At 38.9% G+C, this 72,089-nt stretch overlaps 3 protein-coding genes and 1 pseudogene across 5 annotated transcripts; 3 read left to right on the forward strand and 1 right to left on the reverse strand.

Annotated features, from left to right (window-relative positions):
* Positions 1-6,619: 6,619 nt before the first annotated feature.
* LOC104103306 (protein RER1B-like) lies at positions 6,620-9,994 on the forward strand. Its single transcript, XM_009611204.4, has 2 exons — positions 6,620-7,303; positions 9,449-9,994. The coding sequence occupies exons 1-2, from the start codon at positions 6,891-6,893 to the stop codon at positions 9,714-9,716; spliced, it is 681 nt and encodes a 226-aa protein (XP_009609499.1). The 5' UTR covers positions 6,620-6,890; the 3' UTR covers positions 9,717-9,994.
* A 1,613-nt stretch (positions 9,995-11,607) lies between these two features.
* LOC104103305 (nonsense-mediated mRNA decay factor SMG7-like) lies at positions 11,608-19,017 on the forward strand. Of its 3 annotated transcripts, XM_009611203.4 has the most exons (9): positions 11,608-11,869; positions 12,644-12,765; positions 13,097-13,225; positions 13,486-14,097; positions 14,250-14,372; positions 15,329-15,561; positions 15,648-17,548; positions 17,624-17,763; positions 18,508-19,017. In XM_009611203.4, the coding sequence occupies exons 3-7, from the start codon at positions 13,154-13,156 to the stop codon at positions 17,527-17,529; spliced, it is 2,922 nt and encodes a 973-aa protein (XP_009609498.1). In that variant the 5' UTR covers positions 11,608-11,869; positions 12,644-12,765; positions 13,097-13,153; the 3' UTR covers positions 17,530-17,548; positions 17,624-17,763; positions 18,508-19,017. The 3 variants fall into 3 exon arrangements, with proteins under 3 accessions (XP_009609498.1, XP_009609497.1, XP_009609495.1); XM_009611202.4 differs by lacking the exon at positions 12,644-12,765 and having other exon boundaries at positions 18,491-19,017; XM_009611200.4 differs by lacking the exon at positions 12,644-12,765.
* Positions 19,018-20,549: 1,532 nt separating this feature from the next.
* On the forward strand, positions 20,550-22,201 carry LOC104103309 (probable aspartic proteinase GIP2; annotated as a pseudogene).
* A 46,479-nt stretch (positions 22,202-68,680) lies between these two features.
* LOC104095125 (phenylalanine N-monooxygenase CYP79D16-like) lies at positions 68,681-70,731 on the reverse strand. Its single transcript, XM_009601180.4, has 2 exons — positions 69,675-70,731; positions 68,681-69,311 (listed from the first exon to the last, which is right to left on the reverse strand). Exons 1-2 carry the CDS (start codon positions 70,677-70,679, stop codon positions 68,682-68,684), a joined length of 1,635 nt encoding a protein of 544 aa, XP_009599475.1. The 5' UTR covers positions 70,680-70,731; the 3' UTR covers position 68,681.
* Between the last annotated feature and the right edge of the window lie 1,358 nt (positions 70,732-72,089).

Here is a 72,089-nt window from a genome sequence, read left to right on the forward strand (position 1 = left end):
AAATAATTTATCGGTAGCAAAGTGACAAAATTCCTCGAAGACCACAAAATAAATAGGATTTTATCAACACCGTATCACCCTAGTGGGAACGGACATGCCGAATCGACGAACAAGACTATCATTCAAAACCTAAAGAAAAGGTTGAACGACGCTAAGGGGAAATGGAGAGAAATTCTACCCGAAGTCCTCTGGGCATATCGAACAACGTCAAAGTCCAGTACGGGGACAACCCCGTTCTGCTTAGTATATGGCTTCGAAGCCTTGATTCCAGTCGAAGTCGGGGAACCCAGTGCCAGGTTTCGACATACAACAGAAGAATCAAATCACGAGGCTATGAATACTAGCCTTGAATTATTGGATGAAAAACGAGAAGCTGCACTCATTCGAATGGCTGCACAAAAGCAACGAATCGAAAGATATTACAATAGGAGAACCAACCTTTGCCACTTCAGAGTCGGGGACTTAGTCCTGAGGAAAGTCACCATCAACACTCGAGATCCTAATGAAGGGAAGCTCGGCCCAAATTGGGAAGGACCCTACCAAATCCTCGACATCGTCGGAAAGGGATCTTATAAGCTCGGCACGATGGGCGGCGAACAACTACCAAATAATTGAAACATATCACTTCTCAAACGGTATTATTGCTAAGGTATGACTTTATCCTTTTTTCATTTATATATTCGATACTAACTCACTGCAGGTGTTCGATCGAAGACATCGAGACCTCAGGTTTTAAAGCACGCATTGCACTCTTTTACCCTTAGATCGGTTTTTGTCCCAAATAGGTTTTTCCGGTGAGGTTTTTAACGAGGCAGAAATTATGTGCTACCTGAGAAAAATTCAACAGTATCCAAGGCTTCTTTACAATCAACCTCGAATAATAGGGGGCTTCACCCTCGGATGTTATATTTTCGAGGAAAGTACTTCATGTCAAAGGGTCTCGATAGGGAAACTTTTTAATGGGCCAAACGGTCGAATGAACCATGCCCATATAGATTAGTCGAGCCCCGATGGAAAAACATGTACGTATGTATAAATTATTCAAAGAAGCATTCTTTCTATATCAAACATATTGTGTCTCAAAGAAAATTTTCTACTATACGAGCTCCATACTTATGATTTTGTGAGAAATGGCTCAAGGGCCAAGCGTAAATATGCCTCGAACACTCGGGGACTATCGTCGACGATCGACATATTCGAGTTATCTAAACTCAAATTCATAAGACCTCGAAGAGGCACCCCTCAATCTATAGGCCAAGGCCATAATTCTCGGGGATATTGGGAAATAAGCCCAAGAGGCATACCCAAAGACTACGGCCAAATTAATGCGGCTCGGAGTTCGAGCTATTGCTCACTCGATTATAGAAGCTACAACAACCTGATTGCAACAGAGTTTTCACAAGGCAAAGGCAAAACATAATTTATCATAAATCAAAAATCGGAGACGAAACGGAAAAAGAAAGGAACCTTTCATATATGCAAAGTATTTACAAAGACCACATAGGATCTTACAAAAAAGAAAAAGAAACTAAGTCCTAACTACGGCCAGGGGCGACCTCTTCATCGGGGGCAGCTTCTCCTTCGGACCCATCACCATTGTCGGATCCGCCTCGACTGCCTTGATCATCATCAACTTCATCGTTGGAGGAGGCAAGCAGCCTGGCATCGGCTTCAAGTGCCTTGGCTTAGGCTATCTCCTCGGAGAGGTCAAAACCTCGAGCGTGGATCTCTTCGAGGGTCTCCCTCTAGGATTGGCACTTCGCCAAATCATTGCTCTGTCGCTCTCGATCAGAAGCCTCCCTTAGCTGCGTTTGAGCAGCCTCGGCATCGGCCAGGTACATGGCTATAGACTTGTCATCCATAATCTTCGTCTTCTCAACCTCCGCCTTGGCCTTCGCAAGCCCGACTTCAAGTTCCTCGATCCTTTTGGCCTGGGCTGAGCTTTTCTCTTTAATGCTCCGAAGTTGGACCTCGGCCGATGATAATTTGGCCGAGATAGCCTCTTTCTTCACAGCGAGGCGGTCCATGTTCTTTTTCCACCGATCACAATCAGCTTTGATTTGATCGACTTCCCCCTAAAGCAACTAGATCCTTTCCACCTTTTGCTGCAACTGAGATATTGAAGTATTAGCCTCCACAGTTGGGTCGAGTCCGTACTTTTTCAAAAGGATAGTTACCTGCTCGTCTAGCTCGGCCTCTTCCTTACGAGCCTTGGCCAAATCTGCTCGAAGGTCCTTTAGAGCTTCATCTTTTTGGCCGCAAAGAAGCTTCAGAGCATTCCTCTCCTCCGAGACTTTCTGGAGCTCGGTTTTGCACTAACTCAGGTCGGCTCGAGACTTGGCAAATGCCTATATAAAAAGAAAAATGCAAGTCAGACTTAAAGAAAGATGATTAAGAAAAGGAATTGCAGCAACTAATGCTTACCCGAGATAGGAGACGTTGGGCCTCTTCAAAGAGGATGGAAGCATCGTTGAGATCGGAGGCATCATCGACCCCAGTGAAGCAATCCCAAAAGGGATCCCCTACACCATAGACTCCGCCTATGTTGGGTGTCTTCATGTCCCGATCCTCTCTTATTGTCTCCTCAGAATAGGCTGGCAAAGAAGGCGAGTGACCTACTGTCATGACCCCGAGCAAGTCGCTCGGGGTGCTCTGATCGGCCCTCGAAGTTTCAGAACCGGCCCCGTCCAGTGTATTTACGGATGGTCGAGAGATGATCTCGACCCCAGGCGATTCGGGATCCTCATCCAAACCCTTTTTGGAAGCCTCCTCATCACGAAGCTTGATTTCAGCAGCCGCCTTCGGCTCAGAAGGTTTGGCGACCTCGACAGCCTTTCTAGGTCGGGCCATTAGTGTCTAGGCGCCATCCTTTTCTTCTTCTTCTTCTTCTTTTTCTTCTTCTTCTTCTTTTTCTTCTTATTCTTCTTCATCTCTCAGGTTTCAGACCGAGTCCATCGTGAGAGCAATAGCCTTCCTCTTGACCCTTCGAGGTTTGGGCTTGGGGTCCTCGGACAGCGACGCTCCCTTCCTTTTCTTGTCTTTCCCCAGCTTCGGAACCGGGGACTAGGCCTCTTTCTTGACGCTCAGGGGCCTCAATATTGCATATTTGGTCAGGCCTGCATGAAAAATGCTTAGTAATAAATGAAGGTACATAAAGTATTTCCAAATATAAGGAACAAGATCCTTACCATGGTTCTTTGCCTCCCATCTTCCCTTCACCAAATCACGCCATACGCGCTCGGCATAGGAGGAAGTCGAGGCAAACTTCCGAACCCAGTCTTCGAGGTTGGGGACCGCTAGAGGCATCCATGCAACGGCTGCATAGCAAATGAGAACGTTATATAGAGCAAAAGCAAGTACGAAGAATAATGGGTCATACCTTACTTACGATTTGGGTTCCACTCCTCGGGGAATGGCATTTTTTCCTTCGGAATGATGTCGCAAGTCCTTACCTGGATGAACCGGCTCATCCAACCCCGATCCTTATCCTCGTCGATGCTCGCGAACAAGGCTTTTGTTGCTCGACGTTGGAGCTTGATCAGCCCTCGGTAAAGTCGAGGTCAGTACAACCGTATGAGGTGGCTAAGGGTGAACTCCAGTCCCTCGGCCTTGCTGGAAAAGAAGCGCAACATAATCACAATGCCAGAACAAGGGGTTAACTTGGCCGAGGGTGACTCGATATCTTTTGCAAAAATTGACGATCATTAGGTCGAGGGGACCCGATGTGAAGGGGTAAGTGTAAACACTTAAGAACCCCTCCACATGAGTAGTAATGCTCTCTTCAGGAGCAGGGATATGTACCACAACCTCGGGACCCCAGTTGCAATCCTTCTTCATGGCCTCGAGGTGGCTCGTCGTTATGGAGCACATATACCTCGACACATGCTCACATCGGCCTGGGACCGATGAAGGGTTCTCGATCTTGAAATCGTATTTTAAAGTGCACGGGCCAGTAACATACTCGTGAGGGAGCGATTCCACCGGCGTTTTGTCACCGATCGACCGGGAAAAAGAGGAATAAGCTTTCTCCTTTTGTGGGACGGTCTTTGAGGTTTTTGCCATTGACAGGTAAAAAAGAGCGAAAGAAGGTAAAACTAGGTATTTTCGATGCTAACGAGGTTGGCTCAATGGGCGGCGAAAGAGAGGAGATAGAGAGAGTTAGAAGATTTAGGAGTTTGATGAAAGCAAAAGTAAAGTTTTGATTCAACGAAGGAGCCTGTATTTATAGATTCATGGTGACGGTTCGGTGGCGCTAGTGGACGACCACCTAATGACAGGCATTAATGATTTAGGGAACTGTACCGACGGGACGTTTCGGTCACGCCCGTCGCTTACGTCATAAGGATGACATCATGATCGAGGTCTTCAAAAAATCGAGGCTCAAGTCGTTTCCTATCATTCTATTCTAAGAAACACGGGACTATCTGTATACGGTAGAAATCGGGACTACCCGATTTCATTCTGTGATCGAAAAAAGAGATACCGCGTCGAAAGGCCAGGACGTCAAGTCCGGGATCAAAGTTGCTTTCCAAGATCGAGGTCGACATCACTAATCGAGGTCAGAAAAAGGCATACTCCGAAATGATGCCGATATAGTTCAATAACGGAAATGGTGATATATCCGCGATGGATCGAAGATCGTGGCGTGAATTTCGGAATGGATTGATCTTCGGCGGTTAATCAGTTGTCAATATGATTTCCTATTATAATTAAAATTGTACCTTATTTAGGATTCCTCTATTATATAAAGAGGGATCATATTCATTTGTAAGGGGGATCATTATCGACTGATAAGAATACATACATACGTTGTTCTCTTTATTTACTGTTCATCACTATTTGTTCATCTTCTACTGTTCTTATTAACCAACCCCGAGACTATCTTGAATCGAGGTCGAGGCATTACTTGCAGACCAGTTTGATTTATTTTATTGTCCAAATTATCTATTTAATTCGTTGTTTATCAATTGGTATTGAATTATATCACATATCCTTAAAACTACAATATAGGTTTAATTGTTACTCAAATTTCAGGCTAAACAACATGCTCAACAAAAATTGACGCGAACGATTGGGAGCTCATTGTAAAGCTCATGCTTTGTATTTTAACACTAAAATTGAGGTTTTCATTTGACCACGTACGATTTCACAATTTCGGTTGTGAAAGTTGTATGTTTGGTTTTAGGTTTGATTGGTTATGTTTGAACTTTGAAGAAGTTGGTGCATCAAAAATTTCAGTAACATAGTGTAACTAGGGAATCTTTAGGAGAGTCCGGAACCAAAATGTGGTTCTTTTGAACTCAAAGAATCAAAATATATGGAAAAAAAACTTGGTGACCAAAATATATATAACGCCATTTTAAAGGGCACTATACCTTAACGGCCGTTTGCCCGTTAAAGTATAACGCCCTTTAAAAAAATGCTATATGTATAAAGCCTTTTTGAAAGGCTCTATATATATTATGTGGGTCTACCGTTAACGTCCCTCTTTCTTTGTTCTTGGAATTCACATGGCGCAGGAAAAGCAGATAAATAGAATTTAATGTACCGAAAGAGGAGTAGAGTGCTCGGTGGTTCAGTGGTTAAAGGCTAGTTATGAAGTTGGTTTTGTCCTTGAGGTCCAGGGTTCGATTACTTGTACCAGCATTATTTTTTGTTTTCCTATTTCTTTTTCATTTCTTTTCATTATTTGGTTTAAGTAATTATAAATAATTTAATATTTATTAGAAAATTATGATTTTTGAACTCATTTAAAGTAAAAAAAAAAAGAAGAAGAGAAGCCTTTTACTATTTCGTTAAAAAATCTACCGACATTTTTAATAGTTTTTATTTTGTATTATACGTAAAACAAAATTATTTTTTTCTTCTTTTATTTTCAAATTAGAATTATGAGTTTTATTTATAGTTAAAATTTTTATAAGAGAATAATACATATAGTTTAATCTATTGCTTGAATTTTTTTATTTTTTGATATCTTTCTTTTTAAATTTAGTTATTAAAATTTTAATTATTAATCAAAATTCTAATTATATTTTTTATATTTTTTCTGAAATATTTTTTTTATTTCTCCTTTTATTCCTTGGCTATTGTAATTGTATTATCCATTTAAAATTTTTAAATAAGAATATAGTTGTTCTTATAATCCATTAGGATTATTATTAGCTAAGTAATGGAATATAATTCTTATATTCTTATTAGGAAAACTAATTAAATGGTTGCTCATAGACTAAATTTTTTCTAATAAGAATTATCCTAAACTAAACTAGTTTTTGTCAGCATCAAGGTTTGATTCTTTTCCTTTTTTAACCGTTTATATTTATGCTTTGTGAATCAATTGAGAAATTAAAATTCAGGAGCGGTTACTTTTGTTTCATCTTGCGAATTGTTTGTTGATTGAAAATCGTGAGAATGGTATAGAATTACTATGAGCAAATAGAACCCGTCAAAGTTATTTTGATGATGTAAATTGGAGAGTTGTGTCATTGGGGCTGCTTAGATTGTTTGAAGTTTACTGCTTTGCATCTTAAGGTATAAGATAAAAAAAAAATGATTTCTACAGGTTGTTTGTTTTGAGCCTTTGACCACACGACAAGTTTAGGTGCTGCTTGATTTTTTAGCTCTTGTTGTTCGGTTTAATGAATCGACTATGTGTAAGTCCTAAACTAAGTTAGCTATGTGCATCCTCTTTATCCATTTCAGTACAAATAAATCAGAAGTTTAGTCTTCTTCGAGAGTGCGGACTGTCGTTCTTTGTATTATGAGTGCACATGACCTTGAGCGATATGAGCTTTTCAGCTATTTTTCGTAACTAATTAATATAATTTATGTTCCTTTTTATTCTTAGCAGCAATAAAATTGAATTCTAAACTTTTTTATTTCTCCCTTTGGCAATGAGTATCTTGCTCTCGTTGATCTTATCCCTTTTGTTATATGTATTTCAAGGATTATCAAGCTGTGTTTTTATGGAGGGTGTTGGAGATGATGGTACATCAGCGGTTGCAGCTTTGGACGCTAAACCTGCATATAGCTTCCAGTATTACTTAGATAAAACCACTCCCTATGTACTCTATAGGTGGATTGGAACCATTGTTATGGCACTCCTTTATGCTCTTCGTATTTATTCTGTTCAAGGATTCTACTTTGTTACATATTGTTTGGGCTTTTACATAGTCAATTTGCTGGTTGGTTTCCTGTCGCCTCTTGTTGATCCTCAGATGGAACCTTCTGATGGACCTCTGTTGCCTACTAAAGCTTCAGATGAGTTCAAGCCTTTCATTAGTCGCCTTCCGGAGTTCAAATTCTGGTAATAGTTCCTGCTGTACGCTTTTGGTTTCGTTTCTACTTAAGTGGAGAAAAAGTTGTCATATTTTTCGTTATTTTATCTTTCTGAGTTGATATTCTGGAAATCTTTTTAATCACAATTTATCAGTTTGCCTCATCTTTTATTTCCATCGGTCTTCCTTTTTCCTGGTAAATTTGGAGAGTAATATATTTACGCGGTAGAAATTTCTGGCATGTGTGCGTTGACATTTGGAAGAAACTTTTTGAGTTGATACATCTTGTGTTAATGACAACAGTTTCCATTTCTTATTTTAGTTTCCATTGGAACTTAGCATGGCTGTGAATTTAGGTGTTTTTGACTGTTGCCTGGTCAACATCACCCTTGTATCAGTTAGGTGACATTATGGTCACATTATTGCTGTTTTACATTGCTTGCAAGCTGTGCGCCAATTATATAGTGGAATGTGTAAATCAATCATTGGAATAGAATCTTAACTTTTCCTTTATTGTACCCATTTTGAAGAAAATGGAACGAAAGACGTTAGATAGTTACGTGTAAATGAGTTCTAGTCCTATATGTAGTAGGAGTAGAATATGTCCTAGTCCTATATGTAGTAGGAGTAGAATATGTCCTAGTCCCATATGTAGTAGGAGTAGAATATGTCCTAGTCCGATATGTAGTAGGGTAGAATATATGTTATATATAAGGCTCATTGCATATGTAGTAGGGTAGAATATGTATTATACATAGGGATCATTGCATCATTGTTAATAAATAGATTTTTCTCCCGTGCATTTTCACACATACGATAATGTAGGTTCATTGGTAAGTGTTTACAGAATCATAGGAAATGTGCTGGCAAGTAGATCTCTATCGGTAATGGATAATCTTCCATTACACCCAAAAGAATGCTTTTGTTGGTGGAAGACAAATTCATGATATTTTGCTGATAGTAACGAGTTGGTGGACGCGAGGCTATATTCGTGGTCTTGTGGAAACTACCTATTGAGAAAGTATACGATCATCTAAATAGGAATTTCTTAATCTATATGCTTGGAAGAATGAGCTTTGGACTGATTAGAGAAACCAGACAAGAAACTGTCTTTCTAGAAGAAAATGTTTATTACTTTTAATTGGCAACCTGTGTGAATTTTTTATGAGCACAAGGGAAAAGACTAGGGTACTCGTTATCTATTCTCTTTTACTTGTTTGTGATAAAGAACCTTAAAAGGTTCACCGAGAAGAAATTGGAATGTATGGGCATATCTCATTTTAGCTTGCGGCGTTTTAATCTAGTATTATTCGTAGATCAGACAGCTATGAGCCTATGATACTTATTAGGAACATCAATCTGGTCCATGACATATCAAAATTGCTCACTAGATATGCACAGATCTGAAATTGTTGCTAGTCTGAAGGTTCATGATATTCATTGCTCGGCATAGATTGTGGGTGTAAGTTGGTCTCACTCCCTACAATCTATTTGGCTTTGTCCTTAGGGGGCAAAGATCCTTCCCAAAGATTCACCAGAAGGAAAAATGTTAACTATAGCTTTCACCATTTACTGAAAAATGTTAACTATAGCTTTCACCATTTATTTCTATTTGGGCATGCATTTCTTGTTAAACATTGCATGTTTTTTTAGGATAAAGTAAACATTGCACGGTTTTTGCATAATGTGGATTTATACCTCATAGTGGGATGACATTTTTGCCCATGAACCACAGGAATTGCGAGGAGGAGAACCATTTTTATCTTCTATGGTTCCATTGGAAACTATTTTTCCATTTCTTATGTTTCCTGTGTTGGGCAAAGATGAACTTGGCGAGAGGAGGATCACATTTAAGATCTACCTTATAAAAGAATGGATCTTCAGATTACCTTATTGTTTATTGGTTTTGTCTCTTTTTCATAGGATTAAACATATGGGAACACTATTTTTCTTTCAATTGTTAAATACTATTTGACAGCTGACTCAAACTCTTACTTTTTATGAATTCTATTTTATACTTTGGTTGTTTTGCTACTTGGTGGGAATTGCTGTTTTACATTCTATAGAGATAGCATGTGGAATGGTTCTGATGATGCTTCTATTTCAGGTTATTTAATACTTTCTTATGACACTTGGTATTGCTAATGTCTACTTTTTTTTTCTGATTTCTTCAGGTATGCCGTAATAAAGGCTTTATGTGTGGCATTTATCATTACTTTCTTCTCCCTATTCGATGTTCCTACGTACTGGCCTTTCTTGTTGTTCATCTGGATTCTCCATTTTGTCGATATAATGTATTCCCTAATTAGACGAATGACCAGATACAAATACATCCTATTCAACCTTGGGAAGCAGATGAGCGAGTTATTTTTGTGTATTTTTCTAAGTAGTATTCTTGCTGCCATCATTAGGATGCCAGTCTTATTTGGTGAGAGTATTTAAACTGTTCCTTTTGCTGTTGTGACAGAAATTACTCTGGAAAAAGGTCAGGACAGCAGCACCAAGGACCTAAGTGATGCTGATTTCTGGTTAAAGACCAAATGGAGAAGGAAAGAGATAAAAGTGGAAAAAAAAGATGGAATTGCTACATAGGTCTAAGTTAAACGGGTTTTGCACCTCTCTTTCTCTCTCTCTATATATATACTCCAATTAACTGAATACAGAGTGTCAAAATTAGTTCCTCAATGATCTCCAATTGTTATAATTTTGAGCTTCTGCAATCCTCTTTGCTGAATTTTTTTCTTTTAATTTTTGGACTTAGAGAATGAAAATTACTGTTTTGGTTGAAAATTATAGTAATTGAAGACACAAAAAAAAACGATATCTGTTATTGTGTATGAATTTTTCGTCCTAATTTACAGATGGCAAATCAACTTTTTTATTTGTAACTAGTTTTTACCCTCCAAGCTCGGCGCGGGGTCTGTTGATACGACAGTAAAACTAATGGTTAGAACCTTACTGTCACTATAGAAGACCAGCCTTTTTATTGTTTGTAGTTGCATCTGAAATTTTGATCTCATATGTCAGTATTCTATTGACCTTCTTTCTACCCCTTGGAAAGAAAAGAAAAAAAAAACTGTCCAGAGAGTACCATTCGCGAAAAATTTAACTATATCACTATTTCTTGACTAACAAAAGCGACAACACTATGAGACCAAAAAAGAAAAGAAAAGAAAGAAAAACAGGACCGTAAAATGTATCTAGTGAAAGGAACTACGCGAGTCGACCGACAAACACTTGTGAAGACCAGAGATTCACATTCAAACTTGTAAAGAGCCCATCTCCTTTAGCATATATTTATATATTCAGTAAAAACAATTGTAACATGTCAGGTATTCCATTCCAAATCGCAGCATCAGCACTAATAAAATCCCCTGATTTCGGCACAGGACTAACACCTTAGAACAGTGGGATAATTGAGGCTAAGGTTAGCACAGTACTTGCCCGGCCCCAAGAACCAAGATAATCCGCCATTAGATAACTGAGCAAATAACCACCTTTAGCTAGCTCAACCAAAATAGCTGCTACAAATTCAATAATATACCGTTTTCTTTCAAATGTTGCAATGCTAAGATGTACAACACAAAGTAAGAAAGTTATAGCATGTTTGGAAGTTTTCTTTTGGGTCAAAAGTGTTTTTTTTTGGTCAAAAGCACTTTTGGCCAAATATTGAGGTGTTTGGTCAAACGTTTAGATGGAAAAAAGTGCTTTTGAAGAGAAGTAGAAGCAGTTTTTAACAAGCAGAAAAAATTAGCTTCTCTCTAAAAGCACTTTTCTGAGAAGTACTTTTAAAAAAAATACACGTAGGCGTGCGTTTGAGTTTAATTCAATTGTTGACAATTGTCTAAGTATGGACTTTTATATTTCATTTTCGTTATCATGTCATATTTGTTGACTAGAAAACTTTTTTCAGAGTCTGATATAGTACACGAAAGAATTTTTTTATACTCTAATTGGTATTTACAAGTTAAAAAGAAAATAATTATGGTATTTACAAGTTAATGATATGTGATTGTTTTCCACCTAAAATCAAGGATATATAAGTTCTTTTTATTTGTTTAAACTTTATAAATAAAATTATTTGAGAGCTAGTGTGTATTCAATAAATTAGTTGAGATATATACAAATTGATTTAGTTACACATTAGTTTTAACTTTTAATTTTTTTTACTCGTAGTAGTAATAATTACGAGAAAAGTGAAAAAATATCACACAAGGTCAAGGTTCAAATTCTGACTATAATAATCTATAATCTATATAATAAAAAAAAAAGGAGGAAATTTGGTAGGATAGAGTCATAGACGGTGTCATAACCACCTAGACCCCACCAAGAAAACACACTCAAAAACAAAATCCTTCCATTGATTTTCACGTACATAAAAGTCTTCTCCTCTTCTTCCTCTTTGTTTCTCTCTTTTTCTTCCACTAATGGCTTCTGATTAGGCCTAAAATTTTCAAACCCTACCTTTTTTCTCTTCATCCTTATCCCATACTTATACGTATACATAATATAAAAGGGTACTATAGTAAATTGAAGGAATCGAGACGATTCGAAGGGGATCTGAGGATTTCCCTGGATCTGCTCTAGGGATTCCGGTAAGTCTTGCGAAATTTCTGTTTCATATTTTTTATTTTGTTAATTTTGATGATCGAATAGAAATTTTATCAGTTTTAAATTGTTGTCGTGTAATTGGGGGTTCTGGTAGTTAGGGTATTGACAAAATTTGGGGGTTGTTTTCTGCTCCCTTATTGATCATTATATTAAGATTTTTTTCGTTATATTCCTCATAAAGTAGGAGGTAAATTAGGTGAAAGAGTTACCTCAGCTTGGTAGAGCCTGACTTAGGGTAGGGTTCGGTTCAATTGAAGTACAAAGAGTCATGTATACAAATATTAACCTGGAATATGTGGTTGTACTTGGAAACATCCAATCCTGTTGATAGGTATTGCTGCCTGGGAAGAGGAAGGTAGGCAACAACAATAACTATTACTATTACGCCTCAATCCCAAACTAGTTGATTCCGCTATGTGAATCCTCTATATCTGTTTTGCTCTCTTTGAGCCCGTTTCGTTGCTTCTAGTTATCCCTCCCCCTTTGATGACTGAGAAATCTGTGTGGGGCCAAAGCCTTTAAAACTCCTGGATAATTGGCTTGCCCCTCTATCCTCCCCCACTTAAATGTTGCGTTTAGTTCGCATATGGAAGTGCTCGAACACATGACCTAAGTCACAAGTCCCTCAACCTTTGCCACTAGGACTAATAAGCCATGGGTGCATTTATTTTTGTGCTTTTATATGTATATAGTAAATTAAAATGTATTCTTCGACTTATTCGAGAGGATTTAGATTCTTGATAATCTTATTTAAATAGGAGTTCGAAGTGAACTTGAGACAAGGGTTTTGGGGCTGAAACGTTGATTTTGCACGCTCAAGCTTTCAGCTGATATATGGATTTTTCACCAATCAAAAAAAGAAACGATTGCATTGTGATAGGTATCTACTCTGTGAAGAATTGTGTTGTTTCTTCTTCTATTGACAAAGACATTAATCACAGTGGGTATGTGGATGGCGTCTGATACGGGCATCTAAATTTCAGTGTTAGCATGATGAGGGTTGACCTGCCTTGATATTATCTCTACTAATAAGATAAACCAATAACCATTTTGAAAGCCTTTGTGCAATGTAATGACTAGATTTGCTTCCGAGTTCTACTCTTGTTTGTGCATTGCATCTTTCCTTGATGTGTAAATGATTGCAGTTTTTGCTTTTCCTTTTCTGTTCTCATGTTTTCCTTTTGAGATCTGATTCTGCTATGGTCCTGCAGATTGAATGTGTTGCTTTTAAAATTACTTTAAGGGGCCTACTTATATCTGCTTGATATATGATGGCCATTCCAATGGATAACAGTTTAGATCATTCGTCGCGGGAACACGTTCAGCGCCTCTTCAATAAGGTCGGTATTTGCTTTCTCGCCTCAATGATTTACCATTTAAATTATTGATGTCTAGAATGATTTGCACTGTAATAGCCATGTAGTGATATTTATTACAGACCCACATACATAGTTTATTAAAAAAAATTATTGACCCACATACAGAGTTGGAGTGCTGTATGTACAGGTGCAATGAGTTGTATCATTTAATGTTTAGAGATAGTAATACATATCTGCTTGTTTGGAACATGTGATTGACGATTTTCACTTATTTTATTAAGAATGCGGATTTGGAGAATAAGCGTAGAAAAGCAGCACAAGCAAGAGTTTCTTCTGACCCGAATGCATGGCAACAAATGCGGGAAAACTATGAAGCTATCATCCTTGAGGATCATGCTTTTTCTGAACAACATGAAATAGAATATGCCTTGTGGCAGTTACATTATAGAAGAATTGAGGAACTCCGTGCACGCTTCAATGCTGCACTAGCTTCAAATGGATCAACCACTTCTCAGAATGGGAAAGGTCCACCTCGCAGTGGGACAGATAGCGTCACAAAGATTCGCACGCAGTTAAAAACTTTTCTCTCAGAAGCAACTGGATTTTATCATGATTTGATGGTGAAGATCAGGGCAAAGTATGGCCTGCCACTAGGAGGTTTCTCTGATGATCCAGAGAATCAGATTCCTTCTTTTAAAGATGGCAAAAAACCTGTGGAGTTGAAGAAAGGCTTGATATCCTGCCATCGGTGTTTGATTTATCTGGGTGATCTTGCTCGGTACAAAGGCTTATATGGTGAGGGTGAATCTAAAGTTCGCGACTTTGCAGCAGCATCAAGTTATTACCTGCAAGCTTCTTCACTTTGGCCTTCAAGTGGCAATCCTCATCATCAGGTACCTTTTATTTCCTTATTTTTATTGGTTTTGTTCTAAAATAATCTGTGAGAAATCTTTACTTATCCCCAAGAGTTGGAGGAGGGAGGGGGTGTTTTGGTACCTTATTGTTTATATTTGCAATTAGCTAGCTGATTGTGCTGTTTTCTCAGCTTGCAATACTGGCTTCCTATTCCAGTGATGAGTTGGTGGCAATCTATCGGTACTTTCGTAGTCTTGCAGTAGAGAATCCTTTTACCACTGCAAGGGACAACTTAATCATTGCGTTCGAGAAGGTAAGCAGCTTATTGAGTTGTTGCGTTAAGATCTTGTTGGTCTTTGTTTTAGATCTTTTTCTGGAGTTCAGGGTAAGCTGGAAAATCAATTAAATAATCTGGCAAATGGTTCCTGCAAGTATTTTTTTGGTGTGTATGGACGGAAAAAAGTCGTAATGTTTTGATGGAATTTCAACTCCAAACCACTCCCTAAAAGCTAATTGTCTTCGTCTTCTTTTTTGCTGGAATAACTTATCTTCTGTAAATACTAGTGATCAACTTTTGGATTTTGCTAGATCCTGATCATATATTAAATAATACTATGTAATGGAGCTGACTTTCTCTTTGTACTTGTCGCATCTTCTTGATGCCATCAATGAAACTACCTCATTTGGAAAAGAAAAAAAGAATCAACGTACTAAGGAATTTTTCATTCTTGATAGAGGTGATGAGAAAGTAGAAAAAATTGATCCAACCTGAGAGTAGTAATACATACTTTCCATGGTTAGTATAAAATTAAAAAGGAAATTTGAATTTTTATTTAGAAAAAGAACGATATAAATCAAAGGTGTAGCTAACATTTAAACTATATCATTATGAATTTTTCTTTATCAAGCAATATAGACACCTAAATCCATTTATTGGAAGCTCCTGAGATCTTGTAGTGGAACACCGATACACATTTTTTCAGTTGCTGCTGGGTATGGAACTTCTCTATTCTTTTTGTTGTCAAGGAGTGACCAAGATGTGATTATCTAGTATATGTTGATTTTTTTTCAAGTGTTCAAGTTCTGCCCAAAGACTCTTTCATGTTAAAAGTTTTCTGGGCATCTGTACTTCCCATTTGGACTGTTTCTACTGTTGCGATGGGTCGTATGCTTGACTTAGTGTCATGATTTCTCTGTTATGGTCCTTGTCAAAAAAATGATTTCTTTGTTATGGTCCTTATCAAAAAAATGATTCCTTTGTTATGACAGAATCGTCAGTGTTACTCCCAGCTGCCAAGGGATGCTAAGGCTTTGTTCATCAAGGCAGAACCTTCACGTACAACTGGAAAAGGACGAGGTAAATGTGAAACAAGGAAGCCTCTGAAAGATGTAAAGGTTGAAGCAAGTTTACCCAAGGAAAAAGCTTCAAGTATATCTGAAATCTTCAAAACCTTCAGGATGGGATTCGTTCGGTTGAATGGTATCCTCTTCACGCGCACTAGGTATGTTCTCTATCTAAAAAAAATATCTGCTATTTGGACACACCATAACTAAGTAATGACACTATATTGTTACCATCTTTAATCAGCTTGGAGACGTTTGAAGAAGTGCTGTCATCGGTTAAAACTGATCTGCTTGAGCTTCTCTCTTCTGGGTCTGATGAGAAGTATAATTTTGGTTTAGATGCTGCAGACTGCAGACTGGCAATTGTCAGGCTCGTCGCCATCTTAATATTCACCATCCATAATGTGATAAGGGAAAGTGATAATCAATCATATTCTGAGATTCTACAGAGATCAGTTCTTCTACAAAATGCATTTACTGCTGCTTTTGAGTTCATGGGTCATGTGGTTGAGAGATGTATCCAATTAAATGATCCCTCATCTAGCTTCTTATTGCCTGGTGTTTTGGTTTTCGTAGAATGGTTGGCGTGCCATCAAGATATTGCACTTGGTAATGAATCAGAGGAAAAACAAGCAAGGGCTAGATCTTTTTTCTGGAAGAACTGCATCACTTTCTTTAATAAGCTCTTGTCGACTGGGTCTAAGTTTGTCGATGAAGATGAAGATGAAACATGTTTTTTCAATATGAGCAGGTATGATGAAGGTGAGAGTGGTAATCGTCTTGCGTTGCCGGAAGACTTTGAACTTAGAGGATTTGTTCCTCTTCTTCCAGCTCAGCTTATCCTGGACTTCTCAAGGAAACATTCTTTTGGTGGTGATAGTGGAAGTAAAGAGAAGAAGGTACGTCTTCAGAGGATGATAGCAGCTGGAAAGGCTCTTGCTAATGTGGTCCGGGTCGGAGAAGAGGGAATATATTTTGACACCAGGGGAAAGAAATTTGTCATTGGCGTTGAGCCCCAAACTTCTGATGATTATCAACTTAATGGCTCCAGGGAAGTTACTAAATTAATTGGTATTGAACTGGAAAGTCCAGATGCTGGACTGTTGAATGTCGGAGATCTGCAGCCAAAGCAGCAATTGTATGTGGAATGTGAGGAAGAAGACGAAGTTATCGTTTTTAAGCCGTCAGTGATGGAAAAAGTGAATGGCATCTCTTCAAATACAATGACCTTAGCGGTTCCTGTATCTGTTATTAGCGCTGCCAGTGTTCCTTCTGGTGCTAGCATGGCTTCTGTTGATATCTGTAGTGAGATGGGGCTATTTTCATCTGCACTTGATGGATTGAGCTTGCAGAATGCTTGGAGTACAAATGTAAGGCAGCCAACAAGCATTGCTCATACCAATGCCCAATATGTGCAGCCAATCCAAACAAGTGCTTCCATGTGGTCTGTAGAGCAAGATGCTGTTATGAATGGATTGGTGGGGGGCCTTAACTTGATGGGAAATGGGCTAACCACAGAAGCTGAGTTGCTAAATCATCCAGAAATGGTTCCACCTGCAGCATATTCAGTCCCTTTACCCCGGTCTGTGAATTTTAGCACTGCAAATAATATTCATTTCCAGGTTCCAGAGGCTGCTATACCATCTACCTTCAGTTCACTTACATCCTCAGTAGCTGGTTCCGGTAGCATGTCAATGAAATCTTCATCAGTTATCTCGACAGGAATGAAGAAAAATCCAGTGAGCCGACCTGTTAGGCATCTGGGTCCACCTCCAGGGTTTGGTTCTGCTGCTTCGAAAGTAGATGACTCTTCATCTGCCTTGACCTTAAGGAATGAAAACAATCCCATCTCTCGTATGGATGATTATAGCTGGTTGAACGGATATCAGTTACCTTCAACACATCAGAGCATTGGTTACAATAACTCTCACAATCATTCAACACAAACATACCACTCTGTGAGCAACAGTGGTAGCTTAGTCGGGGTGGTTAGCTTCCCTTTCCCTGGGAAACAGGTGCCCCCTGTGCACATGCAGTCAGATATTCAGAAAGCAAATCAACAATCTGTTGCACTGCCTCAGCAGTATCGAGGACAGTCCCTGTGGCAGGATCGTTACCTTGTGTGATGGATAGGGAGACTAGATGGTGAAATGCATCTTCCATTTTCTTTTTAATATACCACAATATACATTCTCTCAATCGTGTTTCCATGCTGTACAGGTTAACAATTACTGAGGAGAATGTCCTCTAGCCTGTTGCTACAAAGTTCAACCATCTTATTGCAGTGTGGCCAAGGTTATTATGTTTTTTATTGCAGCGTGGATGGTCTTGGAATGTTGCAGGCACTTGCTGTTGAGCAGGTATTCGCCGCTGCCTTCGCTCCTCCTTTCTCTCCTCCCGTCCCCCTCTCCTTCTGACAACTGTTTGACCTGGTTAGTGTGCCCATGTGGTTTGTGTCGGCGGGCTTTTGATTATTCTAAATCCAGAACAGTCATACAAGAATGGGTCCTCTGGCTAACTTTTGATACTTTCGAAGAAGCTCTGCATGTCCTGAGCAATTAGGAAGTACAGGTCACACATAAGCTAATGGCTCCATTTCTCTTAAACCCCCCCCCCCCCCCCCCCCTTTTCTATTTTCTTTCTTTATTAAGGGGGGAATACTCAAGCAAGCAGGGGATTGGTTCTTTCTGGACAGCAGATCTCTGTTGGAAACCTCTTCCGTTTCCTTTTCTTCCAAGATTATATATTTACTTTGAACTATTCTACACTTGCCTATACCATGTCTCGGTGTCAGATTGGCCTGGTTTCTGGTGGCAGTTTTCCTGTTATTCCTCTGAGAGTCTGGGTAATGAAGAATTAGATCTGGATGCCTGTATTTCTTTCCTTCTGAACTTGGCAGAATAGGGAACAAAATAGTAGGGCTTTGTCAGATTCTTTACTGCCCAACTCCAATGTAAAAGCTGCTCAGACTTGTTCCTTTCTTTTAATACCTCAAGGTTGTTAATGTTAATGTACTGGAAGATTATTGATGTTAATTCGCCTGTGCTTACAAATGTCGTAATTTTTCTGTTGTCATCTTATGTACAGTTGTGGGTTTGGTGCAGCTTGTGCCGAGCTATTCAAACTGGTTGAGTAGAGACCGATGTCAGTAGGTGCTGGAATTGGGAGCTTTCAAATTAAGAACCTTGACTTGGTTGGATTGATTTTTATGTGGCCGAGAGATCAGGCTGTGGTGGATAGCTGGTTGGAGCAGACGCAACAGTAAATCTACACGGTTTAATGATCTCGAAAAGAGTTGTGCCATGCCATGCTGAGCAACTTCCTACTATTAAACGTTTACGGTAGATATCTTGGCAGTTCCCATGTCCGACTTAGAAGTTCTGAGGGTATTTTGCATATCGTGAAGAAGGATTTGTTGTCGTCGGAGTACTTGTGGATGTTAGATGGAAATAAGTATGTATCGTGAAAGCTTCTGACTATCTAAACTTTTCCTGTTTGTTGCTACTGTCCAGTAGTTGCAATCATCCTGTTTGTTGTTTGGACCATGTATGCAATTATCTCAGTTACAATTGCTGTGGCCTGTGGTTGGAATTTGGATGATTGATGTTTTGTCATCTTGATGCTGGTGTTTCATTTTCCCAACAAGGAAACCTCTCCTACTTTTCCCTCTCCCTTTATATTTCGGTATGCTCCTTATCTTTAGGTGAAATCTATGGTTGTTTCCTTTTCTTATTTTTCCACCAAGTTTTTGCGCTATAAATGGGATCGTCTGGCCTCAGCTTTTTAATATACTAGTTTTTGGGTGCGTGAGTGTACCTACTTGTCAATCACAATTTTTTTAAAAAAATCATAATTGTTTAAACATGTGTCCAAAATTTTAAGAAAAATAATACAAGCTAAAATGATGAATGGTAAGCATATTTGACCGACTTGACAGTTGAAAGCAAAATAATTAGATATCTGCGCGTTTATTCTGTGTCAATTATTATGAAATTTGTACAAAATATATCTTGTATCAATATTACAAAAACTAGTACTCTATAAAATAAAAATTCTAGTTGCATGCTTACTTTATAAATTAATACAAAAGAAATATCTTGAAAGATAAATAAGTTGAAAAATCCAATTCCTTACTAAAATGGTGCATGTGAGCTTACACCATAAGATTTCAGTAGCGAAAGGTAGTACTATTATTAGAATCTTATCTACAAGAGTTATGTCTAAGAGGCATATTGGAAGGCTACGTCTTTCCGACCCTTGGGGTGATTGACACGAAAGGGACTTTGTGGGTAGTTTTAGCGGAATGTCTTCAAAATTGGCGGTGTTTAAAAAATGACTCCGAAACTCTTTAGGAGTTCTTCTACCGGATTAAATTGTTCATTGAAGTCTAAAAGATTGTCATACTTCTGCTCTTTCTGGATTTCTCTACCGGGTCAGTAGAGTTAATGCTATATTTTATCTATGTATCTATTAAGTTGTTCATCGAAGTCTTCCTAATTGACATACTTTCGGGGTTGTTTTAACAAAGTGTTTTTTGAATTTACTACTTCAAATTCGATCGAATAATACAAGTAATCCCCAATCATCAATTTAGTCGAATAATACCAAGTCAAAAAGCCACACTATGTCTTCTTCACCATTTCTAAAGTCAAACAATAGAGTTTTGAGATTTTTACGCTAAAACACCAAAATTTATGTTTGAACTAAAAGTTTAAGCATAACTTATTAACATTCAAACAATTTGAATAATAATCAATCATTACCCTTTATTTTTCACCATCAAACAAGAATTTCAAGCTTTAAGAACTAAAAAACTATAGTGTTCAAGTAAAAAAGGAGAATATATCAGTTATATTTGGTTTAAGTGAATCCTTGATGCCTTTTCATCTTTTTTATATGCTTAAATTACGCATATCATTATATATGCTGTTTTGAAGCATCGATACATGCATAGAACTTGCTTAGTCGAGATACTAAGCATATATGAGTTTTATCTATTCACATTAGTCAACTTGGCTCATATAGTTTCCATATACTTTTATTTAACAAGATGTAGTGTGTGGAAGCTGCAAATCGGTTACAAATTTGCAACTTTGTAGAATATCAACGTAGTATTCTAATTATAGCATTTTCTTTCTTTCTCTAGATGGTGACATTCAACTACACTTTCCTCCTCCACTTATTTCTTCTACTCAATATTTCTTTATGCTCAACTGCACAAATACTACCTGAAACCCTATTCCTTCCCGTCACTAAAAACTCATCAACCCTACAATACATAATCACAGTAGGACAAAGAAATCCTTTAGTCCCCATTAAACTCACAGTCCATATTGGTGGCATGAGCTTAAGGGTAAACTGTGAAAAAGGTTACAATAGCTCAACTTACAAATCAGCTCGCTGTAAGTCCAAAGCATATGCTCTTTTGCCAAGTCTGATACATGTGGACACTACTGCATATTCAAATCTCGACCACAGCCATATATATGATAGGTGAAAATCCCATGATTAATACTTACACGTACGGTGCAGAAATTGCTGAGGATGTATTGGTCATTGGTTCAAAACCTGGCATCCTTGTCACTCGGCCACGATTTATTTTCAGTTGCCTTGACTCCTATTTATCGAGACGCCTAGCAAAAGGAGTCACATGTATTGAATTACAGTCAGACTTCTCTATAACATCTTTATATAATAGCAATTCACTCTAAAAGCCAAATTTTTCCGAAACCAAATTTCATGTTCTATTACAATATATGTGCTCTATAACAACAATTCGCTATAACATCCAAAAATATCCGCAACAAATGAGACTGTTATAGAAATGTTTCACTGTATATATATTGTTAGAGAGAACACACTTTTTAGTTTCAATTATATTATGTATAAACATGCCACTCGCGTGTGGATTTGAGCCCAAGACCTCGATCCTGCTCTGATCGTCATCTAAAATTTTAATTTGTTAGAGTGAGTTAACTTTTAATTACTCAATTATATATTACAGGAATTGCAGGTTTTGGACATAATAGTACAGTTTCTATTCCTAATCAACTTGCTGCTTTTGACTCAAGATTCACTAGGAAGTTTGGTATTTGCTTGAGCTCATCTACAAAATCTCGTGGAGTTATCTTCATTGGGTCTGGCCCATATTATGTTTACAAATATACTACCAAGGTTGACATCTCTAAGAATCTTGTCTATACTCCAATAATCATGAGAAAATATCGTCCACTATTTTTACAACCTTCGGAGTACCATATATCCAAGTTTCATCCATTCGAATCGCGGGGAAATCCTGTGCCTCTAAATAAAACATTGTAATACATTAATAATCAAGAAAATGGTGGGACGAGAATAAGCACTACGACACCTTTCACAATCTTGCATACTAGCATCTATAATGCTATTAAAACTGCTTTCGTCAAGGCGCTAATTCTTAAGAATGAGACAATGGTAGAGCCACCGATGAAACGATTTGGAGCTTGCTTTAGTTCCAAAAACATTAGGAGCACAAACGTTGGACATGAAGTTCCTGTGATAGATTTTGTCTTGCATAAAAGGAGTGCATTTTGGAGGATTTATGGGGCAAATTCAATGGTACAAGTTAGAAAGGATGTCATGTGTTTAGGATTTGTAGGTCAAGATCAAACGTGGGAACCATCTATTGTGATAGGAGGGCATCAAATAGAAGAGAATTTATTGGTATTTGACCTCCCAAGAAAGAGGATTGGTTTCAGCTCCTCACTCAAGCTTCAACAAACATCATGTGCTAAGTACGATTATACCTCTAAGACTTAATACAGTCTTTTTACTAATTCTAATCTTCAAGACTTCAACTCTAAGTTTAGTGAAGAATAAAGACATATGATGAACTCTTATTTCCATTTTCACGTTTACTTTTTTTTTTTTTTTTTTTGGTTCTTGAACTGTTTTTCTATGTACGTTGGAACACTAGCCTTTTGAGCTTATCAAAAAGTAACAAGAGAACTTCAATGGCTGGTTGCCGGAAAAAATGTTCTGAAGTTGGTGTTGCGAGACAATGATTATATTAATTAAAATGTGCTCTCTCTAATCGATTAGAAATTTCACGTCTTTAAGACGTGGCTGAAAACTATTATATCGTATAGAAATTAAGTTTATATAGTGTTGGGATTGAAGTTTGGTGAATGAGAAATGGAGGGAAGAAATGTGAAGGGAAAGTGAACTCCCTTATGCTTTGGAAAGAGCAATTATTCCTCGTTGGTGGTGAAAAAAAAAGAGAATGTGCTTATATTGAGAAAACAATTCCCTTGGTGTTAAATGAGTAGGAAAGAAGGTAAGTCTTGATTAGTCTTTTTGGACAAAATTTCTTTCAATTACTTACTTAATTAATTAAGTTAATTAACGAAAAGTCAACCCGGAATAATCCAGGACCCGCGACGCAACGCGACCCGGTCCGTTTCTTTCCCAGATTATTTTAAATTTATTTTTCCGGAATATTTAAAACATGAATCGTTCTCGCCTGTTCGAACAACCATGGTTGTTTCTGAAAGGTTGCAAACTTTTCAGAAATAATGCCACAAAATGACTATAAATATGCCTTGATCCTAGAATCTTTTCTTACGAAATTTTCTGAACTTCTTCTCCTTCTTCTGCACAATTAATCCCAGTGTAATTTACAACAATTAAGTGGTTTACTATTCACCAACATTTTTGGTACCGATATATTGGTGAGTTAAATCGTTCTATCCTAGGAGGATAATATTCCAACACCTCAGGTACTAGAGGGGAATAATTTCCTTAAGGACACACTGTGCATTCAACGGGCTCGATTTCATTTAGAAATTATTTTCTAGATTCTGTTTGATTATTTCGACATTCTGTTTCTACTGATTTTCTATTTCAGAAAATTTTATTATTTCATAATTATTTTTATAGTAATACAGATTGGCTAACAATCTTAAGAGAATTAATTTATACTGTAATATTTATTGTGTTTTGGAGATTAAAACCTTTGTGGTTTTCTACTCCTTCTAAATTCTTTCTATTTCTGATTTGAAGATATTAAAACTTCATCGGAGTATTAAAATTCAGAAACGATTTGAAGAACATAAAAACTTCATCGTTTTTCTTGTGAAACAATATATATAAAACTTCGATTTTTATTTATTAAACGTACTGCTTATTATTAATTACAGTACTGTTTATTGTTCTATTTTTCTTTGCCATTAATTGAACTTTCTGTTGTTGAAAGTGAGAAATGGAAATTGATAATGGAAATTCTTCTGCGTCTGTTGCGGAAACGACGATAACCTCGTCAAGTCGAACTGCCGTGCCACCAGAAGAATAATCGGGGAAATTTTCTGGAGCCAACTTGAAAGGATGGCAGCAAATGGTGTTCTTTTAGCTTACCACGCTTGGTTTACAGAAATTCACCAGTGAAGACTCTCTAGTACCTGCCGACATGCCAGACAATGAGAAGTTTATGATTGTTGAGACGTGGAAACAAACAGATTTTCTTTGCAAAGGCTACATCCTAAGTGCTTTGAAAGATGACTTGTACAATGTCTACAGAGCTATGAATACTTCGAAAGAATTATGGGACGCACTTGAGAAAAAGTACAAGACTGAAGATGCATGCTTAAAAAATTTGTGGTTTCCAAGTTTCTATGCTATAAAATGATAGACAGCAAAACCGTTGGAACCCAAGTTCAAGAGTTTCAACTTATTTTTCACGACCTTATTGCTGAAGGTATGGTAATGAATGAAGCATTTAAAGTGGCTGCAATGATTGAAAAGTTACCTCCTTCGTGGAGAGATTTCAAAAACTATCTAAAGCACAAGCGCAACAAAATAAAGTTGGAAGATCTTGTGATTCGTCTTAAGATTGAGGAAGATAACAAAACAATCGAGAAGAAATTTCATGGAAATTCAACGATTATGGGAGCTAATATCGTTGAGGAGAATGCTCCAAAAAGTAAGAAGATGAAGAGGTTTTCTAGACAGACTAAGGAGTAGAACAAGAAAAAAATTCAAAGGCAACTACTACAATTGTGGAAAAGCTGATCACAAAGCCCCTGATTGTCGTCTCCCCAAAAAGGACAAGAAAAAGGGACATGCCAACATAGTGGAGAAAAATGATGACATTGATGATTTGTGTGCAATTCTTTCGGAATGCAACTTAGTTGGAAATCCGAAGGAGTGGTGGATTGACTTTGGAGCCACTCGACATATTTGTGCTGTCAAAGAAGCATTTTCGACTTACTCTACTACTGGTCCCGAAGAAAAGCTTTCCATGGAAAATACTGCAACAACCAAGATTGAGGGTTAAGGGAAGATATTCCTGAAGATAACTTCCGGCAAGGTGTTAATGCTCAACAACGTTCTTCATGTTTCTACTATTAGGAAAAATTTAGTTTAAACTTCTCTACTTGTTAAGAATGAATTCAAATGTGTATTTGTATCTGACAAAGTTGTTGTAATCAAGAATGATATGTATGTTGTAAAGGGCTACCTCACAGAGGACCTTTTCAAACTAAATGTAATGGTTGTCGACAATGTTAATAAAATTCTAGCCTCTTCTTATTTATTGGAGTCAACTGATTTATGACATATTCGTAGGACATGTCAATTACAAAACTTTGCGAAAGTTAATTAATTTAGAAGTATTGCCTAAATTCGAGTGTAATAAATCAAAATGTCAAATATGTGTTGAATCTAAGTTTGTCAAACATCCTTCTAAGTCTGTTGAAAGGAATTCAAATCCTTTAGACTTAATTCATACTGACATTTGTGATATGAAGTCAACACCATCTCATGGTGCAAAAAAGTATTTTATAACCTTTATTGACGATTGTACTCGATATTGTTATGTTTATTTTCTTAATAGTAAGGATGAAGCAATTGAAGTATTTAAGCAATACAAGAATGAAGCAGAGAATCAATCGAATAAAAAGATTAAAATGATTAGAAGTGATAAGGGTGGAGAATACGAATCTCCTTCTGTAAAAATATGTTCGGAATATGGAGTTATTCATCAAACTACTGCCCCCTATACACCTCAATACAATGGAATTATGGAAAGGAAAAACCGAACATTAAAGGAAATGATGAATACTTTATTAATAAGTGCCGGCTTACCACAAAGCTTGTGGGGGAAAGCTATCCTTACAGCCAACCGAATACTCAACAGAGTACTCCACATCAAAACGCAATCTATTCCATATGAAAAATGAAAAGGAAGAAAACCCAACTTGAAATGCTTCAAAGTGTGGGGTGCTTTGCAAAGGTACAAGTACCTTTACCCAAAAAGGTAAAAATAGGACCAAAAACAGTGGATTGTATTTTTATTGGATATGCTACAAATAGTAAAGCATGTCGGTTTTTGGTTCATAAATCTGATAATCCCGAAATTCATGTTAATGCGATAATTGAATCAGATAATGTTGAATTCTTTGAAAATATTTATTCGTATAAAACTGAATGCGAGTCATCAAGTGAAAGATCTAAACGACCACGGGAAGAACCAAAGGAAAATACTCCAAGTGAAAAGGATCCAAGGCATAGCAAACGTCAAAGAACATCTACTTCCTTTGGACCAGATTTTGTGACATTCTTGCTTGAAAATGAGCCTCAAACTTTCAAAGTGGCTATGTCATCTTCTGATTCAGCATTTTGGAAAGAGACAGTCAATAATGAGATTCAATCAATTTTGGATAACCATACTTGGGAATTGGTTGATCTTCCTCCAGAAAATATGCCTTTATGTTTAAAATGGATCTTTAAGAGGAAAATGAAATGCACTATTGACAAATATAAGGCATGAATTGTTTTCAAAAGATATAGACAAAAGGAAGGCCTTGATTACTTTGATACTTACTCGCCAGTAACAAGAATAACATCTATTAGGGTGTTAGTGGCACTGGCAGCCGTGTATGGTCTTGAAATCCATCAAATGGATGTTAAAATAACTTTCTTAAATGAAGAGTTGGAGGAAGAAATTTACATGGAACAACCTGAGGGTTTTGTGGTTCCTGGTGAAGAAACGAAAGTGTGCAAACTTGTTAAGTCACTTTATGGACTTAAACAAGCACCCAAATAATGGCATGCTAAATTTGACCAAACAATATTGGCAAATGGGTTTAAAATCAACGAGTGTGACAAATGTGTTTACATTAAAAATAATCCAAGTCATGAAGTCATTGTTTGTTTATATGTTGATGACATGTTGATAATGAGCAAAGATATGGCATATATAAATGCTACTAAGCGCATGCTAGCTAGCAAATTCGACATAAAAAACGTAGGAGTTGCTGATGTGATCTTAGGAATCAGAATTCACAAGACTCCATAAGGTCTAGCATTATCACAGTCTCACTACATTGGAAAAGTGCTTGACAAGTTCAAGTAATTGGATTTCACGATTGCCAAGACTCCAATTGACGTGAGTTATGCATGATGTTTGGCTATAATTATATATTTTTAGTGCATTACTTACCTTACATTTAGGTTTTTTAATGCTAAATTATACTATATTTGTGCTTAATTGAGTTTATTATGTGTAGGTACATTGGAGATAAAATTTGAGCAAAGTAATTATTTAAAGTGTAATTCATGAACTAAAATAATGGGCTTATGATTATCTAATGATAAAGTAATTATAGAGGACAAGGAAAGGACAACTGAGCAAGAAGAAAGATAAGAAGTGAAATTGAAAAGTTGGGCAGCAAATCAAAATGAGAAACGAAGCAGCAAAGCAGCAGGCGGCGCAAGCCTTGTGGCTCGCTACAGAGCTGGCGAGGCAAGGCCTGAGGCGAGGTGGAGCGCTATAGAGGTCGCAAGGCACAGTTTGTAGCGATGGTGTTCCAGATTTTTAAAGCCTATTTTGTCTCCTATTTGGTTTTGGACTTGATTATTTCATTTCGGTCTTTTTCCTACACCTATAAATAGTCATTAAATACCATTTTTAGAGTGAAAGAGACCTATTTTGAGATTTTAGACGAAGGGAGAGCACAAAGCCGCCGTGGATGCTGGAATTCATCAGATCCCATCTTTCTTCCATCAAACTTAGTAATTTTTACTTTTTCTTGATGATTTGTTGTTTTGCTACCATGTCTATGTGAAATTAAACTTCACGTTCTAGGGTTGTGGTTGTCATGAATATTGAAGTTTATTAATTATATTACCGTTAATTTGAGTTATCATCTTTGTTTGATTCTCTAATTCTCTGCATAATTGCTTAATCGTTTGGCCAGCAGTTGAGTTCTATTTACTATCTATGCTATGCTTGGGAAAGTGTCACGACCCAAATTAACCCTCTGTAAGGTGTCGTGATGGCACCTAGTCTTTACGACTAGGTAAGCCTAATATTACAAAAAAAGATATAAATAAAACACAACATTTTAAAGATAAACAGTATATTATAAATAGCTAAAAGTAGTACCACTCGGCATATACAAAATAATTTCCCAAGACCCGGAATATCACTAAGTCATAAGCTGCTATAATCTATGTAGCTCTATACAAAAGTCTGAAGATAATAAAGATAGTCTCTAGGCGAGGGAATAGAAGGGGACTCCGAAGATCTGCGGATGCAAGCAGTAGTACCTTGAAGTTTTCTAAAATCAGTAACACACATTAACCCCGAGGCTGATAGCTCGCACCTGGATTTACACACGAAAATATATGCAGGGAAGGGAATGAGTACACCATAATGGTACCTAGTAAGTGACAAGCCTAACCTCGGTCGAGTAGTGACGAGGTCAGGTCAAGGCCTCACCGGAGTAAATATAATAAATTAAATAGTAAAAGGTATAAGTAAAATTTATGGTAACACAGTTAAAGAGATTCTCGAAATTTAACAGTTAAGGGAGCCCTCGGCTCAAAACAAGGTAAACACAGTGGGAAATCTCCCGAGATATTGTCCCGTAGTTCCGAATGAATATGCAGTACATGGGGATCTCCCAAAATACGTCCGTAGTCCCAAAGTAAATATGCAGTGTTGGGGGATCTCCCGGAATGTGTCCGTAGTCCCAATTTAAATATGCAATACAGGGAGGGGAATCTCCCGGAATACGTTTGTAGTCCCAATTTAAATATGCAACGCAAGATGAAATGACAGGTATGACATCGAGTTATATAGTTTATACTGAACACAGATAAGAAAAATAGGGATTTAACTAAGCATGACACACATAATGTCAAATAGGCAGTTAAAACACGTAAGCATGCTTTTCTAGTCTAAACTAAACAATTAAACATATGAGTACAATTTAATGAGAGAAACAATTTATGATTTAAAAAGATACACAAGGTTTTTACAATAACAGCCCGTGTACGTACTCGTCACCTCACGTACACGACGCCCACACACACCAAATAATATCAAGATATCCTAAGGGAAAAGTCCCCAACACAAGGTTAGGCAAGCCACTTACCTCGTACCGCTCAAATCAACTCGATATCACATTCTTGCCACGAGTATCCGACTCAAAATGGCCCGAATCTATTCAAATTAATTGCATAATGTAAATATAACTACAAGTAACTAATTTAACTAATTAATTCGAAGCTAAAGCGTGAAATTAGGAAAAACGCCCAAAATGTCTCCCCGGGCCCACGTCTCGGAATCGGGTAAAAATTATAAATTATGAACACCCATTTACTCACGAGTTCACTTGAACAAAAATCATCTAAATCCGACATCAAATTCCCATTCAAATCTCAGATTTTCAATTAGGGAACCTTTTCCCCCATTTCCAAACTTTTACCCTCAAATTCCTTAATTAGACTAGGAAACAAACAATACATTATTGTGTTATGATCAAAATAGAGTTAGAATTTGTTACCCAATAGTTCTCCTTCAAAATCCCTCGAGAAATCGTCTCCCACCGAGCTCCAAATCAAATTTTGTGTTATGAAATTTTAAACCCTCGAAATCCCCTTTTCTGCCCAGCGATTTCCGCATCTGCGCTCATGGGGCAGCATATGCGGTCCCGCACCTGCGAAAAAAACAACGCAGGTGTTGAAGTCACTTATTGGGTTGGGTCCGCATCTGCGGACCACCAGCCGCACCTACGAGCCCAGTATGCCCTGTCCAATTCCGCATCTGCGAACTCCCAAGCGCACCTGCGAGTCCGCACCTACGGAGTGCCCTCCGCAGGTGCGAAACACCAGAACCAGCAACACACCAAATTTTCCTAAGTCTAAATATCTTCTCGTTAAGCATCCGAAACACACCCGAGGCCATCAGGACCTCAACCAAACATACCAACCAATCATAAAACACCATATGAACTTAGTTGAGCCTTCAAACCACATCGAACAACACCAAAACCCTGAATTATACACGGATTCAAGCCTAAGAATTTAAAATTTTCCAAATTCTACAAACGACGCCGAACCACATCAAATCTAGTCCGAATGACCTTAAATTTTACACACAGGTCAAAAATGACACTACGAACCTACAACCATTTTTGGAATTCCATTCCAAGATCGATATCAAAATTTCCACTATCGGCCGAAATCTCCGAAAAACTAACTTTCGCCAATTCAAGCCTAAGTCTACTACAGACCTCCAAAACACATTCCGGATGCGCTCCTAACCCCAAAATCACTCAACGTAACTAACTGAGTCGACGTAATTCCATTCCGGGTCCGTCTTCACACAGTTCAGACTATTGTCCAAACGCTAAGGCTTAAACTCACAACTAGGGACTAAGTGTCCCAAAACTCTCTGAATTCCATAACCAATCACTCCGGCAAATCCCAAAAGCAGATGAAAATATAGGGAAGGCATATATTACGGGATCAGGGCTCTAATTCTCAAAACGACCGGCCGGGTCGTTACATCCTCCCCCTCTTAAAACAATCATTCATCCTCGAACGAGTATAAAGACATACCTGAAACTGTGAAAAGATGAGGGTACTGGCTGCGCATATCCTGCTCGGTCTCCCAAGTTCCCTTTTTGACCGGCTGACCCCTCCACTGGACCTTTACTGATGCAATGTTCTTTGACCTGAGCTTTCTGACCTGCCTATCCAAAATGGCTACTGGCTCCTCAACATAAGATAGATCTTTATCCAGCTAGACTGAGCTGAAATCCAATACATGAGTCAGATCACCGTGATACTTCTGGAGCATAGACACGTGGAATACTGTGTGGACTCCTGCTAGGCTGGGAGGCAAGGCAAGCCCATAAGCATCTCCCCAACTCACCGCAATATCTCAAAAGGACCAATGAACCTCGGGCTCAGCTTGCCCTTCTTCCCGAACTTCATGACGCCCTTCATAGGCAATACCCGAAGCAAGACCCGCTCACCAACCATAAATGCCAAATCATAAACCTTATTATCTGCATAACTCTTCTGCCTTGACTAGGCTATGTGAAGTCTCTCCTGAATCACCTTCACCTTATCCAGGGCATCCTGGACCAAATCTGTACCCAATAATCAGGCCTCGCCCGGCTCAAACCATCCCACTGGGGACCGGCACCGCCTACCATATAAAGCATCATGCGGTGCCATCTGAATGCTGGACTGGTAACTATTATTGTAGGCAAACTCTGCAAGTGGCAAGTATTGGTCCCATGACCCTCCTAACTCCATCACACAGGTACAAAGCATATCCTCAAGAATCTGAATCGTGCGCTCGGACTGCTCGTCCGTCTGAGGGTGAAAGGTTGTGCTCAACTCCATCCTAGTACCCAACTCCTGCTGTACGACTCTCCAAAACCGTGATGTGAATTGTGTACCTATGTATGAAATGATGGATACTGGAATACCATGAAGGCTGACAATCTCTCTGATATAAATCTCAGCCAATCTCTCTGAAGAGTATGTAGTCAACACTGGAATGAAATGGGCTGACTTGGTCAGCCGATCCACGATCACCCAAATAACATCGAACTTTCTCAAAGTCCGAGGAAGTCCAACCACAAAGTCCATGGTGATCTGCTCCCACTTCCACTCTGGGATCTCTAACCTCTAAAGTAATCCACCCGGTCTCTGATGCTCATATTTAACTTGCTGACAGTTGAGACATTTGGCCACAAACCCAACTATATCCTTCTTCATCCTCCTCCACCAGTAGTGTTGTCTCAAATCTTGGTACATCTTCGCGGCATCGGGATGAATGGAGTACCGCGAGCTGTGGGCCTCCTCGAGAATCAACTCCCGAAGCCCATCCACATTTGGCACACAGATCCAGCTCTGCATCCTCATCATACTTTCATCACCAATAGTCAGATCTCTAGCATTACCTCGCCGAACCCTGTCCTGAAGACCTAGAATATGAGGATCATCATACTGGCGCTCCCTTATACGGTCATAAAGAGAAGACCGAGCAACCACACAAGTTAATACTCGGCTAGGCTTTGAAATGTCCAATCTCACGAACTAGCTGGCTAAGGCCTAAACATCCAAGGCTAAGGGCCTCTCAGCTGCCGTAAGATATGCCAAACTCCCCAAACTCTCTGCCCGGCGACTCAAGGCGTCGGCCACTACATTGGCCTTCCCCGGGTGGTACAATATAATGATATCATAGTATTTAAGTAGCTCCAACCACCTCCGCTGACGCAAATTAAGGTCCTTCTTCCTGGACAAGTACTACAAACTCTGGTGGTAAGTGTAAATCTCACAGGGAACACCGTACAAATAATGACGCCAGATCTTCAGGGCGTGAAAAATAGCTGCTAACTCGAGATCATGAACCGTATAATTCTTTTCATGTACCTTCAACTGTCTAGACGCGTAGGAAATCACCCTACCGTCATGCATCAATACCGCTCCAAGGCCAATCCTCGAGGCATCACAATAGATAGTGTAGGACCCCAAACCTGTAGACAATACTAATACTAGGGCTATAGTCAAAGCTGTAATGAGCTTCTGAAATCTCTCCTCTCACTCCTCAGTCCACCTGAACGGAGCACCCTTCTGGGTCAGCCTGGTCATATGTGCTGCAATGGATGAAAATCCCCCCACAAAGCGACGGTAATACCCCTCCAAACCAAGGAAACTGCGGATCTCCGTAGCTGATGACAGTCTAGGCCAACTCTGCACTATCTCCACCTTCTTCGGATCTACCTTGATCCCATCACAAGACACTATGTGGCCCAAGAATTCCACTGAATTATGCCAGAATTTACACTTAGAAAAGTTTGCATGCAATTTCTTCTCCCTCAAAGTCTGAAGCACGGTCCTCAGGTGTTGCTCATGATCTTCCCGAGACCGGGAATATACCAGGATGTCGTCAATAAACATAATGACAAAGGAATCAAGATAAGGCTGGAATACATTGTGCATCAAATGCACAAAGGCTGCTGGGGCATTGGTCAGCCCAAATGACATGACAAGAAACACATAGCGACCATATCTGGTCCTAAAAGCAGTCTTCGGGATGTCCGGCTCCCGAATCTTCAACTGATGATAGCGAGAACACAAGTCAATCTTGGAAAACACTCTGGCACCCTGTAACTGATCAAATAAATCATCGATGTGAGGCAAGGGATACCTGTTCTTCACTGTAACCTTGTTCAACTATCGATAATCAATATACATACGCATAGAACTATCCTTCTTATTCACAAATAAGACCATAGCACCCCAAGGTGATACACTGGGCCTGATGAAACTCTTATCAAGCAACTCCTGCAACTGCTCCTTCAACGCTTTCAACTCAGGAGGAGCCATATGGTAAGGAGGAATATATATAGGATGAGTGCTCGACAACAAACCAATGTCGAAATCAATATCTCTGTCGGGCGGCATGCCCAGAAGATCAGCTGAAAACACATCTGGAAAGTCCCTCACTATTGGAATTGACTCAACTGTAGGGGTATCAATACTGACATCTCTCACATAGGCCAAATACGCATCACACCCCTTCTCAACCATTCTACGAGCCCTAAGAAATGAAATGACCCTGCAGGGAGTATACTCTAAGGTACCTCTCCACTCTAATCTCGGCAAACTTGGAATAGCCAGCGTCACAGTCTTAGCGTGACAATCAAGAATAGCATAATGGGGTGACAACCAGTCCATGACCAAGATAACATCAAAATCTACCATACTGAGTAATAACAAATTGGCTCTGGTCTCAAAACCACTAAGAGCAATCAAACATAGCCGATATACACGGTCCACAACGAGAGAATCTCTCACGAGAGTAGATACATAAATAGAGGAACTCAAAGAATCCCGAGATATCCCCAAATGTGGAGCAAAATAAGAGGACACATATGAATACGTAGAGCCTGGGTCAAATAATACTGATGCATCCCTATGACAGACAAGGACGATACATGTGATGACTGAATCTGAAGCGACGGCCTCTGAACGGACTGGAAGGGCATAGTACCTATCCTGGTCTCCCCCTCTAGGGTGACCTCGACCTCCCCGACCTCCACCTCGAGCTGGCTGAGGAGGTGGGGTAGAAGCTGGTGCTGGAAGAATGGCAGGAGGACCCAGTGGAGCACGTGGAGGCTGATAAGTCTGTGGAGGTGCACCCCTCCTGGCTCTGGGGCAATCTCAAACCAGGTGACGAGTGTCACCACACTCAAAACAACCTCTCGGAGGACGCGATGACTGAGACTGCATCGGACCTGGCCTGCTGGACTAGCCAGTGATAGCACTTCGAGTAGTAGGCATACTGGATACTGGCGGTGCATAATAGGGCTCCTGAGGTCTAGGAGGAGCTGGAACACCGCTGGTTGCTGGAAGAGCTGAATGAACAGGGCGACTCACAAAACCCCTACCATAGCGTGCTGCTGGTGCACAAATTCCTAAATAATGACCAGTCTCTCGATACCACTTGGCCTCTCTCTCCTCTCTGTCCCGGGCGAACACGCCCTCCACTCTCCTAGTAATGCTCACTTCCTACTGATAAGTAATGTCCATCTCCAACTCCCTGGCCATACTGGTCCGAATACTGGGGTAGAGTCCCTCAGTGAAGCGACGAACCCTCTCTCTGGCTGTAGCAACCAGAGTCAGTGCATGGCGAGCTAACTTACTAAAATAGACTGCATACTCTAACACAGTCATAGCACCGTGACACAGGTGCTCAAACTCTGTGCGCCAAGCGTCCCTGAGGCTATGAGGAACATACTCACGCAAGAACATCTCTGAAAACTGAGTCCAGGTGAGTGAGGCTACCTCGTCCGGACTACTCAGCTTATAGGCACGCCGGCACTGATATGTCGCTCCCCTCAGCTGGAAAGCGGTGAAAGAAATGCCACTCGTCTCCACAATGCCCATAGTGTAGAGAATACGATGACACTCCTCAAGAAAACCCAGAGCATCATCTAAAGCTAGTCCGCTAAAAGTAGGTGGGTGGTACTTCTTGTACCTCTCAAGTCTGAGTTGCTCTGCCTCAGAAGCAGCTACCCTGGTCTCATGCTGAACCGGAGCCATTGCGGGAATATGAATATACTCTGGGGCTTGATCAACCTGGACCCTCTGCTCAGGAGTGCGGGCTGCAAGAGTCTGTGCCTCTCCCCCGACCTGAGATGTAGCGGGAGCTATCGGAAATAGTCTAGCCTGAGCCAGAGTGCTGAACATGCTCAAGAACTGAGCTAAAGTCTCCTGGAGGGCTGGAGTAGAAATAGGGATCTCCGGTGCTGGCCCTCCAGCTGAAGCTGCTGGGGGCTCCTCTGACGCAGCTCTCGCAGGTGTTCGGGCTGCACTACATGGTTGTCCTCTACCCCGACCCCGGCCTCTGACGGCTCTGGTAGGGGGCTCGGGTGCCTGATCGTCGGTCCTCCCATTGCGGGTCCTCACCATCTGTGAGAAAGAATAGAATAGAATCTTAGAAATCAATAACTCGCACGACAAGGAAATCAAGGAAATATGATTGTTCTTAACAGTTACATAGCCTCCCGAAGATAAGTACGGACGTCTCCGCGAGACACTAATAAACCGGCTTATGACTCGCGACTCCTATGAACCTAGTGCTCTGATACCAACTTGTCATGACCCAAATTAACCCTCCGTAAGGTGTCGTGATGGCACCTAGTCTTTACGACTAGGTAAGCCTAATATTACAAAAAAAGATATAAATAAAACACAACATTTTAAAGATAAACAGTATATTAAATATAGCCAAGAGTAGAACCACTCGGCATATACAAAATAATTTTCCAAGACCCGGAATATCACTAAGTCACAAGCTGTTATAATCTATGTAGCTCTATATAAAAGTCTGAAGATAATAAAGATAGTCTCTAGGCGAGGGAGTAGAAGGGGACTCCGAAGATCTGCGGACGCAAGCAGTAGTACCTTGAAGTCTCCTATAATCAGCAACATGCACTAACCCCGAGGCTGATAGCTCGCACCTGGATCTGTACACGAAAACATGTGCAGGGAAGGGCAAGAGTACACCACAATGGTACCCAGTAAGTGCTAAGCCTAACTTCGGCCGAGTAGTGACGAGGTCAGGTCAAGGCCCCATCGGAGTAAATATAATAAATTAAACAGTAAAAGATATAAGTAAAATTTATGGTAACACAGTTAAAGATATTGTCGAAATTTAACAGTTAAGGGAGCCCTCAACTCAAAACAAGGTAAACACAGTGGGAAATCTCCCGGGATACCGTCCTGTAGTTCCGAATGAATATGCAGTATAAGGGGATCTCCCGGAATACGTCTGTAGTCCCAAAGTAAATATGCAGTGCTGGAGAACTCCCGAAATACGTCCGTAGTCCCAAAGTAAATATGCAGTGCTGGGGGATCTCCCGAAATACGTCCATAGTCCCAAGGTAAATATGCAGTGATGGGGGATCTCCCAGAATACGTCGGTAGTCCCAAAGTAAATATGCAAGACAAGGGTATCTCCCGGAATACGTCCGTAGTCCCTATTTAAATATGCAACGCAAGATGAAATGACAGGTATGACATCGAGTTATACAGTTTATACTGAACACAGATAAGGAAAATAGGGATTTAACTAAGCATGGCGCACAGAATGTCAAATAGGCAGTTAAAACACGTAAACATGCTTTTCTAGTCTAAACTAAACAATTAAACATCTGCGGAAAACTCAACGCAGGTGCGGAAGTCACTTATTGGGCTAGGTCCGCATCTACGACCCCTGGGATGCATCTTTGGCTTCGCTTCTGCGGACGACCAGCCGCACCTGCGAGCCCCGCATGCCCTGTCCAATTCCGCATCTGCGAACTCCCAAGCACACCTGCGAGTCCACACCTGCGGACTCCCCTCCGCAGGTGCGAAACACCAGAACCAGCAATGCACCAGGTTTCCTAAGTCCAAATTTCTTCCCGTTAAGCATCTGAAACACACCTGAGGCCCCCAGGACCTCAACCAAATATACCAACCAATCCTAAAATACCATACGAACTTAGCCGAGCCTTCAAACCACATCGAATAACACCAAAACCCTGAATTAAGCACAGATTCAAGCCTAAGAATTTAAAATTTTCCAAATTCTACAAACTACGCCGAACCACATCAAATTTAGTCCGAATGACCTCAAATTTTACACACAGGTCAAAAATGACACTACGAACCTTTACTCACTTTCGGAATTCCATTCGGAGCTCGATATCTAAATTTCCACTATCGACCAAAATCACAAAAAACTAACTTTCGCCAATTCAAGCCTAAATCTGCTACAGACCTCCAAAACACATTCCGGACGCGCTTCTAACCCCAAAATCACTCAACGGAGCTAACAGAGTCGACGAAATTCCATTCCGGATCCGTCTTCATACAGTTCTGACTACGGTCGAAACTCTTAGGCTTAAACTCACAACTAGGGACTAAGTGTCCCAAAACTCTCTGAATTCCATAACCAATCACTCCGAAAAATCCCCAAAGCAAAAACAAATATAGGGAAGGAAGATATTAGGGGATTAGGGATCTAATTCTCAAAATGACCGGCCGGGTCATTACAGAAAGCCGTGTTTAGATTAGAGTAGAATTAGAGAGAGCTTGTTTCTGAACCCGTGGCACGAGGAAAGATTTCGTGGTTAGGATAAGAATTTACCTAACAGTCTTGCTTAGTTGAATACTATATTATATTCGTTCATGATAGATTCAAGACCATAGGAATATATGGTTGATATATTATGGATAGACAGATAGTATTGTGGGCACATGCTATTTATATAAACGATCCGGTCAACTAGAAATCATAGATAATTTGGATTAACAGGTGTAATTACGAACTCAATAGGATTGATAAATCGACCATAACCCTAGAATCTATATCTCCCTTGGTTACGTGTTTGAATTTCGCAATAGTAGTTATAATAGAAAAATTAAACTTTTGATTATCTTGGATAGTAAGTTGATTTTAGTTTGCTTAGTTAACGATTAATCTAATTCTCTGTGGGTTCGACATCCGACTTTCGAGTCACCTTATTACTTGACGGCCACGCATACTTGCGTGTACTTGGGGAACCAACAATGCACTTCAAAAGAATGAAGGTGAAAGTGACTCACAACTGGACTGTGCAAGAGTATTGGGAAGTTTGATGTATATCATGAATTGTACGCGACCAGATACAACATGTGCTATTAGCAAACTGAGTCGGTTTACAAGTAATTCCAATCAAATACATTGGAGGGCAATGAAATGAGTTTTGGGGTATCTGAAACATACCCAAGACTATGCTCTTCATTATAATAAATATACCTGTGTGATTGAGGGATATAATGATGCAAATTGGATCACCGAATCATCTGAAGTTAAATACACAAGTGGATATATTTTCACAATTGAGGGTGGAGCAGTGTCTTGAAAATCATCCAAACAAATGTGCATCTCCCGTTATACAGTGGAATTTGAATTCATAGCTTTAGACAAGGACGGTGAAGAAGCTGAATGGCTCCAGAATTTATTGGAAGATATTCCATTTGGGCCCAAACCTTTGGAACCTATATGTATACATTGTGATAGTCAAGAGACAATAGGTAGGGTATGGAGCGTTATGTATAAAGGAAAATCTTGTCACATACGACAGTGACATAATACCGTTAGACAACTACTCTCTAGTGGTGTTATGACAATTGACTACGTGAAGTCAAGAGATAACGTATCAGATCCACTTGCAAAAGGCCTATCTAGAGTGGCAGTTGAAAGATCATCGAAGGGAATTATGTTAAGGCCTAGGACAAGTCATCATGGCAGTAACTCTACCTAGCAGACTGGAGATCCCAAGAGTTAGGTTCAAAGATATCAAACAAAGTTATGAATGGCAGTTCAACATTGTCAAATAACTTAATCCATTATCGTGATGAAGACAATTCAAAAATCAGGGTAAAGCATTAAGGCTTTTTGATGAGTTAATAAAGCTTAAAGCTTCTTAATGATTTGCTAAGTCTCACAGGAAATGAAAAGATAGTGTGTCTATAGGATTACACTTTTAGAAATCACCTATGTGAGTGTGAAGTGTAAGCCGCTTCAAGGGGAATGAAAGTAAAGGCCTATTCTCTAAGAACTCATGACACCAGGCAGTGTTACGGCTGAAACGAACACAACCGTGAGAACCATAGATGGTTAAGGGTTGATTGTGTGACTTATGTTGTCTATGAATGTCATGACCCAAAATCCACTATAGGTCGTGATGGCACCTAACGATGCCGTCACGCAAGCCAACATTAATTTATCAATTTAATTACTCATTTTATTACTTTCGAAAATATAGATTTTAATAAGGAAGGAGATTTACACTTCTAAATCTACGGGACCATACAACATTTATAGTTTATAAAAGAAATGGAAGGCGATAATAATATACGAAACTGTAAGCATCAACTAGTATAACCCCAAAACCCGGTGTCACAAGTGCATGAGAATTTTCTAAGGAGTACAATAATAATACAATATCTGTCCAGAATGTAAATCGATAGGATAAAATACATAGTACGATGGAGACTCGTGGACTGCGATGCGTAGCTTGGAATGCAACTCACATAAAGTCTCCTCAACATGTGCGCCTACGATTTACGCAATAAGGCCAATGCAGAAGATCCAACAAGTGCGCCTAGAATAAACACTTCATTGGCTAGAAACCTTTCACTTAGCTCATTTCAGAAGAGCCAATGCAACACGCAACTGAATCCCTAAACCACAGAAAATACAAACCTCAGGTTGTGATCTAAACCGTCATGACTCTTTCGGGATCCATTTACACAACAAGGCCATTTGAATCAAATACCTCTCAAATCAATCAAGTTATGGTGGCTGTCAAGCCCGCACATACAACCACAAACCACATGTATAAATTCACATGCTGAAGGAACTGATCATTGCCACAATCATGCTGATTCAACCATTACTAACCGACCCAACTTCTTCCAATTTACTCTCGACTTGCTTTAGAAATAATAATAGCTCCATTAAAAACTGTAACGAACAAAATCCGCACTCATCCCGAGTGACACACATCACGAGAACACATCGTATCAATAATCATGAACCATCTCATACTCTCCTTATACGCACAATAGTTGTACAAGTCTGTTCATTCCCCATTGACGTCAACTGAAAGTCTAACAATATATCCCAAACTCGAAGTCACATTTCATCTCTCTTCATTTCCATCAAACTCCCCTCTGCCATAATCGAGCTTCCTCTGTCCAACAACCACATTCCCAAATGTAATGCATAGGCTTAGTCATTATCCACCATGATTCACAAATCGCTCTAAACATTTCTCAAGGCATGCGGCTATATTACCACAGAATCCATATGCTACTCTGCAACTCTCACTTCGGTTAAACCACCTCTTTTAAGCAACTTTTCTACCTCTTCTTTTCATACTTGACCTGCTAGTAATTCTACCTCCACGAGACACCTCCCGCCATGTACTTCCTCATACTTCACTGCCCAAATGTTGCATCAAATCAAAATCCATCTTTGTAGCACCTGAACCAATAAATTGTTACCAACTCTAAGCTTCTTCAAAGATCATCTTTCTCAAGCCATCAACATTAGAAATACCAATTCGATTTTGAACCTCTATCACTTACAACAGCTCCTCAGGCACCATTTCACAACACCCTACTCTGAAGGCAAAATGAAGAAGACCATAACACCTGGGAACCCTAATACGTCCGAACAAAGATGATGACACCGCATCACAAAGGAGAATACCACCCCGCTAAAAAATATCAAGTCTCGTTTCTTCATCAACCAAACCTGGACATCTATAGTCCGATTGCCTTTCCTCTGCTGGAATTAAATGTTGAACCCCTAAATCATGCACGGATAAATCCTCCCTTCAAGTAATTCATTGCCTCGACACATAAACGAGCACCTTACTATTACACCAACACTGCGCAATAACCATGCATGAACATCATAGCAATCTGTGCGTAGCCTCAAAACCATAGGCAATACTGATACAAGGCACGGAACGACATAAGCCCCTTCCACAAGACGAAGATAATAACTCGCTCGAGTACGCACGGAAAAACATCCTACACCATATCTATAGTACCATTACAACTCCTCAATGCCCAATTGATACCAAGCGCTTCACGTAGCATAAGATTGAGTAGGAAGGAAATAAAGGCATAAGCCTCAAAGGAATCAAATTTCACGACGAGGAATCAAGAAGGGAATTACTCCTAACAGCCCTGCAGCCTCTCGAAGATAAGTACAGACATCTCCGTACCGATCTTCAAGACTCTACTATACTTGCTCATGACTCGTGAGACCTAAGTGAACTTAACGTTCTGATACCAAACTGTCACGACCTAAAATCCACTATAGGTCGTGATGGCGCCTAACGCTATCGTCGGGCAAGCCAACAATGATTTATCAATTTAATTACTCATTTTATTACTTTTGAAAAAATAAATTTAAATAAGAAGATTTACACTTCTACATCCATGGGAACATACAATATTTGTAGTTTATAAAATAAATGGAAGGCGATAATAATATACTAAACCGTAAGCATCAACTAGTATAACGCCAAAACACGATGTCACAAGTGCATGAGCATTTTCTAAGAAGTACAATAATAATACAACATCTGTCCAGAATGTAAATAGACAGGATAAAATACATAGAACGATGGAGACTCTATGGACTGCGATGCGTATCCTAGAATGAAGCTCACATAAAGTCTCCTCAATAGGTGCGCCCACACGCCAAGACGCATAAAAGCCATGTTCCAATTCTCGCAATACTGACATGACAAAAGAGATGTGTCGAAATTCATAACCACCTGCCGAATCAATAAATCATGGAGTCTCTCCTTCTAACAAGAACCATTACCTCATTCTGAACTGAATAATAATATTTTCTCTTTAATGTACCTTATATAAATCTGATTGCACTAATTTCAGGTCCAATAATCTCGTCTCACCCAGTACAAGCTGCTGAGGCAATGAGCCATCTCAGACACTGCCAAAAATCTCATATGACGCCCACAATGCACCAACAAGCTACAAACTCGAATGTGATTCATAAGGAAAAATGAACTCTCGAAAAGGACTACCAGTTCGCGTAATGAATACAACGGTCGAATAGATGCTGTGAACCTACCTTAGGGATGAAAAACAAGGCACACAAAATAAGTGTAAGGAACTATGCTCAACATCTCACTATTATCGCGTGCAACCTGATCCAATATGACACTGTTGCGGCGTGCAACCCGATCCACACAACATGCCTGTAGCGGAGTGCAACACGATCCAAACAATATACTCGTGGCGGCGTGCCACCCGATCCGTACATAACAATCAAGAAGAAACCACACACATCAAGCCGTAACACTTATACTTACAGAATACCGAATATCATCCACAAGCACGCCAAGTGCAAAAATACAACTCTGGGGAGACGGATAGCGTAATACGCCACAAAACCCAAGCACAACTAAGGTGCGATAAATGACTTGCATCTCGAGAGCCATCCTGCTCATATAACACCATAAGCTACACGTGAACTCAAACACATATGAGAATAATCAAGCCGTATCAATCCGGAACAACTCCCATAGTTCACAACCAAAGGAATAGAGTGCCTTCTAGGCATAAACTCTCACATTAACGATAGTACCATAATCTCCATGCTTGGTTTCAATCTTTAACAATCAAGTGACTAACATGTCACACTTATACAGATTTCCCCGTGGGATACTCTCCCACGACCTTTCTCACCAGGTAGCAAAATTTGTACCTCCACACCACCAACCATACTAATTCTGTAAAACCAACCAAGAGTCCGCAATTCAATACACAAAGCCTCTTACACAGGACACCGTTATCAGATGATACTAAGGAAAATACCAGCTTACTCTGAACATCTGAACTCCTTCCTGCTCACCCGAGCTCGTGACATTCTTGTCAACACTGAACCACAACGTTGATCCTCAACTTCAAATTCCCATGTCGCTCACTACACCTATCATGCCGCTACACGAGAGTGCAAGAATTCATCATATCCCCTGAACTACTAGTATAATAAACACTTCATTGGCTAGAAACCTTTCACTTTGCTCATTTCAGAAGAGCCAATGCAACACGTAACTTGCCACGACCCACTTTGGTCAAACCCTTCTCCTTTAAGCAACTACTCGACTTCTGTTTTCTTACACTTGGCCTTTTCGGAACCTTACCACCGCAAGGCACCTTCCACATGTCATTCCTCTTCCTTCGCTGCCCAGTTGTTGCCTTAACTCAAAATCCGTCTCTGTAGCACTTGAACCAATAACTCATTACCAGCTTTAAACCTTTCTAACGATCATCCTTCTCGAGACATCAATACTAGAAATGTTGCTTTGATCCTGAATCACTGCACACCGCGATCTATAACGACTGCTTCCCCTATACTAATTCCTAACACCCCGTCGTGAAGGCGAGTTGAAGAAAACCGTAACACCGACGAACCTTAACGCATTTTACAAGGAAATGACACCACATCAAAATTGAGAACTCTACCACGCTCGAAAATATCAGGCTTCGTTAATCTATCAACCCTAAACTTGAACATTCATAGCCCGATTGCCTTTTTCTCTGCTTGAAATAAAACATGGAACCTCTGAATCATGTACTGAGAAAATCCTTTTTTCAAGTCGTTAATTGCCCTGACACATAGACATGCATTTTACCATTTCATAAACACTGTGCGATAACAACACACGAATCATCATAACGATCAATGCCAAATCTCAAAACCTTAGGTAGTAGTACTGATACTTAATTTGAAATGACAGAGCGGCCTTTCACAAAGCGACGTCAATAGCCCAATTAATTACACATGGAGAAGCATCCTGTACTACATTTGTAGTAGCATTAAAAATTTCCTCGATCCCCAATTTATAACAAGCGCTTCACATCGCATAAGATTGAATAGGAAGGAAATGTAGGCATACGCCTCAAAGGAATCGAATCGCACGGTAAGGAATCAAAAAGGGATGTATTCCTAACATCCCTGTAGCCTCTCGAAGATAAGCACAGACGTCTCCGTACCGATCCGCAAGACTCTACTAGACTTGCTCATGACTCGTGAGTCCTACGTGAACCTAGTGCTCTGATACCATGTTGTCACGACCCAAAATCCAAAAAGGCCGTGATGGCGCCGGACACCACTGTCAGGCAAGCCAACCATAATTAATTAACTTAATTACCCATTTTAGTATTTTTGAAATAAAAATTTCTTTAATAAAATCGTAGAGATAAAACTCATAGAGTAAATGATAAATATTTTTGCAGCTAAATTTCTAAACAATTCACAACCATTCCCAAAACTCGGTGTCACAAGTGCATGAGCATTTACTAGGGAATTAAAATAAAATACAACATCTGTCCAGAATATAAATTAGACATGAAAATATAATAACTCTGAAGGAGATTCTGTTAGCTGCGGATTGTAATATAGAATGCAGCTCACCTATGTCCCCACAATTATTAACCACACCTCTGCGCCCACAAGGCCGCTATACATATATGTACATGCACAATAAAATGTGCAGTAAGTGCAGTATGAGTACGAAAACAACGTGTACCCAGTAAGTATCAAGCCTAATCTCGAAGAGGTAGAGACGAGATGGCCGACTATGACACTCACTATGGGTCAATAATATTAAATAATCATAAAAATAGAAATATTTATATCAACGTGATTCACATAATTAACAATAATTTATTGAAATAGCAGAAGTAATTAAATTCCTTCAATTTCAATAATTCTCAATATATTAATTAAATTTCTTCAATTCAAATAATTTCTAATCTATTAATTAAATCCTTCAATTTCAATAAAAATTCCAATTTATCAAATAGCTTTACAAGCTGCAATTCAATATCAATAAATTTTCAATTTATCAAATAGCTTTACAAGCTGTAATAAACTGTCCAAGTATCGTATAATTATTATTATTATTAAGCGCGATTTCTGCCGAGGTCGTACGGTCCTGATCCAGAGTTTTGTGTACACTGCCGAGGGACGTGCGACACGATCCATAGATGCATCTATCCTACCGAGGCGTTCGGCCCGCTCCACAAGAAAGGAGGACATTTTTTTATGTGCCTCCGGAAGGAGAGTATATTTATTATAAGATAAATTCGGGAGGAAGAATAATTTCTTTTAATAATTAATTAATTTAAACAAAAAATCTAGCATATGAGGTTTTCATCCTTTGATATCTTTATCTGAAAATTCACAATATATTCTATATATATATATATATATATATATATATATATATATATATATATATACTAATTAAACAAAGAATACAATTTACACAAGTAATTCATGCTTTGAGTCCTAAACTACCCGGAATTTAGTATTAATAGTAGCTACCTACGGACTCTCGTCACCTCTTGCATACGTAGCCCCCGCAATTAGCAACAATTATTCAATTTAATCCCTATGGGGTAATTTCTCCCTCACAAGATTAGACAAGAGACTTATCTCGTCTTGCTCCTATTTAATCCACTATATGGCCTTTTCCACGATTATCCAACTCTGTCTGGCTCGAATCTAGCCAAAATAATTCGATACAATCACTAAATATTATAGGAATCAATTCTATAAGAAAATACTATATTTTTAATAAAAATCCCGAAATTAATTAAAAATTCATCTGTGGGGCCCACATCTCGGAATCCGGCAAAAGTTATGAAATCCGATAACCCATTCAATTACGAGTCCAACCATACCAGTTTCACTCAAATCCGACTCTGAATCGATATCGAAATCTCAAAAATTCGTTTCTATGAGATTTCTAAAATTTTCCAAATTTCAATCTCAAAACACTAATTAAATGGTGAAAACAATGATATATTTATGTTTATAGACCAAATCCAAGTTAGAATCACTTATCCCAATGTATTTTCCTTGAAAATCTATCAAAAATCGCCTATGCTCAAACTCCAATTTGTTAAAAATGGCGAATGAGACGAATGCCCTCTTTTATAATTCTGCCCAGGCAGCCCTCGATCCACAACCTCGATCCACGGCCTAGATCCACGGCCTCGATCCTCGGCCTCGATCCTCAGCCTCTATCTTGGGAGCTCGATTTTGGGCCTCGATCTTGGGCCTCGATTTTGGGCCCGTATTTCCAGCAGAAAAGAAAAATTGTAGCAACAGTTTTAAGTCCAACTTTTGATCCGTTAACCATACGAAACTCACCCGAGGCCCTCGGGACCTCAACCAAATATACCAACAAGTCCTAAAACATCATACGAACTTATTTGAAACCTCAAATCACATATAACGACACTAAAATCACGATGTCGAAACCTATCAAATCAACTCCGATTGACCTCAAATTTTGCACACAAGTCATAAATGACAAAATAGATCTATGAAAAGTTTCAAAACTGTATTCCGACTCCAGTATCAAAAATTCAACTCCTCGATCAAACTTCCAAACTTAAATTCTTGTTTTTTGCCATTTCAAGCCTAATTTAACTACGGACTTCCAAATAAAATTCCAAACATGCTCCTAAGTCCAAAATCACCATATGAAGCTGTTGGAATCATCAGAATTTTATTCCAGGATCGTTTCCACATAATTAGACATCCGATCACTATTTGAACTTAAAATTTTAATTTTTTTTCATCAAAATTCCATATCTCGGGCTAGGGACCTCGGAATTTGATCGGGCATACGCCCAAGTCCCAAATCACTATACGGACCTACCGAAACTGTCAAAAAAAACTAATCCGAGTCTGTTTGCTCAAAATGTTGACCAAAGTCAAACTTGGCCTTTTAAAGCCAACTTAAGGAACCAAGTGTTCCGATTTCAACCCAAACACTTCCAAATCTGGAACCAACCTTCCCCACAAGTCATAAATCATTTAAAGCACATACGAGAAGTTTATTTAGGGGAACGAGGTTCTATAAGTCAAAACGACCGGTTGGGTCGTTACATAACTGAATTCCCAAACCGTAGAAAATACAAACCTCAAGTCGTGATCTAAACCGTCATGACTCTTCCAGGATCCATTTACACAACAAGGCCATTTGAATCAAATACTTCCCAAATCAATCAAGTTATGGTGTCTGTCAAGCCCACCCGCACGTACAACCACAAACCACATGTATAACATCACACGCCGAAGGAATTGATCATTGCCACAATCATGCCGATTCAACCATTACTAACCGATCTAACTTCTTCCAATTTACTCTCGACTTACCATAGAAATAATAACAGCTCCATTCAAAAATGTAACGAACCAAATCCGCACTCATCTCGAGTGACCCGCATCACGAGACCACATCGTCTCAATACTCATGAACCATCTCATACTCTCCTTATGCGCACAATAGCATCTCCAACTGGTACACCCATTCTGCAAGACCTTTCGCAAATCCGAAGTTATTTATTCCTTTCCTTCAATACTGCACCGCATACTCGATCATAACATTGAACATTCCAAGTCCCGTTTGTAATCCACTGCGAAAACTTGATCCTTAACCACACAACAGACCTGAAATCTAAGGCACTACACTTTAATTCTTGAACCCACTAGGACCATTGTTGAGAGTCACCTACTCTGACCTGGTCCCGAATATAACCAAACTTCAACGCTCTGCTAGCACATGCACACCCTCTCAAAGAAGCAACCGGCTGAATTCTTTTCCTTGTACATCATATCCATAAGAAGCATAAACCCCGAGTCTTCCCAAAAACTTGAACATGAATCGATAAGGCCAAATATAACACACATCCATCAAGGTTTTTGCCTGAATTACCCCTGATGGTTTTATTTTCTTAGTCATAATAACCCACCAATGCACCGATAACCAGAAATCGCACCAGTAGACAACCACACGATCCAATCATAAACGGTGGGGATCTCCCTACTTAGATTTAAGCTACAATTATATAAACCTAGAAAACACAAAGATTTTATCCTTCTCAGTTATCATGATCTCGCACAATCAACACGCCAAAATTTCTTGTAGTTTCATATTAAACTTTCCATGAACATTCTGAATTATCTGCCATAATCGTATACTCAACCTTCCGCTTCGTAGTAAGTAGAACTCTTCATAGAAACTTTATCAAAATCACACAACCACTGACCTGTCCATAGCAGATAGCCTACATGTGGAATTCCATACCGACATCTCCCAACGACGCTGTACTGGGTATAACTACCACGAAATCAGTAAACCCTCCTGAGCCCGTGCTCGCCCACCAACTATACAAGTCTGTTCATTCCCCATTGACGTCAACTGAAAGTCCGACAATACATCCCAAACTCAAAGTCACGTTTCACCCTTCTTCGTTTCTAGCAAATTTTCCTCTACCATAATCGAGCTTCCTCCGTCCAGCAGCCACCATCCCAAATGAAATGCATAGGCTTAGTCATTATCTACCATGATTCCCAAATCGCTCTAAACGTTTCTCAAGGCATGTGGATATCTTACCACATAATCCATATGCTACTCTGCCACTCTCACTTTGGTTAAACCACCTCCTTTAAGCAACTTCTCTACCTCTGCTTTTCATACTTGACCTGCTAGTAACTCTACCACCGCGAGACACCTCCCGCCATGTCCTTCCTCATACTTCGCTGCCCAAATATTGCATCAAATAAAAATCCATCTTTGTAGCACCTGAACCATTAAATTGTTACCAACTCTATGCCTCTTCGAAGATCATCGTTCTCGAGCCATCAACATTAGAAATACCAATTCGATTTTGAACCGCTACACACCGCTATCTCTGACAATCGCTCATCAAGCACCATTTCACAACACCTTTCCCCGAAGGCAAAATCAAGAAGACCATAACACTGGGGAACCCTAATATATTCGAACAAGGACGATGACACACCATCACAAAGGAGAATCTCACCACTCTAAAAAAATATGATGTCTCGTCACTTCATCAACCAAACCTGGACATCTATAGTCCTATTGCCTTTCCTCCACTGGAATTAAACGATGAACCCCTAAATCATGTACTGAGAAATCCTCCCTTCAAGTCATTCACTGCCTCAACACATAAACGAGCACCCTACCATTACACCAACACTGCGCGATAACAATGCATGAACATCATTGCAATCTATGCGTAGTCTCAAAACCATAGGCAATACTAATACAGGGCATGGAACGACATAACCCCCTTCTGCTAGACGACGATCATAACTTGCTCGAGTACGCAGGGAAAAATATCCTGCACTACATCTGTAGTACTATTACAATTTCTCAATGCCCAATTGATACTAAGCGCTTCACGTCGCATAAGATTGAATAGGAAGGAAATAAAGGCATAAGCCTCAAAGGAATCAAATCACACGACGGGGAATCAAGAAGGGAAGTGCTCCTAACAGCCCTGTAGCCTCTTGAAGATAAGTACAGACGTCTTCATATTGATCCGCAAGACTCTACTAGATTTTTTCATGACTCGTGAGACATAAGTGAACCTAACGCTCTGATACCAAGCTGTCACGATCCAAAATCCACTATAGGTCGCGATGGCACGTAACGCCGCCGTTAGGCAAGCCAACGATGATTTATCAATTTAATTACTCATTTTATCACTTTCGAAAACATACATTTTAATAAGGAAGGAGATTTACACTTCTAAATCCCCGGGAACGTACAACATTTGTAGTTTATAAAAGAAGCAGAAGGCGATAATAATATACGAAACCGTAAGCATCAACTAGTATAACCCCAAAACCCGGTGTCACAAGTGCATGGGCATTTTCTAAGGAGTATAATAATAATACAACATCTGTCCAGAATGTAAATAGACAGGATAAAATACATAGTACGATGGAGACTCGGTGGAATGCGATGCTTAGCCTGAAATGCAACTCACATAAAGTCCCCTCAATAGGTGCGCCTACGCGCCAAGATGATCACCAAATGAATATGTCAAATCCTGCACATTTAGTGCAGAAGTGCAGCATGCGTACGTAAATCAACGCGTACCCAGCAAGTATCTAGCCTAATCCCGGAGAAGTAAAGACGAGAGGTCTACATGGATACTTACTAGAGGTCCAACAAAGTAATATAATAATTCATAAGCAAATATGAAGCACACAAGAATAATGGGTGAATTTGTAATTTACACAATCTTCCAAATATTTCTTTAAAGTATGAATTTCTCAATCTTGTATTCTACCTTAACGTAGGGGTGGGAAGTGGGCCGGTCCCGGGCCTAAATGGGCTAAGTGCCGGTCCCAAATTAAACGGGCTAAACAGTCCCGGTCTAAGTGGTCTTTTTGTAGGGACCGTGACCGTTTGGTCCCGGGCTAAATGGGCTAAGTGGGCCCATCAGATTTAAAAAAACTAAAACTAAATAGATATTAGAGACAAAAGGATATTAAAAAAGATATCTAAGGCAATGCTTTGAAATATTATTATAGAATTCTGACCTAAATTTTATTTAACATCCTAAATTTTAATATTCAATATTTAATTATAAATATAGCTTATACATATATATACACTATACTATACTATATATACATTTTATATCGAATATAACTTATATATATATATATATATATATATCGATATAAAATGTATAAGCTATATTCGATAAGCTATATATACATATTATATACTATATATAAGATGTATATATCGTATAGCATAGAATATATAGTATAGTATAGTATAATATATATATATATATATATATATATATATATATATATATATATATTATACATTTAGTATATATACTATACTATGCTCTATATATATATATATAATATAATATAGCATTGTATAGTAAATGTATAATATATATACTATACTATGCTATAATATATATTCTATGCTATACGATATATACATCTTATATATAGTATATAATATGTATATATAGCTTATCAAATATAGCTTATATATATAATATATATACATCTTACTATATAGTATATAAGATGTATATATAGCTTATCGAATATAGCTTATACATTTTATATCGATATATATATATATATATATAGCTTATACATTTAGTATATATACTATACAATGCTATATTATATTATATATATAGCTTATATATTATACATTTAGTATATATACTATACTATGCTATAATATATATATATATATATATATTATATACATTTAGCTTGAGGAAAAAGTGTAATTATAAAAAGGGAATATAGGGAAAAAGTGTAATTATAAAGAATTTGGGGTTAAAACAAAGCTGGGGGGGAGGGGGGAGGGGTTAAATGACTATTTTTGACACCCCAATGGTGGGCTAAATGGTACTGGGCCTGGCGGGCCCAGGCATAGGACCGGCCCAGGCCCACTAAAATCGGGCCAAACGGTCCTGGCCTGTTTAGCCCATTTGGCCCGCTTGGCCCGGGACGGTCCCGGGCTTGGACCGGCCCACTTGCCACCCTTACCTTAATGGATCCAAAAATATCAAGTGCCAATATCAAATAAATAAAGAATACCATATAAAATGTCGGGCATCAGTGTAAAGATTTTTTCGTGAATATTTGGACTACTAGCGATATAACGCACGATTCTGCCGAGGTTGTTCGGCCTGATCCATAATAATGTGTATACTGTCGAGGGTCGAGCAGCATGAACCGTAGATGCATCTATCATACTGCCAAGGTGTTCAACCCGCTCTACAAGAAAGGAAGAAAGTTACCGAATTACGAGACACGTGCTTACAATACAGTACATGAGCACAAAAGGAATATAATCTTTATCGTTTCTAAAATGAATAGCCAACAACTAAAGGTGATAAGGCTCGGCTTAACATACATACATTTATTTCTAAATCAATTTCAATTATAAGTTCAATTAATTAAGCTAGTAGAATGAGTTCAAATAATTCAATTATTACATAATAAGCTCCTAAGTCTACCCGGACATAAACATGCTTTAGCTACATACGGACTCGTCACCTCGTGTAATATCCTGACTTTTCGTTTTGACTATTGCAATCTCGTTCCCCCATTTACTGCTCACATTGTGAATTACAGTTGTTATTTGGCTTGCCGGGGTAATTGGTTTGGGTTCGGTGAGGTTTTGAAATGATTTGGAGCCTTAGTTCTAAGTTTTAGAATTTAAGTTGAAAAAGTTGACCGGACGTTAACTTATGTGTAACGACCCCAGAGAAATTTTGCTTAAGAAATTAAGATTTGGTGGTGCCGATGTGTAAAGGAAATTTTTGTCGGAAAAAGGTCATTTCTGCGACCACTATGCGGTCGCAGAATCACTCTGCGGACCGCATAATGGTCGCAAAGTGGATCAATAGAGGGGCAAGATTTGAGGAAAATCTGCGGTGCACTATGCGACCGCAGACCTATTTTGCGGTGCATTATTGTCACGACCTGAAATTTTCTCCTTCGGATCATGATGGCGCCTAACATTTCACTTGCTAGGCAAGCCAACGTTAGAATAATATTAACCAATTCTTTAAACAATTTTTAAATTATTAATAATCAAGGAAACAAGTCCAGAATTGGTGTCACAAGTGCACGAGCTTTTAGAATAAATACAAATAAGAATCTGAATAAAATAAAGCTGTCTGGGAATAAACACACAGCTAAAGTAAAATAGACGGGGACTTCAAAACCGCGGACGCTATGCAGTTATACCTCAAGTCTCCTCTGGTAGCTGAAATCCGAGCAAGTCTATGGTACGCCGCTGGGACCAACTCCAAAATCTGCACAAGAAGTGCAGAGTGTAGTATCGGTACAACCGACCCCATGTACTGGTAAGTGCTGAGCCTGACCTCGACGAATTAGTGACGAGGCTAAGGCGGTTCACTTACATTAACTGTACGCAATATTAGCAACAACAACAATAATAGAAATAAATCAGGTAATTCATTTATAATAATTAAAGATAACTCAACAGTCATAACCAATTATCATTTCTATCAATTCTGTTGCAGCGTGCAACCCGCTCTTACCATATATTCACATTCAATTCTGTTGCAGCGTGCAACCTGCTCTCACAACCTATTCACATTCGGTTATGTTGCGGCGTGCAACCTGCTCCTCCAATATATTCATTTTAATCAAGTCTGTTATATATTTATTTCAATCAAGTATATATATAAACTTTTTAATAAGTCTGTTGCGGCGTGCAACTCGATCCTCCAATATTAACTTTTCATAAGTCTGTTGCGGCGTGCAACCCGATCCTCCAATATTAACTTTTCATAAGTCTGTTGTGACGTGCAACCCGATCCTCCAATATTAACTTTTAATAAGTTTGTTGCGGCGTGCAACCCGATCCTCCAATGTATCCATTTCAATCAATTCTTATAGAAGAAATTTTCCCAATAAATGCAATAATTAATATAAAAATATAATACAATAATTATGATTTAATTATGAAACAAACAATGACAAATATCAAATTATTATAGAAATCAGGAAGAAAATAGGCAGTTTAATATTTAATATGTTAAATATCAAATAACAATTAAATCACATAATTCAAATAGCATGTAACAATTAATGCAGGAATTCAAGAATTAATATTTGACAAAGAATAAGAGAGAAATAATTATTATAATAATTAATTTATGATTAAAAACAATTTATGATTTTCCAAGTAGGCAGGCAAACAATTAATTTGACGACATATAGACACTCGTCACCTCGCCTATACGTCGTTGACATGCAATTCACAGAACAAATAAATTAAGGATTCTATTCCCTCAAGTCAAAGCTAACCACGACACTTACCTCGCTTTGAATATATTAAATTATTTGTGAATAGATTTGAAGCTTACAAATTTTCCGGAAAAAAAATCTGAAATTCATTAAAATATTTGGTAGTGGGACCCATGTCTCAAATCCCAAAAAATCTCACGAATCCGAACACCCGTTCCGAAACGAGTTCAACCATACCAAATTTGTCCAATTCCGATATCAAATGGACCTTCAAATCTTAAATTTTCGTTTTTGGAAGATTTTATAAAAATCTGATTTTTCTTCCATAAATTTACGGATTCATGATATAAATGAGTATGAAATTATAAAATATAATCAATATAGGATAAGGAACACTTACCCCAATATTTTCCCGTGAAAATCTCCCAAATATCGCCTTACCCGAGCTCAAAAATGGGAAAGAATTGAAAATGGGTCGAAACCCCATTTCCAGAACTTAAGTTCTGTTTCTGGAATTTTTATCCTTCGCGAACGCGGTCAGTGCCTCGCGTCCGCGAAGCATAATTATGTGCTGGCAAAATTTACTCTTCGCGAACGCGAGGGCTACTTCGCGAACGCGATGCATGCCTGACTTGGCCTTCGCGAACGCGAAGGCTAATTTTCCTGGCCAGTCTCTTTTCCTTTGCGAACGTGAGACTTCTATCGTGAAGGCGAAGCTTTGAACCTGAAGCCTTCGTGAACGCGGTCACTATGTCGCGAACGCGAAGCAGAAAACGTGACAGCCCAATTTGCTCTTCGCGTTCGCGAGAGTACCTTCGCGAACGAGAAGAAGAACACACCAGAAGCTGAAGTTTGCAGAAAACCAGATTTCCTAAGTCCGAAATCATCCCGTAGCCTATACGAAGCTCACCCAAGCCCTCGGGGCTCCAAACCAAACATGCACACAAGTTCTAAAAAATCATACGAACTTGCTTGCGCGATCGAATCGCCAAAATAACACCTAGAACTACAAATCGGACACCAAATCAAAGAAAGTTTTCAAGAAAAGTTTAAAACTTATATTTTTACAACCGGACGTCCGAATCACGTCAAATCAACTTCGATTCTCACCAAATTTGGAAGACAAGTCATAAATATTATAGTGGACCTATACCGGGCTCAGAAACCAAAATAGGGACCCAAGGTCAATAAATCCAACATCAGTAATTTCTTAGAAATCATTAAGCTTTCAAGCTTTTAATTTTTCATCAAAATTCCATAACTCGGGCTAGGGACCTCGGAATTCGATTCCGAGAATACGCCCAAGTCCCAAATCACCATATGGACCTACTGGAATTTTCAAAATATTGATCCGGGTCCGTTTGCTCAAAATGTTGACCAAAGCCAACTTAGTTAAGTTTTAAAGCTCTATTTCTCATTTTAATCCATTTTTCACATAAAAACTTTCCGGAAAATTGTACGGACTGTGCACGCAAGTCGAGGAATGATAAATAGTGCTTTTCGAGGTTTTAGAATACATAATTACTTATTAAATTTAAAGATGACATTTTGGGTCATCACAATTATGCGACCGCAGAACAAGTATGCGGACCGCAAAATGACCGCAGACCGGGTCAGTAACGCCCAACTTTGGAGGCCAAATTATGCGGCGCATATGCGGACCTGTTATGCGATCACATAACTGCGTCGGAGCTTCCATTCTTTCTAATTTTTGACCCGACCCAACTTTGATTTATAGCCCTTGACGCTCATTTTTGAGCCAAAATATGATATTCTAGAGAGAGGTGAGGGCAATTTAGAGAGAAAAAGTGAAGACTTAGTCATTTATCCATCAATTCTTGTTCAAGGTTTGAAGATTTCACAAGGATCTTGCTAGGGCTTCAAAGAGGTAAGAATTTCTTTCTCCAATCCTTCAATTTCGGGTTTGGAGTAAAGATGGGTGATTAATAGTATGATTATTGGGTGTAGAGTATCATGTATACATACCAATAAGGTTGTGGAAAGATTTTTAAGTTCAAATGGGTAAGGATTGGGTCGAAAATGATAGAAATCTTCATAGATTTTAATTGAATATTTGAGGGTCGAGTTGGTGTCGGATTTTGGTGAAATTTGTATGGTTGGACTCGTGGTTGGATGAGCGTTCATATTCTGTAACTTTTGTCGGGTTCCGATACGTGGACCCCACGAGCGAATTTTGAGTTAATTTCGGATTTTATTGTAAAAATTAGTATCTCCTTATGGAATTAATTACAATAATTGGTATTGACTGAATCAAATTAATTGTGGCTAGATACGAGGCTTTCAGAGACCAATTCTCGTGGAAAGGGCATAGGGGAATAAATAATTACACGGTTTGAGGTAAGTAACATTTTTAAATTTGGTCCTGAGGGTATGAAACCCCAGATTTTGGTATCATGTGATTATTTTGGAGGTGACGCACATGCTAGGTGACGAGTGTGTGGGCATGCACCGAGGGGATTGTGACTTGGTCCGTCTCGGGAAACTGTAAAGTTGAATAATTTGTTGTTAGCGATATGCCCTCTATGTGTTGATAAAATTTGACTGTAAACATGTTAGAAATCATGCTTAGGCTATGTGATAGTACTGTTGGGACCCACAGAGGTCGTGTACTTGTTGAATTGCCTGCTAAAAGCTATATTTACTTAGTCTCAGTGTTTACTTGCACATTTTATCTCAGTATCTGTTATTATTATTGATACATCATATCATTGTTGTTTGGGCTGATTCATGATTATTGAGAGTCTGAGAGGCTGGAGAGATTTATGATTGAGGGAGGCTGAGGGCCTGATTGTGAGGATATTTTATAAATCGGGGCTGCCCGCTTGCAGCAGGCCTTATTGGCTTATTATTGCACGTGAGTTGGTCGTGCAACACGTGAGTTGGTCGTGCAGCACGTGAGTTGGCAGTGCAGATCCTTATATTATTATTGCACGTGAGTTGTCCGTGCAGCACGTGAGTTGTCCGTGCTTATAGCGCTTGGGCTGTAAGAGCCCCTCATGAGTCTGTACACCCCCAGTGAGCGCGGGTACCCATTGAGAGTGAGTGATGAGGGCTGGGAGTGCAGGGAGTGATGAGGGTTGGGAGCCCAGAGAGTGATTGTTGTCCTAAGATGTTGTACTTGATTTCCATTTGTTGTTGCACTTAGTTTCTATCTGTCATTGCTGTGAAATCTCTAAAAGATTGTTGATATACAGATTACATGAACAAGAACTGTATAAAAATTGATTTGACATTAAACTGCTAAATTTGATAGCATGTTTATTCTTTTGCTGGAATTACTGAAAATGAACCATAACTGTGTAGTTCGTTACTATCTTCAGCTCCTTATTTATTAATGTTACTTGCTGAGTTGGTTGTACTCATACTACACCCTGCACTTCGTATGTAGATCCAGGTGTTCCCGGACATAGCGGGTATTTATCCTTTCGCGTGGTTGATTTTCAGGAGATTTCATACTACACCCTGCACTTCGTGTGTAGATCCAGGTGTTCCCGGACATAGCGGGTGTTGATACTTTTGCGCGGTTGATTTTCAGGAGATTTTGAGGTAGCTGCCGTGTTCCACAGACCTTGTCTCTCCTTCTCTATATCTTTGTTCACTGTATTTGGTCTCCGACTATTATAGACTATATTTTCCAGACTTGTATTCATATTAGATGCTCATGTACTCAGTGACACCAGGTTTTGGGGAGTGTTTGTATTGTATTTAAATATTATATTTTCAATCTTGAGAGAAATTGTAGTTTATTGAGATTTTCGGCTTGCCTAGTATTAAGATAGGCGCCATCACGACGGGTGAGATTTGGGTCGTGACAGCTCGTGCGTACGCAGCACCCACAACTAGTATCACATATCAAACACTTCACGTAGGGGTAGTTTCCCCCTCACAGAGTTAGACATGAGACTTACCTCACTCAGAAGTTCCATAACCGGCTCCCGCACCTCTTTAACATCTCAAACCAAAGCCCATCGATCCAAAAATAGTCAAACAATGTGTAACTCAATCAAAGTATACTCCAAATGCTTATAATTTAACATTTTATAACAATTTCCAACTCCGCTCGAAAAGTCAATAAAGTCAACTCTCGGGCCCACGTGCCCGGATTCCGAAATTCTTCGAAGATAAACTTTACCCATAACACCACGAACTCAAATGTATTATTTATTCAAATTTCCATGTCCAATTTCGTGGTCAAAATCCAAAAATACTAATTTTTAGGTTTTCTACCAAAATTCCAAATTTCTACTTATTTCCATATTCAAATCCACATATAAACCATGAATTTAACTCACAATATGTTGGAATTACTTACCATGACATAGATGATGAAAATTTCCACTTGAATCTCTCCTAGAATCGCCCAAGCCAAGTGCGAATGAAAAAATGGGCCAAATTCCGTTTTTAAAAAAATACACTGCCTAGAAATATTTCGCTTATGCGGTCCCAAAGGTCACTTCTGCGGCTTCAAGCTCGCACATGCAAGAATCCAGCCAAGGTCGCCAACCGTATCTGCGGCCTCTCCAGCTCTTCTGCGCCCACGCTTCTGTGATGCTTCATCCGCACGTGCGGTTCCGCTTCTGTGGAAACTCGACCGTATCTGCGGTCCCAGCCTTTCCCCATCAAATCCGCTTATGCGCTCCCATTTTCGCTTTTGCGATCGCGCAGGTGCATAAAACATCTTCGCACCTGCGACCTCAGTCCAGCCTGCCCTTGCAGCTTCTACGATCCACTGCCTCGCTCATGCGCAAGTGCGAAAACACTAGCAATCAAAATATCTAGCATTTCTTTAAGTCAAAAATCCGATCCGTTAACCATCCGGAATCCACCCGAGGCCCTAGGGACCTTGACCAAATATACCAATACGTCCCAAAATACATTATAGACTTAGTCGAGGCCTCAAATCACGCCAAACAACATTAAAACTACGAATCAATGATCCACCCAAATTTGTGTGATGACCCAAAAAGCCATCTTATATTTTAGAACTCGAATCTGCGCTCTTAAGCCTTAAAATTTTCATTTTTATTATCCTCAATTTGCGTGCGCAGTCCGAACAGGTTTCCGGAAAGCTTTTATGTTAAAAACTAATGAAAATAAGAATTTTTGCTTAAAAAGTTGATTTTAGTTGACTTCGGTCAACATTTTTGATAAACGGGCCCGGATCCGTGCTTTAATGGTCCCGGTAGGCCCGTATCGAATTATAGGACCTGGGCGTATGCCCGGAATCAAATTCGGAGGTCCCTAGCTTGAGTTATGAATTTTTGGTGAAAATTAAAAGTTTGGAAATTATTAGTATCGTGTCCGTATTTTGGTTCCGGAGCCCGGTACAGGTTCATTATGATATTTAAGACATATCTGTGACATTTGGTGAAAAATAAAGTTGATTTGACGTGATTCGGACGCCCAGTTGAGGAAATAGATATTTTAATGTGTTCTTGAGAATTTCATTTGATTTGGTGCTAAATTTAGAGCTCTAGGTGTTATTTTGGCGATTTGATCGCGCGAGCAGGTCCGTATGATATTTTTAGACTTGCGTGCATGTTTGGTTTGGAGCCCTAAGGGCTCGGGTGCCATTCAGGCAATGCGCGAGTTGAGTTCAAACCTCAACAAGGTTGTTGGTGCACCAAATTAGGTGTGCCCGCACCTGCGAGCCTTTGGTCGTAGGTGCGAGCGAAAGCCCCGCAGATGAAACCCAGGCCTGGACTTCATTTTTTCCGCAGATGCGCACTTTTCTCCGTAGGAGAGGGACCGCAAAAGCGGAACCCTGTCCGCAGGTGCGGCCCCAGTTGGCCTAGTCCTTCTCCGCAGAAGCGCATATTCCGTCCGCATATGCGGATGCGCAGGTACGACCAAAGCACCGCAGGTGCGAAGGTCGCTGGGAAGTGATTATTTATTTCGGACTCCAGCCATTTTTCTTCTTGTTTTCAAAAGGGTAAGAGGCCTAGGGAGATTTTTCAAAGACATTTTCTTCCCCAAATCATAGGTAAGTGTTCCTTAACTCGTTTCTTTCAATCTTGTACTTCATTTTACTAGAATTCAACCTAAAAATCTAGAGTTTCATGGTAGAATTAGGGGTTAGGGTAGAAACTAGGAATTTCGAGAATTTGGGGATTTAGACCTCAATTTGAGGTCGAATTCCAAAACTAATTACATATTCGGGCTCGGGGGTGAATGGGTAAAAGGATTTTGGTACGAACCTCGGGTTTTGACCAAGCGGGCCTAGGGTCGATTTTTAGACTTTTTGGAGGAAAATTTAATTTATGCAATATAATTGATTCCTTTAGCAATATTTGATATTATTGAGTCATTTTTGAATAGATACTGGTGGTTTGGAGATGAATTCCAAAGGAAAAGCTGTGATTGAGAAATCAGTGGCCTTCGGAACGAGGTAAGTGTTGTGTTTAACCCTAACTTGAGGGAATTAGGAACCTTAGATTATATGCTAAGTGAAATTCATGTGAGCGGCGTATATGTGAGGCGACGAGTACATATGCGCCGCCAAATTACCTGTTTTTCCATGTTTCTCTATTTTGTTTCCTGATATTGTCTCATTCCTATGACAAATTGTTACGTGTTATACTAGTGTTGTTCAAATTATCGTTCTTATCATGTTTACGGAATTTCTGGTGATAATTGAGTTTTTATTTCAAAGTTGGGATTGATATTATGGAACCAAATGTTGAAGTAAGGTTTGTACTTGTTATTCTATCTCCCGGTTGTTATTTATGCATTTCATTATGGTAAAGGAATAGTGTTAATGCACGAAGGGTGATGCCGTGCTATATTGTGAGTATTAATGTACGAAGGGTGATGCCATGCCATATTGTGAGTGTTAATGCACGAAGGGTAATGCCGTTCCATATTGTGAGTATTAATGCACGAAGGGTGATGCCGTGCCATGATATGAGAGTAAAAACACGAAGAGTGATGCCATTCCGTTTCTATTAATTTTATGGTGTGATTGAGAGTAAAAGCACGAAGGGTGATGCCGTGCATTTTTCTTTACTGTATTCACTATTCCTATTGATTCATGGTATATTGACTGCTCCGGTGATCATTTTATTGTAGTTCTTTATCTTGTATTCCTCTTAGTATGTCTCCCCTCCCGACATTTCCTGTTTAGTTTTTCATTCCTGTCATTTGCGTATACACTGTTAAATTGTACAGGTTGATTGTAGGTGCCTTGCCGTAGCCTCGTCATTACTTCGTCGAGGTTAGGCTCGACACTTACTAGTACATGGGGCCGGTTGTACTGATGCTGCACTCTGCACTTTCTGTTCAGATTTGGATACCGGCTCAGGTTGATCGAGATTTGCTATTGGTCCGCTATCCGGAGACTCAAGGTAGATCTGTCGGCGTTCACAGACCTTGAAGTCCCCATCTATCCTTTTATGTCCTACTGTTTTCTTTCATTCAGACAGTTGTATTTCATTCAGACTATTACTTGTAGTAAATTCTAGAATGCTCGTGAATTATGACTCTAGATCCGGGTAGTGGTAATTAATACAGTTTTATGATATCCCGCACATATTATTTTTTATTTGAGTTAATTATTGTTATTTACTGAATCGAAATAAGAAAATGGTTTAATGATTCTCTAACGTTATTTTGCCTGACAAGTGAAATGTTAGGCACCATCACGGTCCCGTCGGTGGGAAAATTTTGGGTCGTGACAGTTGGTATTAGAGCTCTAGGTTGCTTAGGTCTCACGAGTCATGAGCAAGCTTTGTAGAGTCTGGAGGATCGGTACAGAGACGTCTGTGCTTATCTTCCAGAGGCCATGAAGTTTAGGAACAACTTTCATTTATATTTTTCTCTATCGTGCAATTTTGCTTTCTCAATACTAATTAAACTCTTATACTCTTATTCTCTCGCAGATGGCGAGAACACGTACCGCTTCCTCAGCTGAGCAGCAGCCAGAGCCTCCAGTGACAGCTCCTATGCTGGGCAGAGGTCGAGGCCGAGGCCGAGGCAGGGGCAAGGCTCAGCCTAGGGCCCGGGCAGCAGCTCCAGCAGTGGAGCCTCAGATAGAGATTGACGAGGAGGTTCCAGCCCAGACTGTTCCTTTCAGAGCAGCTTAGGTTCCGGAGCGGTTCATTACTACCCCAGTACTTCAGGACGCATTGGTCCGTTTGGTGGGCCTTATGGAGAGTGTGGCCCAGACTGGCGCATTTCCCATGGCACCAGCAGTCTCTTATGCTGGAGCAGGTGCGAAGGTCGCTGGGCAGTGAGCATTTATTTCAGACTCCAACAATTGTTTTTTTTTTTTCGAAAGGGTAGGAGGCCTAGGGCGATTTTTCAAAGATATTTTCTTCCCCAAATCATAGGTAAGTGTTCCTTAACTCGTTTCTTTCAATCTTTTACTTCATTTTACTAGAATTCAACCTAAAAATCTAGAGTTTTATGGTAGAATTAGGGTTTAGGGTAGAAACTAGGGATTTCGAGAATTTGGGGATTTAGACCTTAATTTGAGGTCGAATTCCAAAACTAATTACATATTCGGGCTTGGGAGTGAACGGGTAAAAGGATTTCTGTACGAACCTCGGGTTTTGACCAAGCGGGCCCGGGGTCGATTTTTCGACTTTTTGGAGAAAAATTTAATTTATGCAATATAATTGATTCCTTTAGCAATATTTGATATTATTGAGTCATTTTTGAATAGATACAGGTGGTTTGGAGGTGAATTCCGAAGGAAAAGCTATGATTGAGAATTAAGTGGCATTCAGAGCGAGGTAAGTGTTGTGTTTAACCCTGACTTGAGGGAATTATGAACCACAAATTATTTGCTAAGTAAAATTCATGTGAGCGGCGTATATGTGAGGCGACGAGTACCTATGCGCCGCCAAATTACCTGTTTTTCCATGTTTCTCTATTTTGTTTCACGATATTTTCTCAATCCTATGCCAAATTATTACGTGTTATACTAGTGTTGTTCAAATTATCGTTCTTATCATGTTTACAGACTTTTCTGGTGATAATTGAGTTTTTATTTCAAAGTTGAGATTGATATTATGGAACCAAATGTTGAAGTAAGGTTTGTACTTGTTATTCTATCTCCCGGTTGTTATTTATGCATTACATTATGGTAAGGGGGAGTGCTAATGCACGAAGGATGATGCCGTGTCATATTGTGAGTATTAATGCACGAAGGGTGATGCCGTGCCATGTTGTGAGTGTTAATGCACGAAGGGTGATGTCGTGCCATATTGTGAGTGTTAATGCACGAAAGGTGATGCCGTGCCATGATATGAGAACGGTGATGCCGTGCCGTTTCTATTAATTTTATGGTGAGATTGAGAGTAAAAGCACGAAGGGTGATGCCGTGCATTTTTATTTACTTTATTCACTATTCTTGTTGATTCATGGTATATTGACTGCTCCGGTGGTCATTATGTTATAGTTCTTTATCTTGTATTCCCCTCAGTATGTCTCCCCTCCCGACATTTCCTGTTTAGTTCCTTATTCTTGTTATTTGCGTATACACTGTTAAATTGTACAGGTTGATTGTAGGTGCCTTGTCTTAGCCTCGTCACTACTTCGTCGAGGTTAGGCTCGACACTTACCAGTACATGAGGTCGGTTGTACTGATGCTGCACTCTGCACTTTTTGTGCAGATTTAGATACCGGTTCAGGTTGATCGAGATTTGCTATTGGTCCGCTGTCCGGAGACTCAAGGTAGATCTGTCGGCGTTCACAGACCTTTAAGTCCTCGTCTATCTTTTTATGTCCTACTATTTTCTTTCATTCATCCAGTTGTATTTCTTTCAGACTATTACTTGTAGTAAATTCTAGAATGCTCGTGAATTGTGACTCTAGATCCGGGTAGTAGTAATTAATATAGTTTTATGATATTCCGCACATTATTTTTCATTTGAGTTAATTATTGTTATTTACTGAATCGAAATAAGAAAATGGTTTAATGATTTTCTAACGTTGGCTTGCTTGTCAAGTGAATTGTTAGGCGCCATCACGGTCCCTTCGGTGGGAAAATTTCGGGTCGTGACAGTTTGAGGCAAAAATAGCTTGGGATCCAGAACTACAGCAACGCATGACAATAGATATTGAAGTTGCAATCAATTCCGTGCCATTGTTCGAAATTGCATGTCTCAAGGAGAATGACGAACTGTTCGTTAACAACATTATTCTACAACCTATAAAATTGCTAATTAGAGTTGATTAGGTGTACAAGACTACCCACAAAGCAGTTGGAGAAGTAGATGGTTTCAAAGTAAAGAAAAAATATGTTGATGATATTTAGAAGAGATTTATCATGGTTAAAGACAAATCGTATATGGCAATATTGAAGAGAAATTGAAGTTAACTAAAGATGATACTCGCGACTTTGTTGATGCAACATATTTTAGGGAATTGGCGGAGAGTCTAAGGTACTTAACTTCTACAAGGCTTGATGTTACTCATGACATGTTCAAGTTTGAATATCTTGGTTTAAGGGAGGTTGTTGGAAACTAAACAAAGATTAACTAGTATTCCTAAGTTGTCTAGGATTTGATATTTGATAGTTTATTTAATTCATGTCTAGTGGGTTGTTGTTGTTGTTGTTTATTTAATTTATGTCTAGTTAGTTTTGTTTACCAATTTTTTATTGGACTAAGTTTTTGGTTTTGTAGTATTATAAATAGGGGTGCTACTACATAATTTCTATTGTGGAGAGGTAGCTATGATATAGAGAGATTCATGAGTTTATGAGTTGGAAAAAAGCCTCCTACCACATTCTCTCCCTAGTTTAATAAATTTCTTCTATATAGTCTTTGTTGAAGTTTTTGCTTGTGCCTAAATTATTCTTGTGGTATTTCAATCCTTCACTTGTTAATGCTTTTTTTTTTTCTTTTAATGATTGCTGGGATTATTCTTTTCTTGAGCCGATGGTCTGTCGAAATATCCTTTCTACCTTCACAAAGGTAGGGGTAAGGTTGCGTATACACTTCCCTCTCAGGCTCCACTTATAAAATTTTACTGAATATGTTGTTGTTATTTCCTCTTAAACCCGTCTCTAATACATGTGAAAATCTAGAAAGAGGAAACGGAGAGAGAAAGCACATTTACAGAAAAATCACTTAAGTTAAGGAACATATAAAATATTATTTTTTGAAGAATTTCTTGTGCAGAAGTAATAAGTTTAGGGTAAAAAAAAGAAACTAACAACTAATATCTAAATATTTTAACAAATGGATTGTAGTAATTTCAATCCCGAATTTATAAATATAGTCAGTCAACTTAGCAAATGTCACGACCCAAAATCTCACCCGTCGTGATGGTGCCTATCTCAATACCAGGCAAGCCAAAAATCTCAATAAACCACAATTTCTCTCAAGATTGAAAATATAATATTTAAATACAATACAAATACTCCCCAAAACCTGGTGTCACTGAGTATATGAGCATCTAATATGAATACAAGTCTGTAAAATATAGTCTATAATAGTCTGAGACCAAATATAGTGAACAAAGAGATAGAGAAGGAGAGACAAGGTCTGCGGAACACGGCAGCTACCTCAAAATCTCCTGAAAGTCAACCGCGCGAAAGGATCAACATCCGCTATGTCCGGAAATACCTGGATCTGCACACGAAGTGCAGGGTGTAGTGTGAGTACAACCAACTCAGCAAGTAACAATAATAAATAAGGAACAGAAGATAGTAACGAGCTACACAGTTATGGTTCATTTCCAGCAAAAGAATAGACATGCTATCAAATCTGGCAGTTTAATGTCAAATCAATTTTTATACAGTTCCTGTTCATGTAATCCGTATATCTACAATCTTTCAGAGATTTCACAACAATGACAGATAATAACTAAGTACAACAACAAATGAAAATCAAGTACAACCTCTTAGGACAACAATCACTCACTGGGCTCCCAGCCCTCATCACTCACTCTCAATGGGTACCCGCGCTCACTGGGGGTGTACAGACTCATGAGGAGCTCCTATAGCCCAAGCTCTATAAGCACGGATAACTCACGTGATGCACGAAAAACTCACGTGCCATAATATAAATATTTGGATCCGCACGACCAACTCACGCGCAATAATAATATAAAGATCCGCACGGCCAACTCACGTGTTGCACGTCCAACTCACGTGATGCACGTCCAACTCACGTGCTGCACGTCCAACTCATGTGCAATAATAAGCCAATAAGGCCTGCTGCAGGCGGGCTGCCCGATCCATAAAATATCATCACAATCAGGCCCTCGGCCTCCCTCAGTCATAAATCTCTCGGGCTCTCAATAATCATAAAATCAGCCAAAACAACAATGATATGATGTATCAATAATAATAACAGAGACTGAGATAAAATGTGCAAGTAAAAACTGAGACTGAGTAAATATAGCATTTAGCAGGCAATTCAACAAGTACACGACCTCTGTGGGTCCTAACAATACTATTACATAGCCTAAACATGATTTCTAATATGATTTACAGTTAAATTTTATCAACACATAGAGGGCATATAGCTAACAATAAATTATTCAACTTTACAGTTTCCCAGAACGGACCAAGTCACAATCCCCTCGGTGCATGCCCACATGCCCGTCACCTAGCATGTGCGTCACCTCCAAAATAATCACATGATACCAAAATTCGGGGTTTCATATCCTCAGGACCAGATTTAAAACTGTTACTTACTTCAAGCCGTGATATTCTTATTCTGCAATGTCCTTTCCTCGTGAATTGTTCTCCATAAGAAAATAATAATTTTCCATAAAAATCCAAAAATTAGCTCAAACATCTCCCGTGGGGCCCACGTCTCGAAACCCGACAAAAGTTATAAATCCGAAATTTCATTCCACCACGAGTCTAACCATACTAATTTTACCAAAATCCGATATCAACTAGATCTCCAAATCATCAAATCTTATTTCAAATCCCTAAGTTCAAAACCCTCGATTTACACCTCAAAAATATGTAATCTACTCGGATTATTCGATGATAATTCAATATCATGGAGTAGAAATGATCACAAGGGACTAACCTTAAGTTTTCGCGTGAAAACCTTGTTCAAAATTGCCCAACCCGAGCTTGAAATGCCCAAAAATAGCAAAAGCTCGGAACCCCTCTGTTTTTGTACTGCCCAGAGGTTTTCGCACCTGCGGCAACTTGGCCGCTTCTGCGCCAACCGCATGTGCGGAAAAAGTCCCGCATTTGCGCCTTTGCTCGCATCTGTGCGCCTATTTGCGCTCCTGTGCAAGCCGCTTCTGCGTGCGTCCCTCCGCATCTGCGCTCACGCAGGTGCGGAATTTTCTTCGCACCTGCGACCACTGCCCCATAGTCCATTTGCGCATCTGCGCTTGCTAGGCTCGCTTCTGCGCGCTCGTAACCATCCGAGACTCACCCGAGGCCCCCGAAACCTCAACCAAATGTACCAACAAGTCCTAAAATATCATACGAACTTAGTCGATCCTTCAAATCACATCCAACAACACTAAAATACGAATCACACATAGATTCAAGCCTAATGAACTTTGAAATTTCTTATTTCTACAAACGACTTCGGAACCTATCAAATCACGTTCGATTGACCTCAAATTTCGCACACAAGTCATAAATGACATAACGGAGGTATTCAAATTTTCAGAATCGGATTTCGACCCCGATATCAAAAAGTCAATCCCCCGGTCAAACTTCTCAAAAATTTAACTTTCGGCATTTCAAGCCTAATTTGACTATGGACCTCCAAATAATATTCCGGACACGCTCCTAAGCCCAAAATCATCATACGGAGCTATTGGATTCATCAAAATTCAAATTCGAGGTCGTTTACACATAGGTCCATATCCGGTCCATTTTTCTAACTTAAATTTTTAATTATGAGACTAAGTGTCTTATTTCATTCCGAATTCCTTCCAGACCCGAACCAACTAACCCGATAAGTCATAAATCAATTGCAAAATATAATTTGAGCAGTAAATATGAGAACGGGGTTATAATATTCAAAACAACCGGCCGAGTCATTACAACAAAAGTCATATGTTAACAATTGTAATTTAAAGTTCCCACTTTAAATTCTTGTTAACTAACTTTTACGAACTTAGTAGTATAATTTTTCTGCACAAAGTTTTCTTCTCTATATAATTATGAGCAAGTTGGGTGTCTACCTCCTCCAACTTCGGGGGCTGGGGAGGAGGGACTTGGATCGTCATAGCACAAGCAAAGGGAAAACTTTGGCTTTTGATTCGATTGGAAAATTTGAGTTATGTCCTAACTCAGGATTAGAGAAAAAGCTTAATTCATTTGTCCCTGGACACGCGCAGCCTAAGAAAGAGTTTGATCCAAATGAGCGTGGACGGTGGAGATTATCTCAACCTTAGATGATACAACACGTGGCAGGCTAATGGACTACCTTTTATTAAATTTTCTTTTTCCCTTTTTCCTTGTATATATTTAGTACACATACCGTTATAGAATAGCCTATATCATTTTAGCACATACTGATAGGCAGTGCAACATTCCTTGTATATATATGATTATTTTATTTTCAATGAATTTCGTGATAAAACATGCAAGGCACGAATCATCGAGCCTTCTTATGCAAAAAACATGAAGATCTTTTTATCAAATATAACAGTCCTTTATGGAGAAATGTAGAGACATGACTCGCGTAAGAGACCTGAAATCTCATGATCAGTAGACGAAGCATAATTTGATTCCGTTTAACTATAGTTTTCTTTTAATATTTTCAATTATCTAAAAAGTTTGTTTACGATAGTATTTTTTATGTAGTTTTTAAAGTTAGTGGTAACTTTCATTTTAAAATTTAAGGATTTAATGTAATTTGTAAAGAGAAAGGGAAAAAATGTTTGAGATAGCGCTGATTTGTACCTTATACTAGTATCCATACTTCATTATACATTTTTAGACTAATGGAAGTAAACCCTAGTATAGCATAAAACCCCATTAAAGAAAACATTTTATATATCGGGGAAGAGCAGGTATATAGCAGCATTAAATAAAACATTTTATATTATTCATTCAATAATTGAAGGCCGGGAGTATATTGGAGCAATGATAAAGTTGTCTCCATATAAGTTACATATTTGATCCGTGAAAACAGTCATTTGTGTTTGCATGTATTAGGATACTTGAGTGTGACATTTCTCTCGACCTTAGGTAAACATAGATGCTTTGTACGCCCTTTTATTTATTTTATTATTCTGTAAACACACGCCCGTGCTTTATTATGGTAGAACTTCACATAATTAAGAGTACATGCCCTCCGATAATCGAGGTTTTGCTTGAGCAAAAAATGGCACGGTACACGAGAGATTACGTCCCGATTTCTCAATGAAGTCATTGCCCGGAGAGTTTGGTGGTAAGTTCCAATTAAATCCTTGAAGTAGCCTAGCAAGTAACATGGTAGTAATTGTAGAACCAAGTTTCACACCAGGACAACCTCGTCGTCCAATACTAAATGAAAACAAGTGTAACTCTGAATCATTGAGAACTACTTCACCACCTTCCTCATTGAGATGGTGCTCTGGCTTGAACTTCATGGGATCCTCCCAAACCCTAGGATTTCGACCAAGTCCAAGACGACTTAATAGCACTACACTCCCTTTGGGAATGAAGTATTCACCCACAATAGTATCAGAAACAGACACATGAGGCACGTTAAAAGGCATCAAGGGGTGGAGTCGAAAGGCCTCTCTAAGGCAAGCTTTGACATAATTTAGCTGTGGCAAGTCAGATTCTTGAACCAATCTATTTCTCCCAACGACAGTGTCAATCTCTTCTAAGGCCCTTTGCATTATCTGTGGTTTGTTCAACATTTCTTTGATTGCACATTCAACTGCATTTGAGGGATTATCTACCGTTGCAAGCATGAGTTCCTGTCAAAATTATTTGTAACAACCAACAATGTCTAACAAAATAACCGTATTTGATTTTTTTTCCAGAGAACAAACTTGTGTTTTCGGAATCAAAAATATTTTCCAAAAACAAAATGATGTAATTTAAACAGACAATCTCCAGAGTTATTTTTCCCAAAAAACAAACAATCTCAAGAGTCTTAGAACCTGTGGTCTTAAATATGTCATTATATTTTTGTAGCTATAAAAACATATCAAAATTTAAAATTTAAAATTTAAAATTATTTTCAAATATAGAAGTTGTCGTTCTTTAATCGCTGGATTAAAATTGTAATTTGCCATATCGTTCACATATATAGTTTAAGGAATTGAAAGTATACTTACAAGGACTTGCGCCTTAATCTCTTTAACACTCATCAATGGATTTCCATTGGTATCTTTGAGCCTGATGAGAACATCAAGGATGTCTTCTTTCACATGAGCTTTGTTGCTATCTTTCCAAATTTGAAGCCTCTGATCAATTTCATGATCAATCAGTTTTGTTGCTTTGGCATAGGCTTTCTTGATAATTGCCTTGTGACCATCTAAATCAAATCCACTTAACCATGGCAAATATTCTGAAATACTAAGAGAATAGAGATAATCAAGAAGCGTGAAGACTGCTTCAACTTGCTCTTCGGCTTCTTCTTCTACACTTGGTCCTTCATTTTTTTTCATTATTCTTTTTCCTAGTAATCTCTTGCTGAAAATCATATTCTTAACAACATTTGCACAGTAATATCTGGTCACTTTCCTCAAGTTAATAGTAACAGGTTCGTTGCTACTGCAATATTGATTATATACAAATCGAAGAAGGTGGTCAGCTTCTTCATCCCTTTTATGACGAAGCCATAGATGAGATGATTGTGAGAGGACATGGGAAGCAAGAAATCTTCTCATTTTCATCCATTGATCACCCATAGGGAGAAAAACTGAGGTCAAGTAGCCATTGCTAATGAGGGTGGCAGACATGCAAATACGCCTCGACGAGAAAAGAGAGTCTTGCTCCTTTAAGAAGTGGCAAGCAAGCTCAGGAGAAGTAACAGCAATGACATGGGTACTCCCAAGACGAATGCAAGCAATTTCAGTTTCCATTTCCTCCATAAGTTCGTGTATCCACTGATATGCTGGCTTCTTCTTTAGTAGCATTTGAGGAAAGCAGCCAACTATAGGCCATGGATTTGGACCTGGAGGCAATAATGGCTTTTTGGTTTTCTCGTTTCTTGCACTACTCCATGACTTGCGTGTTATCTTAAGGATTGTGGGAAACAATATTTTCCACATTATAAAAGTGGAGACGACAATATGAAAAAGATAAACAAGGTTTGGCAATTTAAGATTGCTGATCATGATTTTCCTTGTGATTGCTGAAGGCTATGTTTCAAAGGTAGCATGCTATCCACTATTTATAGTTCTTCATGAGCTTGCAGTTTAGTACTTTCAAGTTTTATAAACTACTTTACATATTTAGCTACTCCTACTATCTTTTACTATAAAGGTTACCCTTGGAACAATAATAAAGTTGGCTTATAGGGTAGGTTATCTACGTCATACTTTTTGGGTACGACATTTCCCCGAATTCTGTATAAATGCGGGATGCTTTGCGTATCGGGCTGCCGTTTACTATTTTTTACAAGAAGAATTAACCTAAATAGCCGCCTACCTAACCGCTTAAACTAAAAATAGCCCGTAAAGGTATAATAAATGCATAATCTATGTATTATATATGTATAATTGTGTATAATCAATGTATATGGCTAAATAATATACGATGAATATGGCCGGCTATTCGTGTAAAGATCCCTTTTACAAAGTTATAGTGACTGTTGTAAAAATTGCATGGGGCGCCCTATTTGGTCGCCGCTTTTTAACTTATACCCATTTTATTTTTCCGTTTGCATCCGTACCCATTTTTTTTTGTTAAAAGCATTTTAAAAAGACTATTTTGCCCTTCTTTAATAAAAGACTATTGACAAAACTATAGACTGCAGGGCAAAACTCCAGCATATTTTGGTATGAAATTTTAGCAAATGAACTAAATAACTTCAGCATGCATTAGAAAAAACTAATTAAAAAATTACATACTGCAAGACAAAAACTTAAGCATGTTTAGTCTAAAATTTTAGCAAATGAACTAAAAAACTTCAGCTTGTTTAGACTGAAGTTTCGGATAAAATTCATGACAAAACTGTAGACTGCGTGACAAAATTTCAGTATGTTTTGGTATGAAATTTTAGCAAATGAACTAAATAACTTCATCATGCATTAGCAAAAACTCATTAGAAAATTACATACTGCAAGACAAAAACTTAAGCATGTTTAGTGTGAAGTTTTAACAAATGAACTAAAAAATTTAAGCATGTTTAGTCTGAAATTTTAGCAAATGAACTAAATAACTCAAGCATGTTTAGTCTGAAATTTTAGTAAATGAACTAAATAACTTAAGCATATTTAGGTTGAAGTTTTAGCAAATGAACTAAATAATTTTAACATGTTTAGACTGAAGTTTCGGATAAAACTCATGACACAACTGTAGACTGCAGGATAACTAACTTCAGCATGCGTTAGTTTTAGCTTCAATGTGAAACAATTTCATGCTATATTAGCATGAAGTTTTAACTTCAACATGAAACAACTTCATGCTACATTAGCATGCAGTTTTAGATTCAACGTGAAACAACTTTATGCAAGTGTGATTCTGAAGATGAATCTGGACAAGTTTCTGCTTTTTTGATAAAGCTGCTGAGAGAAGAGGAGGAG

The sequence above is a fragment of the Nicotiana tomentosiformis genome, chromosome 2 (assembly GCF_000390325.3).
Source record: "Nicotiana tomentosiformis chromosome 2, ASM39032v3, whole genome shotgun sequence".
NCBI classification, from domain to species: Eukaryota; Viridiplantae; Streptophyta; class Magnoliopsida; order Solanales; family Solanaceae; genus Nicotiana; species Nicotiana tomentosiformis.

Excerpts from the sequence above, each read along its gene's own strand:
- LOC104103306 (XM_009611204.4), top strand. The coding sequence starts at position 6,891 with ATGAGTATCTTGCTCTCGTTGATCTTATCCCTTTTGTTATATGTATTT. Across the intron at positions 7,304-9,448 it reads CTTCCGGAGTTCAAATTCTG|GTATGCCGTAATAAAGGCTT; the intron begins GTAATAGTTCCT and ends TGATTTCTTCAG.
- LOC104103305 (XM_009611203.4), top strand. The coding sequence starts at position 13,154 with ATGATGGCCATTCCAATGGATAACAGTTTAGATCATTCGTCGCGGGAA. Across the intron at positions 14,373-15,328 it reads TAATCATTGCGTTCGAGAAG|AATCGTCAGTGTTACTCCCA; the intron begins GTAAGCAGCTTA and ends TTGTTATGACAG. Across the intron at positions 15,562-15,647 it reads ATCCTCTTCACGCGCACTAG|CTTGGAGACGTTTGAAGAAG; the intron begins GTATGTTCTCTA and ends ATCTTTAATCAG.
- LOC104095125 (XM_009601180.4), bottom strand. The coding sequence starts at position 70,679 with ATGATCAGCAATCTTAAATTGCCAAACCTTGTTTATCTTTTTCATATT. Across the intron at positions 69,312-69,674 it reads AGATTAAGGCGCAAGTCCTT|GAACTCATGCTTGCAACGGT; the intron begins GTAAGTATACTT and ends TAATTTTGACAG.